This window comes from Cavia porcellus, unplaced genomic scaffold, assembly GCF_034190915.1.
Source record: "Cavia porcellus strain 051 isolate PalLab524CR breed Dunkin Hartley unplaced genomic scaffold, mCavPor4.1 scaffold_2, whole genome shotgun sequence".
Lineage (NCBI taxonomy): Eukaryota > Metazoa > Chordata > Mammalia > Rodentia > Caviidae > Cavia > Cavia porcellus.
In genome coordinates, this window is record NW_026947485.1 from 112130629 (window position 1) to 112202717 (window position 72089).

The 72089-nt window shown below is 34.8% G+C and overlaps 1 protein-coding gene across 2 annotated transcripts; it reads right to left on the minus strand.

Annotated features, from left to right (window-relative positions):
* Positions 1–11635: 11635 nt before the first annotated feature.
* LOC100716044 (cytochrome P450 2C25-like) lies at positions 11636–57359 on the minus strand. Of its 2 annotated transcripts, none has more exons than XM_063233831.1 (9): positions 57227–57359; positions 53708–53870; positions 53397–53546; positions 41042–41202; positions 28602–28778; positions 22987–23128; positions 19923–20110; positions 13748–13889; positions 11636–12164 (listed from the first exon to the last, which is right to left on the minus strand). In XM_063233831.1, the coding sequence occupies exons 1-9, from the start codon at positions 57308–57310 to the stop codon at positions 11983–11985; spliced, it is 1389 nt and encodes a 462-aa protein (XP_063089901.1). In that variant the 5' UTR covers positions 57311–57359; the 3' UTR covers positions 11636–11982. The 2 variants fall into 2 exon arrangements, with proteins under 2 accessions (XP_063089901.1, NP_001265683.1); NM_001278754.1 differs by lacking the exon at positions 57227–57359 and adding an exon at positions 54609–54776 and having other exon boundaries at positions 11983–12164.
* Between the last annotated feature and the right edge of the window lie 14730 nt (positions 57360–72089).

Here is a 72089-nt window from a genome sequence, read left to right on the forward strand (position 1 = left end):
GGAAGCAATCCTTCCTAAGTCATTCCTGGAAGAAAATATTACTCTAGTACCAAAACCTGAGAAAGACCCAACTATAAAAGAGAACTATAGACCGATCTCCCTAATGAACACAGATGCAAAAATCCTCAATAAAATATTGGCAAATAGGATCCAGCAAATCATCAAGAAGACTATACACCATGACCAAGTGGGATTCATCCCAGGAATGCAAGGATGGTTCAACATACGCAAATCAATAAATGTAATCCACCATATCAATAAATCCAAAAATAAGAATCACATGATCATTTCTATAGATGCAGAAAAAGCCTTTGATAAGGTCCAACACTTATTCATGATAAGAACTTTACAGAAAATTGGAATAAATGGTCTTTACCTCAATATAATAAAGGCCATTTATGAAAAACCAACAGCCAGCATCATACTAAATGGCCAAAAATTGAAAGCCTTTACTTTAAAATCGGGCACAAGACAAGGATGTCCTTTATCACCACTCCTATTTAATATAGTACTGGAAGTACTAGCCAGAGCAATTAGGCAAGAAAGAGAAATAAAAGGGGTAAAGATAGGAAAAGAAGAAGTTAAATTATCATTGTTTGCAGATGACATGATACTCTACATAGAAGACCCCCTAAACTCCATTGAAATACTCTTAGATAGAATAAATAAATTCAGATATGTGGCTGGATACAAAATCAATACTCAGAAATCAATAGCATTCCTATACACGAACAACAAAATCACAGAGAGGGAAATAAGAGAAACTGGACTATTCACATTAGCAAGCAAAAAAATGAAATATTTAGGAATTACTCTTACGAAAGAAGTGAAAGACTTATACAGTGAAAATTATAATACACTGAAAAAGGAAATTGAAGATGATCTCAGAAAATGGAAAGACATCCCTTGCTCATGGATAGGAAGAACAAACATTGTGAAAATGGCCATTCTCCCAAAACTGTTATACAGATTCAATGCAATCCCAATAGAAATACCATCAACATACCTTATAGATCTAGAGAAATCACTCCTAAATTTCATCTGGAACCAGAAGAGACCTAGAATCGCAAAGGCAGTTCTAAGCAGCAAAGACAAAGCAGGAGGCATCACAATCCCTGACTTGAAGTTATACTACAAAGCAACAGTAGTAAAATCAACATGGTATTGGAATCAAAACAGAGCCGAAGATCAGTGGAATAGATTAGAAGATACAACCACAACTACAAACACACTCAACCACCTTATCTTTGATAAAGGAGCCAAGCAGGTTCACTGGAAGAACGACAGTCTCTTTAATAAATGGTGCTGGAAAAACTGGCTCTCCATTTGCCGAAAACTAAAGCTAGACCCATGTCTAGCACGATGTACTGAATTAGAATGTAAATGGATCATAGTTTGGAATATTAAAACAGAAACACTAAATCTATTGGAAGACAAATTAGGTAGAAACCTTGGAGACATAGAAGTAGGTAAAGAATTCATGAACAGGACTCAAACCGCACGGGAAATACTTCCCAGAATCAATAACTGGGACCACTTCTTATTAAAAAGTTTCTGCATGTCAAAAGAAATCTCCAGCATAGTGAAAAGAAAACCCACAAACTGGGAAAAGATTTTAGTGAACTCTCTCTCAGACAAGGGCCTCTTGTCTAAAACATATAAAGAATTAAAGAAACTCAGACCTCCAAAATTCAAAGATCCAATCCAAAAATGGGCATCTGAGATGAATACGCAATTCTCAGATGAAGAAATGCAAATGGCAAATAAATACATGAAAAATGCTCATCATCATTGGTCATTAGAGAAATGCAAATTAAAACCACACTGAGATACCATCTCACTCCTGAAAGAATGGCCAGGATCAAGAAAACCAACAACAAATGCTGGAGAGGCTGTGGGGAAAAAGGAACTCTCCTGCACTGCTGGTGGGAGTGTAGACTGGTACAGCCTTTGTGGAGATCTGTCTGGAGATTTCTCAAAAAGTTGAGACTGGAAATCCCATTTATTCCAGCTATTCCACTTCTAGGCATATTCCCAGAAGAACTGAAAGCATCATACCACAGTGATATATGTGCACCTATGTTTATAGCAGCACAATTTGTAATCGCCAGATCTTGGAAACAACCAAAGTGTCCATCAACTGAGGAATGGATAAAAAAGTTGTGGTATTTCTATACAATGGAGTATTATTCAGCTATAAAGAAGGATCACACTGAGATATTTATCAATAAATGGGCACAGCTTGAGACCGTACTCATAAGTGAAATAAATCAATCTCGCATGTGTGAATACCAAATAGTTTCCCTAATGTAAGTAATGATTCAAATATATAAAAATATGTGGTAATCATGATTCCCCATTAGGTGGACTTGAAGCCTTATAAAGTTTTCACTCATTAATTAGAAAGGCTTTATTCTGGGCTTCTTGATATGGAAATATTTGAAGCTAGAGTATATGAAGTTTTATCCAAATATTTCATGGAAAAAGACAGACACTATGGTAACTACTATTAAGTTGGGTTATATGGTGGTGAAGTACTAGGTTGCTGAAACAGTCATGCTTTGACCTCTATTGTTATATTGTTATGTTCTGTTTTATCTCAATCTCCCCCTTGTTCTTTTAAAAAAATTATTTAGTCATTTCTTATGTTTGTCTTAATTAAAGAAAAAATTTAAAAAATTAGGATATATAAATAGTAACTCTTTTTGATTTCCTATTAACTTGTTTTGAAGTCCTGTAATACTCCCACGATCTTGTTTTGACTGATTAGACTCTGTTCCATTCTATATGATAGTATCAAGTTTGAAGACATAGGCAACTACTTTGAAGTCAATAAGATTCACTAAGATACCCATTCTGGTTTGACTATTGTCTTCTTTGGAAGTCCTGTAATGTTTACAATGCCTACGTTTTATTGGTCTTGTTCTCTACTGTTTTGTCCAACTTTATAATATCTAATGAGATAGACAATTCTTTTTAAGGAAACAAGAGACAACGTTGATAACCATTGTTGATAACCTTGTACTCTGTTCTATACCATGTGCTATGTCTATCCTTGGTTTTGACTGACAGCTTTGTTTTGCCATATTTGACTGTATTCTCTCCCCCCCAAAAAAGTAATAAGCACTAAGGAGTAATAAAATCCAAAATGTGTAAATTTTGTTGTAAAAAAGAGAGGGAAAAGAAAAGAAAAAAAAAGAGCTCTAACGGATATAACAGCAAGTGTGTTTAGGGGTGTTAAATAGCTGACTATATCAATGTTTTTGGATCATTGAACACAGCTGTTTGCAGTCTCCCAGTTTGAATGTCCACCTTGTATTCTTTGATACTGTGATTTGAGCAACTATTTTCAAGATGATAATATGTAATCTACTGACAGGTGATTTCTTACTGTTATGTTTTTTTTTTTTTTGTAGTTCTGTATTTCGTGTACCCTTACACCGCTTTGTTTTGTTTTGTGTTTTTCTCTTTTTCCTCTTAAAAAAAAAAGATATACCCTGATTGATGATGGTACCATTCCATAAGCTTGAAGACCTTTGGAATGAAAGGAGAAGGTGAAGGAAGTATTCTTACATTGAAAAAACTTCATTCTGCTTAAGTAGGGGTAACTCTTGCTACTGACATCACTTGTAGATAGCACACCAGCTTCTTCAGTATTTAATAAGGAATCATATCAATGACTCTCCATGGATCTTCCAGTCCTCTGGTCTCAAACTTTTGCACCATCATTGAATGCTCTTTTTCTGTCGCTCTCACCTTCTTGGACAGAGCAACTTCTGGACTATCAGTCCACTGCATATAGCCATTGTAGACTGTCCCACCTCCAATACTATAAGATAATGTGGTAAATCTTCTTGTATATTTTTCTGCTGGTTATATTCTTCTAGAGAACTGTGTCCAATACAATGCCTGAGATCAATTACTCTTTTTTATTTTTTTAAATGATGAACCATTTGTGATTGAGTGAAGTATGATCAATGCATTAGTAATGACTTCATCTTAGAGTCTGTTTTTCCTAAATCCCATTTTTGTGACTGCTATGGTATGGATTTAAAATGTCTCCTAAAACAATTCTGTGTTCAGATGTAGAAGCTGATTGTGTTGTGAGGCCTCTGAATTCATCAGTAAAACAATCCATTGATGAATTCATAATTGACAGCACTTTAGTGTGGCTGTGGAACTTTGGAGAGAGGGTATAGTTGAAGGGGGTCAAGAAGTCATAGTGGGGCATGGCCATGAGGAGTATACATTGGCCCCAGTCTCTCTCCTATGGCTTTTTCAATTCTTCTATGTTTCCTGATTCCATGGTTTGAACAATTTTCTTTGGCCACACCCTCAACCATGACATTACTTCCTCATTACAAGGCTAAAAACAATTAATTCAGCTATTAATGGGCTGACAATTTTTAAGTGCCGAACAAAATGAACTTTTATATCCTTCAAAATGATTTTGTGGGGTATTTTGTGAAAGCAACTGAAAAGTAACACATTCACTCTTTATACTGTATGCTCTGTAGGTTTTGAGTAATGTATAATGACCGTGTACATCATTATAGTACCATACAAAATAATCCCACTCCTCTAAAATTTCTCTGAGTTCTACCAGAGTTTTTCCTTCTTTAATCCCATATCTTTGAAAATATGAACCTTTTTAGTGTAACCATAGTTTTGCCTTTTCAAAACATATGGAGTCATATAGCATGTAGCATTTACAGAATGCTGTCTTTTCCTGAGTAACATGTGTAGGAGTCCTCCATGCTTTTAACCTGACTTGATTCTTCAATTCTTTTTTTTTTTTGAACAGTAACAAAGTTTGGTTGAAAAAGTAAAAGTGAGGAATGAGAGACAAACTATCTCCACATTGTGAAGTTGGGCCGAATAAAGGGGACAAAATAGAATAAGGAAAAGTAAAGAGTGACTAGCTGTGCAGAACAAGCTTGGCCTGTGTGAAAGGAAAAAGCAAGAAAAAAGTACATCCTGAAAGATGCAGAGTAGCCTATCATGACCAAACCAAGAAGGTGATGCCCCGTTTCTTTAAGTCATGAAATAATCCACTGCATGGACGTACCAGTTTGTTCATTTACCTACATAAAATCGCTCAATTCCTTCTGACTTTTGACAAATAAAGCTGCTATAGAAATCCATTTGTAGGATTTTTTGTGGGCATAAGCTTTTAACTTACTTTGATCACTGCCAGGAAGCACAACTTCAGAAATGCACAGTAAGGATACATTAGTTTTATAAGATATCCTACACTATGAAAGTGTCTGTTGTGGCTTAAATCTGGAATTTATCTCCAAAATCTCACATGCTCATGGTGGGACTTTTGGTAGGTCATTGAGCCATGAAGCTAAGTATGCTGCTTGGAAGTAGGTCCTGATTAGTGACAAGTCACTGGCAGCATGACCTGGAATGGCATCTCACCCTCCACACATTTTTCCTTTCCTATCTGGTTCCTGGCTTTTGTTATATAAACAGACAACTAATCAATTCAGTGGATTGAATTAGTGTGGATTTATTTGTAGATCCACAGAGATGCCATAGCATCTCTTTGTTGAGCTAGCTGATCATCAATCAAAAGAAATCTCTCTCCTTTAAGTTGTAGGTGTCAGATATCATGTCTCAGTGATGAAGAAAGCTATTAAAGTACACTTTGCTACTGAGGAGTCAGTCATTGATGTGGACACCAGATCATATGCTTTAGAAGGTGTTGGAAGAGTTTGGAAAGCTTTTGAGATGCTAGCTAAAGGATCTCTAGGATGCTTTTAAACCAAGCTTGATGTGAGATTCTATTCAGAGATTAGAAGAGCAGGATCCTGATAGAAATGCACATAGTAAAGGCCAAGTTTAAGAGGTTTAGTTTGGGAACAAGGACTCAATTGACATTTGGGCTACAGAACATGTGTGTTATTCTCTGGCACAATCTGACAATATTCTTAGACTTTTTAGGAGACTGAGATTAAGAGTCATAAGTGAATTTATCTGGTAAAGAAATGTCAAGGCTACCCAAAGTTCATGTTGTGGCATGAGAAGCTGGCAAATTTCAGTAACAATCAAGTGCAAAAATGTTGTTTAAAATTTTTTCCACTTTTTCCAGGAAGAAAGTTTCTGAAAAATTGAAGCAAAGGATAGCATATATGCTGAAATGAGTATCATCAAAAGCCAAGCATTTTATTTCAGGACAATAGGAAGGATGCAAAGGAATACTATCATTTTTGCAGTGTTATCTTTGCTTCCTTCTCAAAGATCAGTTGACTGAACTAGTGTGTATCTATTGTAGCTGCTTATCTTTCTACATTAATCTATTTGTGTATTCTTTCACCAATATCATGCTTTCTAGATTACTATATTTTATAATAAGTCATGAATTGAGTCAGATAAGTACAGTTTTTCCAAATTTTTTCTTAAGTATTTGATAGTCTGTGATTTGTTTGTTTTTATTTTAGTTTTGCTGCATAAACTTTAACAGATTTTCTTTTTAAAAAATTTAAAAAATATTTTAAGATTTTATTTTAAAGAGAATAAAGCCAAGCAAAAAATAAAAACCAAACAACCCCCCAAACCAGAATAAAGCCAATCAAAATAAACTAGTATAAGTGACACAGGATTTCAAAGGAATACAAAATCAACAAGGGTTACCATAATGCCTCTTATTGTCTTCAGAATACCTGCAGATACCTTCAGATATAGTAAAAATCAAACAAAACAGAAAACAATAGAACCATAAAAAACAAGGAATACCATAAAAGACTTCAAAACTAGACAGTAGTAAATTCAAAATTACTACCATAGTATATCTTGGTGTCTTTGAAATAGTGCCTATGTCATTGCATATAACAGAATGCAACAAAACAAAACAGAATAAAACTCCACCCCCCCAAAACAGTGAAAATGACACAAGACTTCAAAACAAGATAATAGGGAATTACCAATGGCTGCCACCTTCAGGAAAAGATCCCAAATAGATGCCACTCTGTGTCCTCTGAATAGATGACCTCTGAATAGATAATTAGACCACTGGCTCTAGACCCGTGCAATTAGTGAAACACCAAACACTACAAGCATCACATTTCATTTCACCTGAAAAGCTACCATCAGAGCCTGTGTTTTTCATATCAGCTGGCTGCTTACAGAGTGATGGGCTATCTTGTTTCCTAGCTTGTGCACCAGAAAGGGCTCAGGTCTGGCTCTTCTCTGGCAGCAGCAGTCCATGCATTAGTTTGCAGGGAGGGCTTGATTCTTGGTGACTTCTTGTTCTCTCCCCCAAAGTCTATAAATGTTGCTGACTCACGGGAAAACATTTTACTCCTATATTATAACCTCATTTCCCAGAAATTTACTCTCACTGTTTATTAGTTCTAGGAGATTTCCAGAATTTCTCCTTAGACAATTATGTAATCTTTAATCAGCAGTAGTTTTACTTCTTTTTTCACAATCAGTAGACTTTTTTTGTTTTTTATTATTAGTTAATATTTCTATCACATTACTGAATAGAAGTGATGACAATATTGCACTTAATTCTAACCAGAAATTTTAAAGTTTCTCCAAATTAAGTGTGATATTAGCTGTGGGTTTTTTGTAGATGTACTTTATCAAATTAACAAAGTTCTCCAACCATTTGGGGTTGAGAGCTTTTTGAGAGCTTTTTTGTTAATTTTCTTAGTGAATATAAATAACACAAATAGTGGTTTTCTTTTTGTTGTATTGGTATATTTACATATTTATTTTCATAGACTGTATTAAATCTCTTTTGCTTACCCAATTATCTTCTTGATATTTAATAATCTCTTTGTATTTACTTCTCTTTCACGTAAAAGAAAATGTGTAACATTTAACTTTATTTTGCTCAACATGATGCTCTGCAGTTCCTTCCATTTACTTGCAAATGACATGATTACTTTTTCTTTTGTTCCACAAAGGATATGTAACAGCTGTTCTTTATCAACTCATCTCTTTATGGACATCAAAGATGTCTCCAAGTTTGCCTGCTATGAATTGTACCAAAATAAGCATGAGTATAGATACTAAATATAATATGCTGCCTTTAAATCTTTTAGAGTATGCTGAAGAGTGGTATAGCTTTACTTCTGTTTTTAGCTTGTTGAGGAGTCTCCATCTAATTTAAATATTAGCTATGACATTTTACATTCCCACCAATATTATAGAAGTCTTTCTTTTCCTCCACATTCTTGCTGGCATTTATTATGGTTTTTCTTTTGTTTGATGTTTGTTTTGGTGTGTGTGTGTGTTACTAAATGATAAGCATTATGACTAGTGAAGTGAGATGGGATCAAATATATTCATGATTTGCATGTCCTTCATGGTTAAAAATGTTGAACAATTTTTCATATTTATATTGGCCATTTGTGTTTCTTATTTTCAAAATTTTCTATGGAATTTACTTGCCCATTGATTTATTGGGTTATTTTATGTTAATGTTTTTAGTTTTTTCACATATTTTATATACTAATCTTCTATTGAAAGAAAAACTGGGAAAGATTTTATACTATTGTGTAGACTACATCTTCGCTCTGTTAGCTGTTTTTTCCTTTGCTGTGCAGAAACTTTTTAAGTGGTTTTAGGTCCACTTGTTGATTTTTGCTGGTAGTTCTGTGGTGTTTTAGTTCTACTGAGGAATTATTTGCCTATGCCTGTGCTTTCAAGTGTTTTCTCTGTATTTCCACTTAGAAGACTCAAAGTGTTCAGTCACATGGCTTGGTCTTTATTCCATTTTTAATTGACTCTAACATAGAGTGAGACATAATCATCTAGTTGCTGCATGTGGATATACTAGCACCTTTTGTTTAAAAGATTATTTTCTAATGCATATTTTGGCTACTTTGTAAGGAATCAAATGGCTGTGGTTTCATCAGTTTGTGTGCACCTTCAGCATTTCTCTTTGTTTAGGGTTGCTTTGGCTATCTCTGTGCTTCCATATGAATTTTAGGATTGTTTTTCTAGTTCTGTGAAAAATGGTAGGGGAATTTTGATGAGAATTGCATTGAATATTCAGGTTGCTCTTGATAATGTGACATTTAAACAACCTTAATTATGCTGATACAAGAGCATGGAAGTTCTTTCCATTTTGTTTTTAATTTCTGTTTTCAGTGTTCTGTAGAATTCATTGCAAAGGACTTTCACTTCCTCAGGTTCATGCCAAGCTATTGCATACTTTTGAAGTTATGGTGCATACAATTGTTTTCCTGATTTCTTTATCAGCAGCCTCATCATTCTTGTATATTTTGTGTCCTGCCAAATTTCTAATTTTGTTTATCAGATCTAAAGTTTTTTGGGGAGAGTTTTTTAGGATCTTAGGAAAACATTCTCTCATCAGCAAATAAGAATATCTGCTTCCTTTCTTAGTGGTATCACTTTTATCGCTTTCTCTGCCAAAATTTTTGGCTAAAATCTCACATACTATCATAAATACTCTTTTCCCTCATAATTTTAGAGGAAATACTCTCAGTTTTCCCCTATTCACTATCACACTATTAATAGGTTTGTCTACATTTTGCTACCCATATCTAACCCATGTGTATTATTTTGAAGAAAGCTTAATCTATATCTGTTTTTTGGTGTTTTATAAAGAAGAAACATGTTTTCAAGGACTTTTTCTACATCTTGAGATGATAAAGTGATTTTTATTCTTGGTTGTATTTATGTGGTGTGTTATATCTTATTGATTTCTGCTGAACCATTCTTGCTTCTCTGGTATAGTTTATGAGCATTTTATAGTTGTTGAATTATGTTTTCAAAAATCATATTGAAGTGTTCATTGATGGTATTAGTATTTTTACCTTCTTGTTGAGTCCTTATCCAGTTTTGATATCAGATTGACACTAGCTTCATGAAATGAATTTTGAAGCATTTGATCCCTTTCTATACTCATGTAGATATTTGAGGAACATTAGTGTTAGCTGTTCTTTAAAGGCCTGATAAATTTCAACATCAAATATATTCTATTTAGATTTTTCATTTTGGGGAGATTTTATTACTTCTTGAATATCATTGCTTGTAATTGATGTTTCATTTTTATATAACTTATTGGTTCAATTTTGGTAGATCATATTCAAGTGGAAATTTATATCTTCTCAAGCTTCTAAATTATCGGATATAAATTTCAACATAATTTCTAATAATCTCCTGGATTTCAGTGGTATCTTCTGTAGTGTCTTCCATTTCATCTCTAGTTGTATAGATTTAAGTCTTAGATGTCTTTCTTTTTCTTAACTTGGCTAAAAGTTTCTCAATCTTGTTTGTCTTTATAAAGAAAAAACTCATCATCGGTATTTTGTATTGTTATTTTACTATTTCGTTACCTTCAGCTCTGGTCTTTTGACTTCATTCCTTTTAATGGTTAGAGGTTTTACCTTTCATATATTTCTGGGACTTTTGAGATGGCTTATTATATTATTTGAGATCACTCTCTTTTGTAATATAGGTATTATATAATTGCCTTTTAGAACTTCTTTGTGTCACAGATTCTGACATACTGTTTCCATTATTGTTTGATGCTTGCAACTTTATAATTTCTCTAATATTTATAGAATGATTCATTTCTCTTTCAAAATTATCTCATTCAATTTGTCTGTGTGACTTCTATGATTTGTTTTTCTGTTGATTTGTAGTGTACTAATATAGCTTATTTTAAATCAAGAAGGATTAAATGGTACAAATATGCATTAAACTTGCATTTTTTTAGTTTCAAATTGTTTTCTTCAATAACCATTTTTATTTTCTCTTCTAACCTGCTCTTTACAATCACTTCCCATTTTTATAATATATTGAGGGGCTTTTCTGACACATTATTTAGCAGAAAAGCAGTGCATGGTAGAAGTAGCATGTAGCATGAGCTTATTTTTATAAATAACCATATATAACTGTTTACATATATAACTTGTGGTGGTAAAGTACAAACTTGTATATGTAAATATAATAATTGTACAGTCACACACTAATATATTAGATTAAAAATACATGACATAGCAAGTTTCCAGGGGAGATGAACACAGAAAAAATAATGATAGATTTCATTTCTCACTTGTGTAACTCAAAATAGAGAGAAGGGAAAAAGATAAGTAGGACTATTTTGTCTTAGTTGTTTAGTTGTGCATGTCCTGGAAGTGAGAGGAAGCTAATGACTTCAGGGCTATGACATCAAGTCAGCATCACATTTATGTTGGCAGTAAAACAATGTTTAGGCAGTGAGAAAATTACAGAACCTAGTGTAGCTTTCATGATCCATTGTTCTTGTTGGAAAAGAGAATAACATAACAGAAGATTGCAATATGCAAGCATGTATTTATACATGGCTCCAACTTAGACACATAAAGTACTCTTCTAACTATCTATATTATGTTCACAGAAAACACCAAAATGGGACATGGATTCTAACACCAATTATCATGCTTCTCTCTTGATGAGTCTTAAAAATACTACCCTCCAGTTTGGAGCAACTGTTGAACATACTATATTGCAGAACCAAACTTCCCATAATGCCTGGTGATACTCAAGAACTTCTTCAACCTTCCTTTCAAATTCTCTGTCCTTATTATATCATTGTGACAGCATTTGCATTCTATTTTCTTTCTTTTCACATCTGAGTTATGCAATAAAGAACATTATAGACAATAAATCAGCAACTCACAATAATTTTTAATTATAATATACAAAGAAAATGGTACCGAATTATCATTTTGCTGTTATATATTAATAAGACATTAATCATCCTGCATTGGATAAGATTTAGCAGCACGACTGTTAATACAAGTATTACAGACCATAGGAAATAGAAGATATATTTATGATGTAACATGTAGCACTCTCCAAAATGGAGGAAGGGCATTCTGTCCATGTAGAAAGAGTAGGAGATGTAAGAAGAGAAATTGAGGAAAGCATCACTAATGGATGAAGAATATGGATGATGCATGAAAGGAGGAAATTGCAAAGCAATGGCATAAAAGAAGGCAAACAAGGTCTTCTTCAGACAGGAATAAAGCAGAGCTTGTACAATGGTGGTAGAGAAGCAAATCCATTGACAGTTGGGGTGGTATCAATGTACTTCAGGTCAACCACTGATTTCAGGTTAAAGTGTTGTAAAATGGATGTTAGGAATATAAACAACTCCATGCGTGCCAGGCCTTCTCCCAAACAAATCCGTTTTCCTGCAAATGAGAAACACAGGATAGATCCATTCCTTGTTTGAAACTAGGACTATAAGAAGCACAATGTTTGTTACAGGCACAATGAGAATATGAACTATTTGGCAGATAATAGAATGAATGAGCAGGTGGATAGATGAATGGGTGAATGGGTAATGGGTGGACAAGTGTTTTCCATGTTTGACCTTATGCAGGTTTTATTAAAAAGTACTTATTGCATATCAGCTTTAAATGAATAGTTTCAATAACTATTGTTAGATTGTAAGAATTCTTTGGATGATTCAGATTTTCTTGCACATTTTTCTAGAAATACTACTTCCTAAATTTTGTTTTCCAAGTCTGATGCTCCACAATCTTTCTTTCCATCCTGCACATCTTACAGTCCTAGCTCTAGACACAAATAATTTTCATCAATCTCCAATATTTTATGTAAGCTGCTCTCTTTGAAGTTTTCTTATAATACATCCATGATGTAAGTCAAATTTAACTTCCTTTCTATTATCATTGTGACCTTATAAACCCTGAAATCTTGCCTTTTCTGGAATTCCTCCAAATCATATATGCTTTTACTGAAGAATAGATCACTTAGAATCGTAATTTCAGGTTTATTTACCTATTGCATTGATATGTGAATTTTTAAAGAGAAGGTTGTGTACTTTTCATCACAGTGTATGAATTGTCAAATATAAAGCAGGTATGAAAACTTATGGAAATAAGAAAAAAAGTTCAAGGTTTACATCTAAAAGAGATATATGCCAGTGTGGAGAAACAATATTCCAGACATACGAATGTGACTGGAGGGAGAGCAGGGAGCTCAATGATAACTGCATGGTTTCATGTCATGTCCACCATGTTTTTGTGAGCCCATGGGATTTGACAGGTGTTCTGACAACTTGTAATAGAGTAAGTATCCTCTCGTGGTCCATTATCCCCTTAAAATTTTTTGGCTTTTCCACCTCCCACTCTCTCTGTCCCTTTTAAGACATCTCAAGTGTGTTTCCTGCTTTTACCTGATGATTATGCCATTTTACTCAACATAGGGAAGAATGAGGGAGGAAGAAGCCTGTAGTTTCTCACCCCGAACATGGCCCTGAAGCAATAATACTTCCCTCCTTTATATCACATTTCTAATTAATTAACATAAACTGTTTGCTCATCTGCTTCCTTCAGCCAGTGTGAGACTCTGTTGTGTTGTTCTATGGTTGTAGATATTTGCATATGCATAATGAGGCTTTCAGGTGAGCAACACTGCTGAGAAATTAATCACTGTTTGGCATGGTATATCTTTTCATGGTTGGTGAGGAAGTTCTAAATGTGTTTTATCTTCTATCCTGGAATCTTTGACGATATATCCTGAGAAGTAATTTTAGCTTTCTCAATTTGGAAACACATAGTCAATTCCAAAAGTCCCATTAATCAGGTCCAATAATGAGCTTGTACCATTATCAGGAAAAAATATGTGGGTACTCCTAATCATGTATAAACAGGAAATCTACTAGCCTCAGAGTAGGAACTATGTAAATTGCAATGGACCCCCAAAAGCCATTTTATTCCCTGAAGCACACAGAGAACTGAATTCCTATTACCTGTGGAGAAAGGCATGAAGTAATCACTTTTCTTAAACTTGCCACTGTCATCTAGAAAGTGGTTAGGGTCAAATGTCTCTGGGTTGGAAAATTCTTTGTCATCATGCAGCACTGATGTCAGGGATGTCAATATAGTTGTACCCTGTAACCAAGAGGCAGAAATAAATCAAGTTATAAGGAAGTCATGGAGCTAAAAATATTCCTTGGAAATCATTTCATCTATAACTGAGAAAAGCATACGAATCTGTAACAAACAAGGATGAGTTTGAGACCAAAGGTAGTTATCTTGCTAATGATGTACTTTGATCACATTAATTTGTTTGTTTGGTTGTTTTTTTGGTGGTACCTGGATATTGAACTCACAACCTTATGCTTTCCCAGCAGGTGCTTACACAGCTAAGCTGAATCCCTGGCCCATTCAATCACATTTGAAATCATGAGTAATAGGTGTTTGGTCCCAGAAGTTCTGCATTTGTGTCTTTATCCTGGAGGGTATGTGGGTATGTGTCTGTCCCCATCTGTTGATCTATTTCATTGCTGCAGTTTTCACACAATGCATGGATTACATTTAAACCAAAGTCTCTGTCTGCACAGGAAATGTCTGTATTATCTGTTCACAAAGCTTTGTAAATAAATACCTTATCTAGTTAACAACATTCTCTTCTAGAACAATATCTAAAACAAGTATAAAACTATTGAGGATTTATCACTGCTTGCAGTCTGTCTTAATTTATAAACATAGAGAAAATCTTTGTTACAGTTTAAGTCAATCTGAAGGTAAAGCAAATGATAAAATTAGAAATACTATTTTGTAATAATTCTGGACAGGATCATCACTTCAGGTAGTGAACCTTGTTTTAAAGCTAAAACAATGGGTGAATGATTTAGAAAGTCAGAATTTGGTACTATCTTGAAGTGGTATGCCATGTATTTTCATTCATTACATAAAAAGCAGAACCTCTACAGTGCGCAGTACTGGCATATGCCATCTTATTACAGGAGGAACTTAGCAAGCCAGTACTGGCATAGGCAACATTAGAGTTCCTATTTCACTTACATGGCTGAAGGGAACAGACACAGTGTTATGGATTAAGAACTGGTGGTCAACTTAATGCCTGCTGGATTACATCAGCATGGCCCTGAGTGTAGATGCTCCACCTGAGGAAAGTTGCCAGCATAAATAGAGAGGTGGAGAAGGAGAAGGAAGGCATAAATGTGTTGTTGCGTTGAGGCATTGAGGCATTGTGGGTTCTCCTACGAGTTGCTGTTTGAGCCATTGGTTCTGGAGAAGCTTTAGTCCTTGCATTGAGCATTGATTTCTGGCTCCGAAGGGGAAGTTGTGTGTTGCTTGGTCTCCAGGATGAACTCATCACGCTGGCTTCCTGGCATGTACCCGACTGTGCTTGTTGTTGGAGGAGCTTGGGCCTCCGTGTTGCTGAGGATGGCTATGGTGCTTTGCAGGACAGCCCTGGTCTTGCTGTGAGTGTGACTTCGTGGCTTCAGCGTAGAACCCTCCTCCCCACCAGCACAGCTCCTTCACCCCACTGGCATGGACTTCCTGGCTTCCACCACTGACCTTTGGGCCTTTCTGGCATGAGTCCATAAAAGAGACTGGCCTGAGTCCTTCTTGTGGGCTCTGGACCTCCAGTTGGACTTATGGGAGGCATTGTCATGAGCTTTGGGTTTTCATCTGGACTCATATGAGACATTTTGTGGGATTTAGGCCTTGACTAAATATTGTTTTTGGTGTTGTGGATAGATTTCCTGCATTTTCTTGTGTTAACTTCCGGTGACCATTATAAAAATAATGTTATAAACTCCATGTCCTGATTCTAATTGTTCTCCGCACAACCCCTGACTACAACACAGTATATATAAAGGATTCTAGCCAAAATCATAACGGTAATCTGATCTCTAAAAATCATACACAAAAGATCAGGCTGAGGAATATTTTAAATGAATGGAGGCCTGGACTCTTCAATAGGATCAACATACTGAAGAGAATTTAATGAGCCAAAGAAGGGGAATTGCTCCTGGGTGCAACATAGTACAGGAACAAGATTACCACCATTCTGTACTAATAGTTGAGTGAACCTTGAACAAAAGAAAACAGTAGTAAAGTAGATAAATACTAGTAAAATCTAAACATAGGCTCTACATTGAAAATACTATTGGATAAATGATAACTCCTGAATATGAATGCATTTCTAATATTTAGATAAAATTCCTGTTCTAGTATATATATACTGACATGTTGAGGCACAGACAGATGTTAAGTAAACATATATGCACTCTCTTACATAAATAAGTTTATATGATCTCATTTTATTTATATCTTAATTGTTTTAAATACAAAGGAAAAATAAAATTCTATCCCTTCTGTTTACCATTGAAAACTGGCCTATAATTTGTTTTCTAAAACATTATTTCCTTGAGGAGGAGATAAATTTTGTGGAACTGGAAAAACCTTTGGAGATAGTTGAAGTGGGAGAGGAAAGAAAAAGGAAGGAGAACCAAAAAAGATCAAAATATAATGGATATGTATTAGGATATGTCCTTCAATGAATGGATTTATTATGTATTACAACCATATTTTAAGAGAAAGAAAAAAAAAGAAAATGAAATAAAGCAAGTAATATATGAAAAACTCTCATTATCGTATGAAAACATTTATGTTTTCAATAAACGTTATTTAAAGAATTAAAAATTAATGAAAAAATATGAATCCTGAATAATACTTTAAACTATAAATAAAAATAAACTCTAAAATATTTTTTGAACATATTGTACAAGCTGAACAAAAAACATTTCAGAAAAAGATTCGGGTATGTATTTGGCACCTGATGCCGATCAGTGTTCTTCCTCACATCTTCACAGAAAGTTCTGCTGGACAGGAATGTCTTATATCACGCATGAACAAACTTACCATAGGCAAATTTTGCCTGCCACCTTTTGATATAGGTGGTGAAAAAATAAATTAAAAAATCAGAAACTATCTGACAAGAAAATTTACCCAAAATTTAAACTTTAGTCTCCAAAATCATTGATTATGATCATACCCATTGGTCTACCAAATGTCTATGAAACCTTACGTAGCACCATAGCATAGGTCTAAAAGGGCAGCAAAAGTCCATGGCTGGTGAAGTCTGACATATTCACCTGGCATATTTACTTTTATCCATTATATAAAAGTCTTTCAACTCCTATCTAACACCATCATCTCCACTAATGTCAGTGGCTCTGGCTTACAGTAGAAGAAACAATTTATCTGACTTGTAAGGGAAATCACCTGTGCTATGTCACTTATTTATATCCTAGACTATTTTATCCAGAAGAATATGAACTGTTCTTTCCTTAGGACTCAAATTTTGTAGGTTTTGTCATTCAGAGGACACCAGTCACAGCATGAATTGTCAAGAAGAGACATGAGTGGGTATGAAGTAAGCAGATAAAATGCTCTCACAAGCAGGTCTCTAAAAGTGATGCACTGGGTTCAGGCACAGGCAATCCCTATCTGATGTGTCAGATAGGAAATATCCCAACATTCCTTAACATTAGCTTTAGTTGCAAATATTAATAGACAAATGTCTTCTTGTGGTATTGTCCATTCATGAAAAGTAGATAGGGTGATGTCCTAATCCTTATACCAAACCTTCATTGCTGGATCAAGTCCCTTTACTTCTTTTGAAATCATCAATTCAGTCTTGTCCACACAATAAACAACAATTGGAACCTTACCAATTCCATTACCTGTTCCCTTTGAAAACAAAAGTTTTAATTTTATTATTTTAACTATAAAAGTAATTTAATCTTAGCTGCAGGTAATTTGTAATATAGCAACTAAATGCCTCATAAATGTAGGACATATGTGCCACAAAGCATAGCAAAGCTTCTAAGACAAAAACTGGTCTCAGGATTTCAGATGTGGTCTCTGGCCATTAGAAAAATGCAAATTAATGCCAAGATTCCGTTTTATTCCAGAAAGAATGGCAATCATTGATCAACCAAATAGTAACAAATGCTGGTCTGGCTGTGGTAAAAAGGGAGCCCTCCTTCCCAACAGGAATGCAAACTAGTACAGCCATTAAGGAAATTATATGGAGATTTCTCAAACAACTGAAATTAGAAATTCCATATGATCCAGGCCTCCCCCGCTAGGTACCTTCCCCAAAGAGCTAAACCCACCATACTACAGTGATACACGTGCATGCCAATGTTTATAGCAGCAGAATTTAATAGTTAAATCCTGGAAGCAATCTGTATACTTGCCAATGGATGACTGGATAAAGAAATGTGGTATTTGTATATAATACAATACTACTCAGCCACAAAGAATGGCACATGTGAGGCAATTGTTACAAACTGACACATGTTGGAAAATATAATGTTGAGAGAAATAAACCATTAACATAGCTTGAATATGGTATGACAGCTTTCACTTGAGGGGGCATAGTATTGGCAAAAAATGATAAAGAATAAATGGAGCTACAAAGAGATGAATGTCTTGCAATAGAAGTCATCCAAGGGAACAAGTGTGAGAGGTGAGGAAGGGAAGGACGAATAAGAAGAATAAAGATATGCTATGTACATGAATCTAATAACCACACTTACTGTAAACGGTATAGGCCATAAAATGAACTAAGAAAAATAATATCAATAGAAATGGGAAATGTGATAGAGGAAAACAAGGAGGGGAAAGAGATTTTTAAGAAATACAAAGAAACATGCAGTAATATTTACGTGTTACTATTACCCAAGATGTCTGTAAACTATATGAACTGCAAATATGCACAAATCATTTTTTTTTATTTTAAAAAGGTGTCCAGTGTGACAGACAGCAATGGAATTCAGTTTTGAATTAGAATAGGAAATGTCATGTCATCATGCTGCCTAAGAGTGCAAAATGCTCTCATTCTGGAAGAAGATAAACATCATCTGAAATTCTGTATTTTTCATAATAATATCTGGAAAATAATAAAAGCTTAATTAGGAACCTGAAAGATACAACAAAGTGGTCATTAAAATGAAAATATCTACAGAATAGAAAGTTCTTCTCTTATCTTTTCCATTATCTTGATATAAGGTACCAGATCAGATAATTTTGCAGAAGGAAAATGTGGACTAATAGGTTATGAACATAGAGAAGTCATGACTAATATGTTGCACAGAAAACTTAAATATATATATGTACTTGAAAATTGTATATATTTAAATGTAGCCAATAAACTATATGCAATCATACCAACAGTTATAAAAAATAGATCTTATAAATTTATACATGCTTTCATGACAAAAGTTTACATAAAAATAATAGAATATGAAAAATTTTAATAACCTGATACACATCAATCAAACTCTACTTAAGACATCATTCTCAGCAGTGAGACATTGTAGCTCTATTGCTTCCTGCAGGTCAGAGATCGAACAGCTTGTTCAATACCACTAACTCTGTTCAGCACTCTCCTGAAATTCCTAGCCAATATAATAAGAACAAAAAATTAACCACATGAGAACTGAAAAATAAGAAATAAAAAATAACCTCCAAATCAGGAAAGGCTATAATGAAAATTGAAGTGCAACTCCAGATAAATGATAGGTCATTAGTAATAAATTTTGCAGTGTTACTAGATATAAGATCATTGTAATAGTAAAATGAAACATATTTTAATATATCAGCAACAAAGAACAGGCAAAGGCATTTCTAAAATTCACATCAACAAAAGTTTTCATTGTATCAAAAATCTAACAAAACAAGACACTATACTGAAAACAAGGTTGAGCAAATAAAGGAGCCCAAGTAAATATAACTAATTCATAAACTGAAAGTTTCAATGAGTCAAAAAGTCAACTCTTTCGAAATTTACCTACGGATTTACCATTACCCTTGTAATAACAGAATCTTTGCAAAACTATCAGGCTAAGGCTTGAACATTAATTTCTAAGTATAAATACCTCAGAAGAAAAAGTATCACAAAAATAAAGCAAATGTTTACACACAAGACCAGAGATAAGGATGTGTTACAAATCAATATTTTCTAGCCTGGGAACAACATAAAGGTCTCAACTGTCTCTCATGAAATGCTTATACTTGTGTCACCTTGTGTTGGCAGAACTGGTATCATAAATTTGCAAACAGCAAGAACAGTTTGGGTCCAAGTAGATGAAATAAACTCACTTTAGGAATCAGGTAGTTCCTGAACTTAATGTCACGGGTCACTGCATGGGGCAGACTGTTTGGGACGAGGTCAATGTATCTCTGGATCTCATGTATCACAGCATCTGTATATGGCATGCGGCTTCTGTCTTGCATGCAGGGGGTTCGGTTTCTGCCAATCACACGTTCGATCTCTTTCTGGACCTTATCTGGTAAGATACAAACAAAAAGTGATGGGATAGGACAAAAATGGCACAATTTCACAGCAATTCAGGGTTACATGAAACAAGATGAAGGCTTCCAATGGCATTAAAAATATAGATTATATGCCCAAAAGTGCATTTAGATATGGATTCAAGATAATATACACACAAATCTCTCTTCTAAAAACTAGACACTAATGCAACACATTATAAATCAGCATATTAGTAATTTATGTCTTTAAAAATGACAAAATTACTATTCTTACACAATAAACTTGGAATCATAATTAGGTTTATAAATTATCAAAGTTTATTAAAAATTTGATTTAAAAATTTTGATTTCATTTCAAAGAAATTACATCAGATCTCTGTGTGTGTGTACATTTTGTGTGTGTTAGTCCCATCTTATCATATCCAAAATGTGGTCGCTAAACAGTTTACCAGGTTCTACTAAAATTTATATTCATGTTTCTTTCTTTTTTACACTCTGCTCCTTTTTTACCTAATTTATAATGGTTTCCATATCTAATTACCTCCTTGTATGGCAAGATGAGAATTCTTACCTTTATCTTGGTGCGTTATACATAAACAATGTCCGCAAAGAGATACACACATAAACACTAGATAACATACAAAAGTTCAGATCATGTTTCAATTCCAACTATATTATTAGCTATATTTATATTTCTTGTTTAAAACATTGGCTCATAAATGGTAAGGTCACAACAATAATGTTTTGTTGTTGGTAGTTTATTGGGCTTAATCTTGTTTCTATTGCAATTCCTAAAGTACTATTCTCAGATTACAATTATTTCTAAATTCTCAGGAAATCCACACACTGACAAATCAATGCCAAGTCGTTGTAAGACTTCTGTGTCCCTTCATGCCTGGGTCATTGTCTCAGTGTTCCACTGTGAAGCGGGAGTTTTGTAGGCCCGCCTGATTTCCTGGTTTCCCTGACACTCATCTTCCCCCATATTCTCTCGAAACTGCTGGAGCCAGTCAGTGACTTCCTCAAAATTGGCTCCAGGCGTTAGGCAGAGCGCGTCCTCCACTTTTGCTTTGTTTCGTTTGTTGCCTTTTTTTTTTTTTTTTTGGTAAGGGGGGATTGAGAAACAGACAATACAGAATAACATTTCTGGCAAATACACAGGACTTAACGTATCTTTTTATTAAAATGAAGATATTAATTACTCCTGAGAATTATGGTGTTGTTCTGAGTAATAGTCTTTCACATATGATGTGGATATTTCTCTGAAATGTTTTTATTTTTCTCTTTGATCCTGATGATCTGAAATTCCAGGGCCCATTGCTTCAATTGAATGTTTTAATTTCTTTCATTTTTCAGAACTCTTGCAGCAAATTTTCTAAGATAGAAAAATATGAATGTCTACACTACAAGACTTTCACTCTCTAAAGGATATAATTGACGGGCAAGTTTCAGGCAATGAGATGAACAAAAGGGCTGAGCTTTCTAAAGTTTAGTAGACCTTTACCAAATTTCCTTTACAGTTTTTGCCTCACACTTTCTGTCACTGCCCAGACCTCTGAGTATAGGCTTTGTTTCATAGGCTTGGAATCTTGCAAGAACAAACCTCTCTTTTCCTGTGCAGGAAAATCAGTCAGCTGGTGAGTGGAGATGTGCAGACAATTAAAGGAAGGGAAGCCTCATTTTTCAGGTTTATTCTCTGCCTTCCTTGACAGTTATTATTTCTAAACGGCGAGCCTTACAAGGATGGCAGAGACACAGGTCATGTTTCTTCTTTGGGAAATCTCCCTTTCTGACATAATTTAGAGCACAATATCCTCATCCATGTTCAATTAAAAAAAAAAACCTTCAGTCTACTCTCTGTGTTTCAAAGTTTTGGTGCACACTTGTTGACTACTTCCTGGCATCTTCTACTGCTACATATCTTAAAAGAACTAATTATCACTAGAAATTATGTTATTGTTTAAATGAAATTCTGACACTGGGCTGAAAGAAAGGATATTTCTTACCTGGTGCATAACTGAAACTCTTAAAGGTAAATTTATAAAGTAAATTTGTTCTTTATTGTACACTCACTTTTTATTTTGTTAAGCAAAAGTTTTATAGAACAGACCTCTTGAATAATAAATAACATTCCTTGCCAGGCCTGGTGGCACATGCCTGTAATCCCAGTACACTGGAAGCCTAAGGCAGAAGTATCGAAACTTTGAGCCTGCTTACTTTATAATTGAGCAGTTTCCTGTTTCAAAATAAAAATGAAAATAAAAATTTCTGGGCAGATAGCTAAATGTAAGTCTCTGGAGTTAATCACTAGTTCTATAAATAAAAGCAACAACTACAACAATAATTTCACTAGAAAAACATCATCTTGCTAAATGAAAACACCTTTTGGATGTATATAAACTTATAGACTACTTCTTACAGTAGAATTACCTTAGGCTCATATGCTAGGATATCTATTTATGTTTCACCAAGGATTTTATTTTCTCTAGATAATAATTAGAACTAACAGAATGAAGAAATGTGTCTTCAAAAATTTATTTTTGGTATGCTGCACAAAGGGGCCTTTTTGGAATGAAATTCAATACCCAACCCTACTCCAGTTTATGTTGGCTGTGCCAGCTACAAATCAGTTTCTTCAAATTCAGCACTGCCCCAAAGTTTTCTCACTTCTCATGCTCCCACACTATCTTCATTTTTCTTGAGTTATTATTCCTTTATGCTCAAAGGTGCTCCTCTGTAATCCTATCATCAAATGTAGACAGAATGTACCTGAGATCACAGAAGATTAAATAGTAAAGCTTTACTAAGACAAACAAGAACACACTACTGATATCTCCCCAGAATCTCTTCAAATTCACTTGCTAATCATCTCTCATGAAGACTGTCTTACCTGTGACATGTGGGTGCTTCATCAGGAGCAGAAGAGCGTATCTCAGTGTTGTGCTTGTTGTTTCAGTCCCGGCAACAAACAAATTAGTTACAGTGGATACCAAGTTTTCAAAAGTAAATTCCAAGCATTGGTTGTGTTTTTCCTAGGAATATTTTGATTCTATTATCTGACAAGTTATTTGTCAGCATATGTCATTACAGTCATCCCATATCACCCACAATGTTACAAAAGTGATCAATATAAAACCTGGAGAGTGAATATTAGAGTACAGCATGGCAGAGGCTGGCAGGATACCACATGTAATTCTACACCTTATGTCATACCTCCCTAAAATTTCTATCTGTGAGAGCTTTTGGACCTAGTTGAGCAATGGAACATTTTACTTTTCCTAAAAAAAGTTAGACAGAAACTTATTTGCTCCATTTTCTTCTCTTTTTTTTCTTTTTACTCAAAACATAAAGAGGAGGGAGGAGATACAGCAGATCTTACATTGGAACATCAGGCTTTAACATAGAAAAAAAGACCTCTATCCTAAAAATGCTGAAGTAAAATGGAAGGCCCTTGACTCTCTAATGTTCTGTATTACTTCTGACATGGGCCACCACAAGACTCATTTTAGTACTGAAGCCAATATGTTTAAACCACAAGTAACCATATTTTTTCTTATTACATAAATACACTGTTTATTAAGAAATAAAAAAGGGCCAGAGATTTAACTCAGTGGCATAAACGCCTGCCTTGCAAGTGTGCGGTCGTGAGTTTAATCCCCGGTACTAATGAAAAAGAAAAAAGGAAATAAAAAGCAAGTACTATGCCATGATAGATGGTAAAAGCTTGACTCAGGAGTTTGCTATCATGTTTCTCTGCAAAACTTTCTATGGGTTGAGAAATACCTTCAGACCCATTATGAAGATGAAAATATTCAAATACTAAAACCTAGAGAGACTCATAGTGAGTGGAAACAGGTTTGCCTGGATCTGATGAATCTGCATGATTTTAACGCAAACTTGAGACCACTGGATTTTTGGTCTAGGGAAAAAGAGGAGGAATGAAAAGGAATGCATAGGATGAAGAGATACTAAATCAAGAAAACAGAAGGTAAGACATTGTCAAATGGAATGAAGAGAAGAATGCAGGTAATGAGATACCAAGGGTAAAATTTAGGACTGAGAAGATGATGTAAAAACAGAATAGACATCAATACAGCAACTTAAATAGTGAGCAGAATAGATCCTTAATATAAAATGGTACTATTTTTCTGGCTAGTCTTTCACTCAGTATGGTGAATTTACAATCTCAGGTCACCTGCAATAGGTCTAATACCATATAATCAGCATCACTAAAATAAACTCAACTGTCTCAACACTTGTACTTTCTAAACAAAGACAATTCCTCTGTCAGAAATAACAAATTAAATGACTCTGAAGTCTAAAGTCAAGTTGAAATTATATTGAAGCAGCGTACTCATAAATCATTATGATTGCTTCCAGTTTTCAAATAAATTTTAAGAATTAGTTCATTGCCCTATAGATTTAGTGGCCACAGATACATAGCTTATTATAACTAAGCTAGGCTTATAAAAAGTATTAACAGAAGCTGGTTTGATAACGTTTGCTTGTAATTCTAGCACTCATGAAGTTGAAGCCAGAAGATTGCCTTGACTTGGAAGGTAGTCTGCGTTACATAGTGAGATCAAGGCAGGCCTGAACTACACAGCGAGACCCTGTCTCTCTCACACACACACACACACACACACACACACACACACACACACCCAAAGTGCTAAAAGAAATTAAAGGAAAACTATATGAATGAACACACATTCCAACATAGAACAAATATTGACATTGTTATAGTATATTATTGGAGTGATTTCCCAAATGTGATTGATCAAAATATTCATCAATTGGTCCTTCCACCAAAGCCAGTGTTATCATCACAAATCATTTGAAGAAATGGCATTGTGACTATAGGGGCCTGCACTTGTAGCGTCTTACAGAGTACTTGATTAAGAAACTATCATTCTGTTCATAAAATTTGGCTCCTCCTATTTGACTTTCTGTCATCATTCCTCAGTCCTGAAGAAGGCAGATTTGGGGACAGGGCACTGTGCTGATCAATAGGATACTCTCACTTCAGAACTCAGATTTGGACCTTGTGATGGTTAATAGTTAACACAGAGCTTAGTCTTTGTTTCAGTCTTCATGGATTTAAGTAATTCTCCAGTGGTATTAAGTTAGAAGTTTTTAATAAAGAATGACATTGTCTTTTCTATTGAATGCAAGAGCTTAAAGAAATCTCCATAAGTCTCACTGACATGTGACAGATAGAACAGAGATGAAAGTGATCACAGATAACAACAAATGCATGTTTTGTGAAAATCACTTGGAAGTTAGTAAATAAATGGATTACTGTTGCCTTTGTAGAATAACCATGGTAATTACTGAAGACAGAAAAGAACATATTCCATGAACTAATAGACTACAATATATTTAAATCCAGTTCTCATCCATAAATTACACAACATAAAATTAAAAATTAATCAGCTTTAATTTATAATTTAAAATGTAATTGGACACCAGTCACCCATATATGAACTGTTAGATAAATCTTTATGTTAAATGTCTCATACAGCCTCAAAATCTGAAGAAAACAACATATAAAAATGATAAATATAAAAAATGTATTTCTTTCTTATAAGAAATATATCAAATAACAAAGAAAATCAAGACCTAAAGTATGAAAAATGGAGAATATTAATAAAAAATTATAAAAAAGAAGCAAAACTCTTGAGCTCAGAATACAATAGGTCAAAGAAATTAACTTGTTGAACGATTTAGCATCAGAGATGAACAAGCAGAAGAAATGAAGACAAAACATGAAGATAGGACAATAGAAGTTACTCTGTACATTCGATACAGCGGTACATATCTATAATTTCAGTATTGGGAGGCTGATCCTGGCCTTGAACTCACTACGTAGCCCAGAATAGTCTTCAAATTTCAGCAATCTGCCTGCCTCAGCCTCCCAATAGTGACATTATAGATATGTACCGCTGTGCCCTGTTTTTCTCACAAATGCTTTTAAAACACAAAAATAATGCAAAGTGTCTTTTCTGATACCAATGAGATGCACCTAGAAATCAGAAACAAAAGAAATTGGATGTTAAATATTATGTTCTTCACCCACCAATGAGTTAAAGACAAAATCACTTGAAAAAAGAGGGGGATAAAAGATATCATAAAAATCAAAATGCAATATAACAAAATGGTGTCATTAAGCAGATAATATTTTTAGAGGAAAATTTAGAGCTATAAATAGCCATATTCAAAAAGAGAAAGATGCTTAAGGCAGCAATGTGACTTTGTAACCTATAACCTAAGAAAACAAATTCAGACCAGCAGAAAAAAGTAACCGAAAAGAAATGCAAATCAACAGAATAATCACAGAAAACAAATATTAATTATTGAAAACAATTATCAATTAAACTAAGAAAGAGAAGACATCAGTGAATAAATAAACATACAACAGCTGTGACATAATTACTGATTTTGCGGAAGTAAAAAGGAGAATAAGAGAATACTTCAAAGAATAGTACTACAAAAAATAGGATTATCTACATAAATAGGAAACTGCCTACAAATATATAAATTACCAACACAGACTCAAGGTCAAATAGAAAATTTGAACACCTACAAGTCAAGACATTGAATTTATAATCATAAACTTCCATAAAAGGAAGATGTGAGATCAGACAACTCCACTGGTAAATTCAACGAAAAATTATAAATTGTGGTACATGTGCATATAAAATTAAAAATTAATCAGTTACAAAAGCCCCACAAAACCCTGTAACATGGCACAATGCATTTGTACATTCAAACCATTATACTAACAGAAAGAATGCAGAAGCACAGGTCATATATGTTAGATATGATTTATGCACAGTAGTCCATAGAGACAAAAAAGCAGATGGAGGTTACTAAATGATGAGATGTGGAAGAAGGATGTGAAGAAGTATATGATTAATGTAGTATTTGATAGGCTTTCACAGAAGGATGCAAAATTGTTGAAATAAGAGAACCAGTAGTTCTAGAAAACTTTTAATGAATTTCCCTACGGTTTACACATTAATAATGTTAACTGTGAGGAATATGAATATTATCTAAAATTCCTAAATAACAATACTTCTTGAAGTGATCTACAGATTTAATGCAAACCCTGTCAACTCAAACCCCAACCCTAATATAGAAACTCAAGACCCAGAAATCACCAAAACAGTTTGAAAACCAACAACAAAGTCTTATAATCCATTCTCCTTAGAAAGAAAATTTGATACAAACCTGTAGTAAATAAGCCTTATCTTGTATTACTGACACAGTGACAGGACTATAGATTAATGAGGCAGCACTGCAAGTCCACAAAGAAACCTTCACATTTAGAATCAATTTAGTTTTGACAAAGATGGCCAAGGAATGTCAAAGGGAATGAAGTGTCTTTACAATAAATTGTGTGCGGACATCGCAGTTGCTGCTTACCGGTCAGCTGATAGACACCAATTCTAACTCTTTGTCTGTCCAAATTCATTTGAAGTTACTCTCAATTAAAGTTTTGCTAATCTATCTAAGTGCTGTTTCTTATAATGCACCTATGATCACTCATTACCCTATACATAACCCTATAGGAAATTAACTCTCCTGTCTACCACTGTCAAGGTCTAGTTCCACCCGTGGGACATGCAGAAAGTCAAGCTAAGTGTAATCTTTCTTTTCTATTCTCCTGTACACTTTCTGCAAGGATGAAGTCCACTTTCATGTAATGACATGTTGTATATTTTCTAACTTGGCTACAAATTGTGTCAATTTCAGGGATGCTATTGTTTTCATTTCTGAATTTAACTATTAGTGTTTTGTCTTTTTTATTTAATCTATCTAGTTAATTGTCTGTCACTCTGTCTCAGAGAATCAGGTGTATATTTTGTTTTTCCTCAGCTAGATTATTTTTACCCAAACAATGAGGTCAATGTATTCTAAATAACTTAAAAATATTTTTTCAGGAAGAAATCAGAATGCCCTTCCTATGAGCCAGTGGCAGTCATGTGAGTGAGGAAAAGAACCAAGAAGTCAACCCACAATTCCTGTCAGCCAGCCAGCATGTAGACTGGGAGGCAAGAAGAGCCCCTGTGTAGGCAACCAATTGATTCAGAGGAACACAGACAGGGATGATAACAACTGAGTTAAAAAAAAAAAAAACTTAATGCTTATATTGACTGGTTGGCTTTACAGACTTGGGGCTGGTAATCTGAGTATCTGTTTAGAGGATAACAATATGCAATATAGTGAATATAGGGAATTTCCTTTGTTCTTGTTTCTGTAACACAGTATTGTTCTTGCTGTTCTGTTCTATTGTTTTGTTTTATTTCCTTCAAAATTAAAAAAAAATATTGTTTTTCAGGATGTTTAGAGCATTTTTATGCACACAATACATTTCCAAATATCTTACCAAGCAATTGTGCTCTAATCACTTAAACATTCCCAGTTTAAAAAAAAAAGAATTAATCAAGTCAGCACCAAACAGGCAAGAAATCAAAAACTCTACTGATATTTGCCTCTTACCTGGTTCATTTTGATCAGGAAACAATCAATAAAATCCCGAGGATTGCTAATATCCAGTGATTCTTGGTGTTCTTTTACTTTGTCCAAAATATAATTTCTAAGATAAAAAAAATTTTTAGCAAATCTGTTGTGACTTCCTGGAAGATAATCAATGAGTTTGGGAAAATTATTGTAGACCTACAAGAGAAAACACAAACATGTAAAAATTTTAGTGAAAATATATGTTCCATGTAGGAAGCCCCAGGGAGAAATTAAAACCATAAATATAAACTTTAAAACATGTATATAATCAGGAATTATTTCTATTGCAAATATATATTAACTCTCTATAGAGAACATCATGACCCAAATATCCAAAGTGATAACAATTTCTCAAACTCATACATTTTCTGTATTCTATAAAAACATTTTGACCTCATTTCTCTTTTTTCATTGATTCTTCATTATGTTTTCAAAGACAGCATGAATTAATGGCTTAGGTGATGGCAGGAAAACATTGGTCCTGGCCAAAAGACGATGGGATTTGAGCAAATCATGAAGTAGAAAAGAGTTCCCTCACGTTCTAACATTCTGCAACTTCAGGAGCAGAAGCTGCCATGGCCACAAGCTTGAGACCTACCTATGCTTGTCACTTGGAAATAGAGGAAGATTTCATCCTCAACCACAAGTTTGAGAATATAATGACCATTATAAAAATCCCAGTTTCATCATAGCCCATGTGCTCAAATTCTTGGCAGAGCTCTGCAGATCTAGAAATCAGCCAGCAATGGCACTACTGCAACATGTTCTAACAGAGGCCTCCTCCCCACTTCCTTGACTCTGGTTGGCAAAGACAGCTCAAAATTTCCCCATGTCTATTACTTAGAAACTGAAATGCCTTCTGGCCAAAACCCAGTATATGAATGCATCACCTGAGCACAAAAAGTAAACATGTCTTAATCAACCCCAAACCATAGAACTGCGTTTTCTGTAAACAAGTCTCACCACCACCCACCCTACTGCCTGGACTCCTCTTCGTGGCACAGTGAACACCACACCAGATGCACAAGCATCTTGTAAGGACACAAGAAACATAAAAGCAAACAGGATGGTGCCAAAGGATAAAAACCTACAGAAAGAGATGTGAATTTGAAGGGAATTCATTAACTCCTTGACAAAGAATTTTAAATAATGATTCTAAGGAAATTCAATGGGACACAAAAGAATGTAATAAAAAACATAAGGCAATGAGAAAATACAAAATATGTGAATCAAAAATTCACCAATAAGTTATCAACCACAAAAAATTAGAAACTAAAACCTTGAATCAGTAAAGTGAAAAACACAATAGAGACCTTCTGCAACAGACTGGATTGAGCAGTGGAAGCATTTTGGCCCCAGAAGGGCCAAAATTTAACACAGCCAATGTAAAAAAAGAAAATGTATTTATAAGAAGGAAGAAAGCCTATAAGACACGTGGGACAGAGTACAATGATGAGACCAAATAGAGGTATAGCAGAAACTTAAGAAGAAAAGAAAAAGGTTTTAAAAATTGTTTCACAAAATGATGATACCAACTTTCCCAACCTTCAAAGAGATATGGACATCCAGAACCAAGAAACACAAAGCCCCCACTAGAATCAACCAAACCAGGCTAGCACAAAAACATGTAATCAAAATATTAAAGTCACACAACAAAGAGATAATCCTAAAAAATCACAAGAGATATTTGTCAAGTCAAAAGGATGATCATATCATACCCATGCTATCCTTTTTGTAGAAACTTTATGGATCAGAAAACAATAGTAAGATGGAAGATAGATACCAAACACTGAATGAAACAGAAAAAAGGTTTCCCATTCCAGAATACTCAGCAAAATTATCCCTTAAAACTGAAGGAAAAATCTGGTCTTTCCCAAATAAACTCTAAGGAAATTCATCAGTATCAAACCAAACTTAGAGAAAATACTTAAGGAGTCCTGCAACATATAGGAAAGATAGTAATTAGCACCATAAAAGCATAACCATGCAATACTCACTAGACTAATGGATAAACAAAACAGAAGTCCATGAGAATTAGAATTTAGTACATCATAAAACTATCAAGACACAAAATAAAGAGGTGAAAACAAAATATATATGTATATATGCATAAAATCATAAACTACCAAATCACAAAATAAATAACTATATATGTATAGTTAAATAACTATATATATCTACACCAAAATACACAAAAAATAACTGTACAAATATACCACAGACTACCAAGTCATGAAAATAAATAATAAAAGAGGTGAAAAAGAAGTATAAATGTATCATAGTAAAATTAACACAATGACAGAAATAAGTTCATATTTATCAATGATAATCTTGAATGTAAATAAACATAACAAAGAGAAAAAAATGACTGAATTTAAAAAAGACCTCACTACATGCTGCATATAAAAACGTTAAAGATACATATAAACTAAAATGAAAAGCTAAAAAAGACATATCACACATGTGGAAATAAAAATTATTACTAGCTATCTTCATATTAGTTGAAACAGACTTTAAATCAAAAGCTATAAAAGGAAATAAAGAATTTAATTATATATTATTAGGGGGAATATTAAATTAGAATATAAGGCAAACATACACACACATATATACACACAGAACAATCCAAATACATAAGGAAACCATTAGTGCTAAGGGTAGAGATAGATTCTAATACAATGTTTGGAGACTTTAGCACCCCACAAATATAGATAGAACAGTTAGTGCTCCTCTCCTTTCCAGCTGCTGCTGGAACACCCTTCCATTCCCCCGAACTAGGGCAATATCCCAAGGCCTATCCCTCAACTTTTGTCCTAAGGCTTACTACCTACAAGAAGAGATAAGAAAATTAAAGGCCCCTGAGCCTACCCAGGAAAATTCCAAAAATCCCAAACCAGAATTTATGGGTTCCTGCATGATCTACAGTAACCTTTCCTCACCTAGAATTCATTGAAGCTTCATACGTTTTGACCTCATCTCATACATACAGTTATAATGGAATGAATTATGAAAAGGGTATGAGTAATACACACAGAGGACATGACTCAGCACCTTATCCATCATATGACCAATAATGCTCTGGAAGCCCCTAGAGGTATCCTCGCCCAGCACAACATTTTATATTCCAAAACCAATGGTTCTCATCACTATTGCAGTTTTCTTTTCAGTAATACAAGCCCACTCACTGAGTCACATGATTAAACTTTACTATTTTTTTCTTGTTGTCTCATGCAATGTCCATTTCTTTGTTCATCATGCATAATAACCCAGGAAACCATCTGGGAACTCACAGCCAGCATAGCCAGGAGCTCAGGCCCTTTGGTGGCAGATTTTATAGTCTTTGCCTCTCTTTACTACTTTTTGTGTCCTTGGTCACTCAGTGTAACCTTGAAATTCCAGCACAGTATCTGCCATGTGAAAAGAAAACTCCCATGAAAAGATAATGAAGCCATGGAATGGAAAATTTTACCATCCACCAGGAGCAAGAAGAGTTTCATGCATCTCTCAGGTTTCTGTTTATGCACCATCTCTATTGCCATAAACCCCTACAGCTTCTGGTTTGCTTTTCAGTATCTGGAATCTCTCAAGCTTCTAGAAAAAGGCTTCTAAAAGGAATGAAGGTCTAAAGGCATTTGCTCCTTCTAACCATACTGAAAAGAGTAGTCCAAAGGGACTCTCCAGGATGCACAGTGGTCTCACTAGGTGTTTTTTTTAGGCTAGAATCACACCCTGTCCCTGTACTAAATGGGAATCCAAAAATCTTACTTACCGAGGAAGACACAAAAATAAGGATGAAGCTCCTAACCAATGTCTTAGCAAGGTTTCTCATGCAACCAATATGAGAAACCCCATACTGAGACACAGTGGAGAGAACCAATTTCTGGGTTACAGCTAAGAAATCAACCTCTAAATGCATATACATGTGCAAGTTCCAAACACTTTACCCTAAGAGAAGTCTACTAAACTGATCTTTTGATCTTCTTTTCCTTTTTCCCTCACTGTCTCAAAACTGAAGGGCATAAACTCAATCCTTTTGATGTCCCAGATCCCCTTTTAGGGAACATTTCCTTAGCCATTCAGATTTAAGTGGTCATTCAGGTTATAACTGATGTTATCCTCAGGACCTGGTGAACTCTATGGACTCAAACCAAAAAGAACTCACAGATTTACTTTTTCTCTTCCTCTCTCCCCTAAGAATGTCCCAGTCCTTTTCCGTGTCCACAGCTATTTCTTCCTGGGCCTCTTAGGGTTGCTTCTTTACTACTAAGTTTCTTCCTTCCTCCATCATTTTTGGTTCAAGTAGTCATATGATAACCTTAGCTTCAAGTCTATTTTCCTGTCTAAAATGATATGTAAGCTATAGTTGATAAGTGATTTGTCACTGTGATGATTTGATTTGCTAGGAAACTCATATCCTTTCTTTTTTTTTTAAATTTTATTTAAGGAGAAAAGAAAAAAAAGCAGAGAAAGGGTACAAGTTATACAGATTTATAGAAAAACAAAAGAACAGTAGGAAGGAAATCACTAGTTAATGGATTACATATTGTCATCTTAGAAATAATTGTTCAAGTCACAAAATTAAAGCTTGTAAAGTGGACATTCCAACAATGATACTGCAAACAGTCTGTTCAATGATCCAATAAAACTCAGTGATATCATTTTCTATCTTATACACTTAAAAATACATGCAGTTATATAGTTTAGAGCACTTTCTTTTCCTCTCTTTTGTACAATGACTATTACACATTTTGGGTTTCATTGCTCCCACGATTCTTGTTTGCTTTTTTGGAAGAGAGTAAAACCAAATGTGAACAGCTATTTTGGAGAAAATGACATCTTAATAGGTAATACTGATTTAGTATCATCTTGTTTTGAAGTCTCATCTAGCTTTTGTTCTTCTGTCTCCAATGGTCTAAATAGGTTGTATCTTATTGGATTTTATTATGTACGATAGTATAAGCAAAAACCTTTTAAAGACAAGGAGATTATACAGAAAACATTGTTCATTTTCTGTTAGTCGATTCTAAATACTCTGTAATGCTGTCATTCTCTTAAATGGTTTTACACTGTTTTGATATACTTAATGCTACAGTATACGAAGTTGTACTCAAGGATTTCAAGGAAAGAGACAATATGGTAACTACTTTTGGGTCGGGATTATCTGGTGGTGAAACTCATATCCTTTCATCACATGAATCAGCAGGAATGCAGGGAAGTCAGTGCAGAGGAAAAATTTAGGGAGGGGTAAAGGAGACTGCACAAGAAATCAAATTTTTAAAGCTAGGCCCTTCCTGTGATACTGGTAACAGCAGGGTGTCTAGGCTAATAGTGCCTCAGGTGATCTCCCCAGTTTCTGCATCTCTTTTCCTATCTGCAGTTCTCAAGCTACCACTTACCTCTCTAATGGGTTTCTCACCCATTAGACTTTCCTCAGATCTTTGCAAGGGAGCAAGTTTCACCTTTCCTACTTGTAATGATAAGGAAAAACTAATTAAGATCCAGAGGACCCATACCCCTCATAATGGGGCATAACTGAAGACAACTGGTCAAATCCCTCCCATCTGTCAGTCAGTGTTCCCAAGAGGTACCTCTGCAGAAATACTTGTCAGGTTTTTATTGAGGTCTGTCAGGGAGATGTGCTAATTAGCCCTCTTTACACAAGCACACTGTTACACAGGTGGTTTTAGAGTTGGCTAGAGGTATCAACCCACTTTGGAATGCAGTACAAGGACTCCTATTTGGAAGACTGATTGTGATCAAATAGAGGGGTCCAAAGATACAAATGAAGTAACACTCGTGTCCATGCATAGTCAGAGACATCTGGCCTCTGAATCCCAATGCATTTACCATGGACACCCTAGAGCTGACCAAGTCAGAGACTGACCCAGGGGATGCCCAGTAAGGTTCCCAAGATCTCCATGGAATTCAGGTTTACAAGGGGACAATAGGAAGATACATAAGTCATGGACTGACCCAAGGGGGTACACTGTAAGTTTACTACAAGCTAATTTTTATACCTCTTGCCTACAGACCCATGGTATGGTAACTTCATCTATATCACCTGACTCCCCAGTTTGATGCCTTCTTAGACACTGGTGTGAATTTGATCCCTGGAAGAAAAAAAATACTGTGTATTTCTATGTAAAGAGGGATGGCTAATGTACTTTCTTGGTGCTCAAGAAACAAGGCCCCTCAAATGACTGTCTCAAGTATAACAGCATACTTCCAATAAAGCCTTTTTAAGGGGCAGGGGAAATGCTCAGAGGTGTCTTGTGCCCAAGCATCCCTGACCCTCTACTTAGAGTCTGATGTTTGCCATAGAACTAAACTTTTCTTCAGTTTATGCCACTGAAGACTTATTCTTGTCAGCTCCTTTCTTACATAAGCTACCTCCTTACCAAGCTGCATCATCAGTGCCTCCAGGAGGCAAAGGCATCCTCCTGAACTCACCTCATACTATGTATGATTGTCTACCTTAAGGTCCAGGACTAAGAGAACTCAACATCTAAGCCTTCTGGTAATCTATCCCTTTCAGAAGTGTGGGCATAGATAGTAGTATTCAAGTTCATGTCCTTTTCCAGTCATGCATACCCAACAGTGCAAAGAGAAACTGAAAAAATTCTTTGAGAACCATGAGCAGTTTGTTGGTGAGTTCCATAACTTGCCATTTTTTTTAAAATCTGATCTGACAAGATGTCCAGTTCATTCTAGTTCCTTGCTGAATGGCAATAGAAAGAGAATTATAAGGGTTGCAAGATAGGCCAAAGATGATGTCTTTTTGACTGACCCTGATGGTAATTAGCTGATCAATGTGTTATTTGGGACACCAAAAGGGCTCCAGAGGGTTTATAACACTGGGAGTGGGGAAACTAAATGGAGGTTTTGTTCCTCTAGGCCCTATTAGCAGGTATGTGTAAGGGCTTGCCTGAGTTATAAATTATGATAAGCTAAGAATCATCACTTATGGCTCTGATGAAAATCCAACAGCTTTCCAACACTGCCTTGAAGAGACACTCCATATTTAAACTTGGAGTGCGGGAGACAACTCCAGTGATTTCCTTTGAATCCAAAACAATTACTGTGACTTTGATTATTTGCAGACTCATTTCCTTATACTGATATGTAAAAAGCTGGCTAGGGTATTTCCTTCTGTGTTCAACTGGCTCTAAGCACTGCAAATAAGACTAGCTGAAGTGCTAATATGTAATATCTATATCCAACAGGCAGTCTTGTTTCCTAGCAGAGTGTTCTCCACAATACAGAATTGAGCCTGTGAAACATTAGAGCAAATAGCTCCAGGAATGTCAACTGGGTACAGCCTCAAGATAATAGACTATGACTCCCCAGGGCATAAGAGTTTGCATATCAGAAACAGAAGCATAGCCCCCCAAAACAATTCCACTGTTACCTTAGTTGGATTATGTAAATTGATCCTTCTGCATATCTTTATCTCTGCAATTTAAAGAGAAGCCAATCTTGCACCTGGCCAACCAGCTCAAGTTACTCAAATAATTCGTAATTCCCATCATCCTCACTATCACTCATCCTTTAGCTACCCCGCTTCTTCACAAGTTCATAAATTCTGAGAGAGGCTTAGGATCAAGGCCTTTGTTTGCATTTCCTCATGAGGATTGGATTTAGGACTCTTTGGCTGCTCTTGGAATATGTCTTGGTGTCTTTATTCTTGCCATGGGTTGGATTGGTGGTGGAAGATTGGAATTAACTTGCTAGGATTCTAATAACACCTCATTGAGATTACAAATATAACTTTTTGGATTGTGAGGAAAACTAGAAAGAGGATTACAATACTTGTATGACTGAACTCACTATTTGTGTTTACAATATTGGAGTCTAGAAAAGGCCAAATTATTCTGGGTTCATATTTCATTAGCAGTCAGCTCCTCACATTATGAGGAAGCTAAAAGAACTCCAACATGGGGTATATCAAGTCACTGATGTGGTTACACAGTCATTAACTACTGTGGCAAAGAAGAAGAATGGCAGTCGAGTAAGAAGAAACAACAAGCTAAAGTCATGCTGACTCGTAACAGGTAAAGTTCATGATAAAGCCCACAGCATCAAGGAGAACCAAAGTAACTCAAAGTCTCACAAGCACAAACAGCCTCAGTTCATGTTTTTCAAGAATAAATGGATCATCATTCTTCATTTGTAGAAAAATCAATTCACTTTCACTTTATTGAACCCAATAGTTTCACAAATTGCATGGTTGTTGCCCCATTTAAATAAAGCATATCTCAGTTTCAAACAAATGTAAACTATTTGCATTCTAACATACATCACCAGATAGGTCAACCTAACAGATCGTAGGAATAGACATCTTAGATCACCTGCTGTGAGCATACCTCCAAGTACACATAAACCACTAAACCTTGACCATAATGCACCTCACTCATATGTACATTTTAAATTCTGCCAAATGAGCCTCTTTGTGCCTCTTATTGACATGTCTTGAAAATTCTTTTTACAGTGATAGAAGTCAATGAACTCACAATTTGTCCTATGGCTCAAGTTACTCAAACTTCCCCATCTCCTTTTGAAGGACCTGTTCAGGTTTTTGTCAGGTGATAAAACTTCAGAAATAAAAAAAATACTACAAATTGTATTAATTATATCTAGAAATCTGGAAACCTAGACAAAATTGGGTAAATTCCTGAATCTATAAAACCTAAATAAATTTAACACAGATAAAAGGAAATGGAAGAAGTTGTTTAATAACTGCTATTTAAACATCCTCCAGATCTCACTGTTGTAGAGTTAAATTCAACATGTTGAGAAGATTGTATGCCAATCCTTCTGAAACTGTTTGAAAAATTAGAATGCGAAGAATGTTGTTAGACTCTTTATGTGGCTAGATTTACCATGGATCAAAACCACCTAAAGACTAACTATCTGATTAACACAGAGGCAAAAATTTTCAATAAAATAACCAATAAAGAAAATTCAACAGTATATAAAAAAGATCATAGAGCAGGATCAGGTGAGTTTCACCATAAGGACATGAAGGTGGTTCAACATTCTGGAGTCAGTAAACATGACACAGTACTTAAGCAGAATAAAGCACAAACCACATGGCAGTGAGCACACACAATATGATTTAAATCCTTGCATGATGAAAAAACTTCAACAAATTAGATATATAAGATATGTACTTCAAATTAGTAAAAAGTATATGTGAAAAAGTCACAACCAACAAATATCATGCTGAATGAGGAGAAAACCTATTCTTCTCTAAGGTTGAGAATAAGAAAAAGATGTGCATTTTCTCTGCTCGTATTTAATGTAACACTTAACAAGAATTATTAAGCAAGATAGAAAAAGTACAGCACTTTCAAATTGAAAATGTAAATTAATTATACTGAGAGATTACATAATTCTCATTGTCTGACAAATTCTCCTGTCTTCTTTCTCTTTCCCTTTATCCTGCTGACTTTTCTCTTCTTTCTCATTTATTAAAATGCCTATTTCCTTCTCTTTTCTCCCCTCTTTTACATCATTGCTGCCATCCTTTCTTCCTCTATTTTTTATTTTATTATTGCTGTATTTTGTCATTTTTGTTTAATTACTCTTAAACTATTAAGTGCATATTACATTTTCTGTGGCCATTCAGTGTTGTGTCTAGGATGCTTTCATTTATCCAAGGGATTGCCTTGACTGTTTCCTGCTTGTGAGCACTGCAGCAGATCTATCTAAGCACAAGTATGATTGAAAGATACTATGCCACTGAACAACAATTAAAGATACAGACTGTCAAGATGGATTAAAGAAAAATGTTTCTATAGGTTGCCTTCAAGAAATATTCTACCCACAAAGACATATACAAACTGAAAATGAGGGGATGGAAAATAACAATCTCTGAAAACCAGGAAAAAGAAGCTGTAAACTTCAAATCAAAATTAGTTAGAAGACATAAAAAGGATACTACATATTGATAAAGTCAATAATAGACAAAGAAAAATTATTTATATAAAGCATTAGCTACCCAATTTTATTACACAAACAGTACTTTACTTAAAAGACAAAAAGATACCACAACAAAAACAGTGAGCGATTTCAAAATACTACTCAAAAATAGATAAGTCATCCAGACCCCATCCAAAAAATCAAGAAATATTAGAGCTAATCTTTAGTGCAGATTAATGGGGTTTACCAGACATGTCCAGAATTACATCCAATAACAGCAGAAAACACATTGTTTTCAAAAGCTAATGAAGATTTCTGCAATATAGACCATATGGTAGGCCACAAGGCAAATCTTAAAAAACACAAACACTTAAAATAATCACAGACATCTCATCAAATCAAAATTGGAAAAAATTAGAAATCAACAAGAACATAAAATATAAAATCATAGAATAAAACACTCTAATGATCATTGAATCACTGGAAAGTCAGGGGTATTTTAAAAATATTTAGACTCAAGTGATAGGGCAAGGATATATGAGGTGAAAAGTAGACAGTTCTGAGATGCAAGTTTATAACCATAAATGCCTACATGACTAAGTATCACAAGATCTCAGAAAAAAAAAAACCAATGGGAAACCACCAGGTTGAAAAAAATAGATGAAATGAATGAAATGGACACTAAAATGGACGCAAAAGATCAATGAAAAGAATTAGTTCCTTGGAAATAAAATATTGACAAAGCCTTATCCAAACAAATGAAAAAAGTGACAAGAGCTCAGTTAATAAAATTATGTGAAAACAGTGATATTAAAAAAGATATTACTTTTTAGAAATCTACAGAATTGTTAGAAAGTATATAAAATTATAGAAATTTTGAAATTCTATATTTTAATATTATAAAGTTCAGACAAGATGGATACATTTTAAGATATGTATGATCCATCAAAATTGGACTTAAATAATGCATACAAGCCTAAGTGGATTAAAAACTGATGAGGTTGAAGCAGTAATAAAGTCTCCAAAAAAGAAAAGTCCAGGATTAAGCAGACTTAGTATTAAATTTTACCAGATTTTTAAAGAACAACAATGTTCTTTAAACTATCCCATGAAGCAAAAATGAAAAAGTCTTTCTAATTGAACATACAATCAACTCTTATCTTGAAACCAAAAAGGGGAAAACAACTGAGATGCACATCAACTGAGGAATGGATAAAAAAGATGATTTTTTATATAATGGAGTACTATGTAGTCATAAAGAAGGGAAAACTGGAGGCTTTTATTGATAAGTGGATGCATCTTGAGATCCTACATGTAAGTCAAATAAATCAGACTCATATGTGTAAATATGATTTTGTTTCACTAGTGTGAGAAACCAAATGAGTAAAGATTCAAAATATACAATAGATATTTTAATTTGGGGATGAATTGTTCAAAAGAAAACATAGACTATGATGAAGAAAGTAAAAAGGAACAACGCAAAATAAAAGTAGGTGTATGCAAGGTAGTTTTATAGCTAATTTCTCTTAGTTCATAGAAAAGAAAAGTTTGTCCTAATGTTGTTTGGACAAGATATTGTGCCTATATGTTGTACTCTGAATAACTACTATGAAGACAACAATCTGCAATGTATTAGCTATTTTAACAGTCTTCTAATCCTGTTTTGAGGCTCTGTTTCATGATTCTTTTTCTTTTTCTCTTTAAAATAAATAAAATAAACAGAGTAAAGACCTAACACAAAAACAATAGTATACACAAAGACTTCTTGTACATACATGAAAAATCAATAAGAATCTTTCATACAATATTCAAAAACAAAACCCACTGAAAAAACATGTGCACATGAGCAGAAGTGCCTGCTTAAGATCTTGTGGCCTGGAATCCATCCAGTGACAGCCCAGAGAGCCAGACAGTTTGTGACAAGTTCCACCTACCCACCTGGGGGAGGGGAAGAGGGAGAGACAGCGGGTAATCACATGATAAAAAGAGGCAGGGAAAAAGGTCCTGGCAAATATATCTTTCCAGAACTCTCTGCCCCATTCTGTTTTCTGTATTTTCCTCATTACTAATAAAGTGTCTTCCTTTCTTAAACTCTAGCCTAGTAATTCTTTGTTGGTGCTGAGTTTAAAATCCTACTGAGCTGCTGTTCATTACAGTGGTAATTATTTCTGATGTGACAAAATGGTGATGGGAGAACCATACACCTACTCTTCATCTCAATCTGAGTAACATCAGCTCAGAATGAATCAAAGACCTGAAATTTCTCTAAGAAAACATTGATAAAACAGGAAATTGTACACAAAAGCAAAGACCTCCAAAATAAAACCCAGCAACATAGCAAATAATAGCACAAATCAACAAATGTGAATATATTAACTTTAAAATTTTCTGTATAGCAAAGGTAGCAATAAAACAGTGAAGAGATAACCTGCAAAATAGAATGCACCAGAAAAAAGAGGAAAGGTCCTTTTTTCAGAAAAAAAGTATGTTAACCTCACCTGCATCCACTTGGAGCTAAGAATCTTCGTATTTTCGTTTACTGTTTTCATCAATGTAAGAAACTTTTGGTCTTTGTAATCATATCGATTCTGGAAAACAATGGAGCAGATCACATTGCATGGAGCACAGCCCAGGATGAAGGTGGGGTCACAGGGTGATCCTGAAGAATTGGAAAGAGTTTGGAATATGATTAAAACATGCATATAAAATACTGCCTTTATAAACAGGTGAAGTTACTTTAGAAACTTTCATCAGTATCTAACATCAAATTCTTATATGAAGTGTTCACTCAGTGTGGGTAAATGAAGCCCATCACTTTTCACTTAAATCTGACTTGAGCATTACACCTAAGCTGGTGAAGTAATGGATTTTTATGTTCACTTCACATCTCCTGTCTTTATTTGCACCCTTTAAGCCAGTCAGATCCTTTGGAAGGAGAAAGAAGATTTTTAAAAACAGTAATTCAGCTATTCAAAGAAGAATCATATTTGTCCACAAAGCCTGATGTAACATTATACTGACTGAAAGGGAAAGAATGAGAATCTGAAAATTACAAACATAAAGAATAACTGAACTATCCTGAAAATAAGAGATCATAAGCTTAGGAAAGTGATGCATACCATGAATGCTCAGCATAATAGAGAAAAGGAAGTCAAGAGACACATATACAGGAGCTAAAAATTCCATTGAAAGTATACATAACACATCAAACAATGGCAAATATACAATATCAGACCTAGAAGCATGGTCATGATTAGTCATCCCAAAAAGAAAGATCTCTTAAAGATAGCAAGGGACCATGTAAAACAAATTCAACATATGTTAAATTAAGCAAAAGAGAAAAGCATAAGACTTACTGGATTCAGTGAGAAAATTAGAGATAGCACAAAGGCCATAAAAAGTCTTCACTGAAGTACTGTCACAAAACTTTGCACATATGGGTAAAAAATTTGACATACAATAAAGGAAGCATATAGAACTCAAAATAGCCATGGCAAAAATAAATTTACACAAAGGAATATAATAATAAAGATTCCAAAACAACCAGGGAACCACTGTGCACCAAGTTGTGCACCACATTGAAAGAGCTGAAGGCCTATACAGCATATTCCACCTAGCTGTGCAGCTTTGGTATGCCTCTCAGAACCTGGTAGAGACCCAACCAACAACCTCAAGCAGCCAGTGAGCTTCAGTTGGCCACATGCAGGTTTGCTGAAGGTCCTCTTGATGTAATCACCCCAATTGGGAATTTTCTGAGTACTGCTAGGAACCACTCAGCTGGGGAAACTCCCTCAAATTTGAACAGCCATCCTCAAGCCAGGGAACAACTGAAATTTTGCATTAAGCTGCTACAGGAGAATACAGGAAAATGACAAAACAAAAGAGCAAAATGCCATCTCAAACATCCAACTTATCACAAAAAGCCTAGGAGACATGGACATGAAAGAAAGTATAAGTTACACATCTGAAATTTCTGAAATGATAGCAATTGAAATAAAAAAAAAACAGCTCCATGAAGCTGTAAAACAACTCATCCAAAATAATATGTCAGTTTTACCTGAAGAGATGATAAACATAATGAAAAAAATGCTGAACACATCTAAAAAAGACATAGTTAAAAAATAGAGGAGCACTGCAAAACAGTGGAAACTGTAAGTAAACAACATAAGAAAGAATTACAATATGAAGATAGAGTTTCAGACCCTGAAGACAAGATTGAACACGAAAGAAAAGATCTCTTAAAAATAACAAAGAATCAGGAAATAACCATCCAGCAATTGCAAGGTGATGCAAAGAAAAACAATAAGAATGATGGGGAAAACAAAAATAGCAGTAACACAAGTGGTATTAAAAGGCTATTTTCACAAATAATAGCAAAAAATTTCCCAAACAAGGGAAAGGAAACCGGCATGCAGATAAGTGAAGCATATACAACTCTAAATAGCCATAACCAAAATAAAACTATGGCCAGACATATAATAATCAACATCTCAGAAATTCAATATATGAACACAACATTAAAAGCTGTTAGATAAAAGAAACAAATCACCTATCAAGGAAAGCCCATCAGAATCACAGCAGACTTCTCAACACAAGCAATAATTAATAACTGACAATCCAGAAATTTAACGTAAATACAGAATAGTAAAATCTGTCAGAAAAAAGAAACAAACCACCTATAAAGAAAAGTCCATCACAGTCACAGCGTAGAATGAAGTATTTCACATCCTAAAAGAAAATGACTTCCAAATCAGATTGATGTACCCTGAAAAACTATCTTTCAATATTGATGGAGAAATAAATTATCTCAACAATAAAGAATGACCACCAAACAAACTGTAAAGAATAGGGAAAGATGTTCTATATACACATAAAAATGACTATGGTTTCAATAACACCAACAGAATAAAACCACAAAGCAGAGCAAACAATTAAACATAGCGGGAAGTTAAAGAACCAACAGCAGAAAGATAACATGACAAAAATAAACCAATATATATCACTTATAATCATTAATGCAAATGACATCAATTCACCAATTAAAATAAAGACTGGCAGGATGAATCACAAAACAACATCCAACTTTATGCTGTGTGCAAGAAACTCATCTAACCCAAAAGGAAATTCATAGATTGAAAGTCAAAGGATGGAAAACAATACTCTGCAACAGTAACTGAAATAAAAGGAGAAGTAGCTATTCTGCTAACAGACAACGTGAACTTTAAACCAAGAATTATCAAAAGAGATAAAGAAGGTCACTACATACTAGTTAGGGGAAAACTTCAAAAGGAAGAGATAACAATTATAAATATATATGCATAAAATTCTGGAGCACCCAGCCATGCAAAACAAATAACAGGAATGAAAAAGCAAATAAGCAACAAAACAATTATAATGGGAGAACTTAACACCCACTGACACAAAAAGAAAGATCAATTAGTCAGAAAATCAACAAAAAAATAAAAGAACTGAATCAAACTTGTGAACAAATGAACTTAACAGATGTGTATAGAGTGTTCTACCCAACAACAGTATATACATTCTTTTCAGCCTAACATGGGACATTCTCAGCTTCACATGGGACCATATGCTTAACTAAATGCAAAAGAACTGAAATGGTCCTATGCATATTATCTGATCATAGTCCCATGAAACTGGAAATTAATGAGAAAGGAAAGTGCAAAAACTCCATAAACAAATGAAAACTAAACAATATACTCCTGAATAATTGATGAGTCATAGAAAAATTTAAAGAAGAAATTAAACAATATCTACAAGCACACAAAAATTCAAATACAAATACAACTTTTCGGGACCTTTTGGTTGCAATAAAAGCAGTCCTCAGAGGGAAATTAGTTGCACTGAATTTCTGTATCAGAAAATCAGAAGAAACAAAAATAAACAACTTGATACTACACCCTAAACATCTAGAAAAAGAAGAACAAGTCAAGCCCAAAACCAAAAGATGGGAGGAAACTATAAAATCAGAGCAGAAATTAGTGCAATAGAGACTAAGAAAACAATACAAAGAATTAGTAAATAAGAGTTGTTTCTCTGAAATAATAATTAAAATTGATAAGCCCCTAGCAAACTTTATTTTAAAAAGAAAAGCAAAAACTCATATTCATGCAATAAAGAATGAAAAGTATGAAATCACTAGAGACCTTGTGGAAATACAGAAGATCATCAATACATACTTCAAAAACCTTTACTCACATAGGTTCAATAACACAGAAGAAATAGATTCCTTGAAATACATGAATTATCAAAGCTGATGTAAGACAGCTGAATAATCCAACTTCAGTTAATGTTGAAAATGTAATTAGAACATTACCAACAAAGAAAAGCCCAGGTCCTGATGGATTCATAGCTGGATTCTACAAGAAATTCAAGGAAGACTTAATGTCAGTGTTCCTAAAACTCTTCAATGAAATTAAAAGTGAAACAGTTCTGGCTAACACATTCCTGGAGGCAAGTTTTATCCTAATGTCAAAACAAGAGAAAGACTCAACCAAAAAAAGAGAACTATAGGCCAATCTACCTAATGAACATATATCTATATCTGGTAATCTTAATAACTCATTTGAAGATAACTAAGCAAATTAATAACATTTGTTATGTTTCTACCACCTTTTTAAAAAGAAAGATATAGTCTTATTGCTTGGGTTTTCTGTTATTGTTAGTTATTTGTCTCTTTTGTTTCTGTTTTTACATGCATTTTTTTTTTGTTTTGTTTTGTTTTTTTTTCTAGTTCAGCAAGGATATGCATAATTTTATACATGCCTAAAATTTCTCCTAAAGAGTTTACAAAAATTGATTTTATTATGTGTAATGACATGAACAGTTATTTTGAAGAAAACAAAACATGGTAGACATTGCTAATATCCTATCATCTTGTTTTGAAGTCTTATAATAGTTTTATTGTTTGTTTTGATTGGTTCTAGCCTGTTTTATGTTATTTGATTTCAATATATGTGAGGGTATGGACGGCCATTTTGAAGAGAACAAGAGACATTATGGTAGCCATTGTTGATTTCCTATTATCTGGTTTTGAAAGTCCATAATGCGCTCCCAAACTGGGAAACTCGGCTGGTGGCTGGAGTGAGTCCACATGAGCCCCCATAGACTTTGTTAAGATCATTGCTCCCAGAGCTCAAGGACCTGCCCAGAGCCCAGCCACAGTAGACTAGCCTACGGAGCTTTTGTGGCCTGGGTAGATTACACTCAGTGACCTTCTTGAGTTACAGGAGTTGAGAGCAGGTGAAGTTCGAGGGCACTGGTCTTTGCCTGGGAAGAGCTTTAGTCCATCATCCACAGTGGGTAGGTGCCTGCTCAGCTACCTGGAACACTGAAGGTGGCACAGGAGGGCCTGAGGGCCTGAGTGGACCATGCTCAGCAACCTCTATTCAGTCCCAAGAGCTGAGGGCGTAGGAGGTGATTTCCAGCACACCCAGGGGAAGCCTTGGAACAACACTTGAAACACAGAAATATAGGAAAATGACAAAACAAAAGACCAAAATGCAATCTCAATCATCCAGCCCATCCCAAGAAAGTCTAAGAGCCATGTATAAAGAAGAAAATATATGCCATACACCCAAAATATCTGTAATAATAGCAACTGAAATAAAGAAGCAACTCCAGGAATCTTTAAAGGAATTCAAACTAGAAATAATCTACCAGGTAAAAGAAGAAATGATAAAAGTAATGAAAGAGATGCTGAACACATCTAAAGAAGACACAGTTAAAAAAAATTAGAGGAACAAAACAAAAAGATAGAATCCCTGGATGAACAATTTAAGAAAAAAAACAGAATACATGAAGCAGATGCAAAGAGATATACAGGAAATCAAAAATTCCATCAAAAGTTGTCAAAACCAACTCAATGAAAGCAAAGATAGAAATTCAGACACTGAAGACAAGATTGCAGCTAGTGAACAGGAAAGAAAAGATCTTTTAAAAATAAAAAGGAATCAGGAAATAACAGTTCAACAGCTGCAAGATGATGCAAAGAAAAACAATATAAGATTGATAGGGATAAATGAAAATGAAGAGAACAACACAAATAATATCAAGAGGCTGTTGTCATAGTTTCTGTCTGTGTCCCCCAGGCCTCATGAGTTTGCATTGTGTATTGGTGATTGGTTCATTGTCTAGTGTTTTGATTGATGGTGTCAGTGCTCCACCCACAAAGGAATGGATCCAGGATGTAATGTAATGGCAGGAAGGTGTGTCTTGATCCTTGCTGGTTCCTGCTTGCTGTTTGCTGTTGGTGGCCACCATGAATGGAGGCCCAGCCATGCCTGCCTGCCTTGGAGCCAACTGAGTGTGGACTGAAACTTCCAAAAACTGTAAGAAACAAACCTTTCCTTTCCCAACTTAAGCTTCAGGTATTTTGTCTCAGCAACAAGTAAAAAGTTACTAAGACAGCTGTTCACAGAAGTAAAAGCTGAAAATTTTCCCAATGTGAGAATGGAAACTGATATTAGGAGTAGTGAAGCATATAAAACTCCAAATAGCCATAACCAAAATAAAACTGCACCCAGACATAATAATCACCATCCTACAAATCCAACATAAGAATAGAATATTAAAAGCTGTCAGAGAGAAAAGACAGATCATCTATAAAGGAAAGCCTATCAGAATCACAGCAGACTTCTCAATACAAACAATGAAGTCAAGAACAGCATGGAGTGAAGTATTTCAATCCTAAAGGAAAATGATTTTCAACCTAGACTGATGTACCCTGTGAAACTGTCCTTCAAAATGGATGGAGAAATAAGATACTTCTATCACAAAGAACAGCTGAAGAACTTCACAATCATCAAGCCAACCCTGAAAAGAATACTGAAAGACAGTCTAGATACATAGGAAAAAACTACTAAGCAAGGTAGACAACTAAAAAGAATGGAAAGATAAAGATGTAACAGCAGAAAGATAACATGTCAAAAATAAGCCAATATATAACAGTTATAACCATTAATGTAATTAGTCTCAATTCACCAATTAAATGAAATGACTGGCAGAATGGATCAAGAAACAACATCCAATCTTATGCTGTCTGCAAGAAAGCCATCTAACCCAAAAGGAAACTCACAGAATGAAAGTCAAAGGATGGAAAATAATACTTCATGCAACAGGAACCAAAAAAAAAAAAAAAAAAAAAAGGAGGTGGGGGGGTAGCTATTTTGTTTGCAGATAGTGTGAACTTCAAAGCAAGCATGATCCTTAGAGGTAAAGAAGGTCACTACATACTGGTTAGGGGAATACTTAAAGAGGAAGAGATAACAATCTTAAATATATATGCACCAAATTCCAAAGTGAACAGTTATACAAACAAGTATTAATAGAAATGAAAAATCAAATTACCAATAACACAATTATAATAGGAGACCTTAACACACCATTGACACCTAGGGACAGAACAATCAGACAGAAATCAGCAAAGAAATAACTGAACTAAATCACAATTGTGCACAAATGGACTTGGTAGGTATATACAGTGTGTTCCATCCAACAACATCAGAATATACATTCTTCTCAGCAGTACATCGGATATTCTCTAAAATAGACCATATAGTAGCTCACAGAACATATTTAAATAAATGCAAAGACTTGAAATTATCCCATGCATGTTAACGGATCATAATGCCATGAAACTAGAAATTAATGATAAAAGAAACTGCAAAAACCCCACAAACACCTGGAAATTGAATAATACACTTGAGCAATCAGTGAGTCACAGAGGAAATTAAAGAACAAATTAAACAATACCTACAAGCAAACCAAAATAGAACTACAACTTACTGGAATCTGTGGGTGCATTGAAAGCAATCCTTAGAGGAAAATTTATTGCACTGAGTTCCCACATCAGGAAAACCAAACTAATACAAATAAACAACCTAATGCTACATCTCAAACATCTAGAAAAAGAGTAAGTCAAGCCCAAAACCAAAAGAAGGGATGAAATTATAAAAATTAGAGCAGAAATTAATACAATAGAGACTAAGAAAATAATCCAAAGAATCAATGAATCCAAGAGTTGGTTCTTTGAAAGAGTAAATAAAATTGATAAGGCCCTAGCCAACCTTATTTAAAAAAGGAAATAAAAAGCTCAGATTTATGCAATAAGTAATGAAAAAGGCAAAATCACTAAAGACTCTGTGGAAATACAGAAGATCATCAACACCTCTGTCAAAAACCTCTACTCTCATAGGTTTGACAACACAGAAGAAATGGACAGATTCCTAGAAACATATGAAGTACCAAAGCTAGGTCAAGAAGATGTAAAGCTGCTGAATAACCCAATTTCTATTAATGAAATTGAAAATGTAATTATGTCCCTGTCTACAAAGAAGAGCCCAGACTCAGACAGATTTACTGTAGATTTCTACAAGAAGTACAAAGAAGACTTAAAGCTTACACTCCTCAAACTCTTTAATGAAATCGAAAGGGAAGCAATTTTTCCTAAGTAATTCCTGGAAACAAATGTTACTCTAGTACCAAAACCTGAAAAAAATCCAACTAAAATAGAGAACTACAGGCCAATCTCCCTAATGAACACAGAAGCAAAAGTGCTCTATAAAATATTGGCAAACAGGATGCAGAAAATCATAAAGATTATAAGCCACAACCAAGTGGGAGTCATCTCAGGCATGCAGGGATGGTTCAACATATGTAAATTAATAAATGCAATCCACTATATCAATAAAGCCAAAAGTAAGAATCACATGATTATAGATGCAGAAAAAGCTTTTGATAAGCTCCAACACTTATTCATGCTAAGAACCTTACAGAAAATTGGAATAGATGGTCTTTACCTCAATATAATAAAGGCCATCTATGACAAACCAACAGCCAGTATCATATTAAATGGCCAAAAACAGAAGGCCTTTGTCTTAAAATCAGGTATAAGACAAGGATGTCCCTTATCACTATTCCTATTTAACATAGTACTGGAAATACTAGCCAGACCAATAAGACAAGAGAGAGAAATAAAAGTGATAAAGATAGGAAAAGAGGAAGTTAAATTATCATTATTTACAGATGACATGATACTCTACATATAGACCCCCAAAACTCCATTGAAAGACTCCTAGATACAATAACTAAATTGAGCAATGTAGCTGGATAGAAAATCAATACTCAAAAATAAATAGCATTGCTATACACTAACAATAAAATCACTGAGAGAGAAATAAAAAAGCTACACCCTTCACACTAACATTCAAGAAAATGAAATACTTAGGAACTATTCTCATGAAAGAAGTAAAAGATCTACACAGGGCAAATTATAACATACTGAAAAAAGAAACTGAAGTGGATCTCAGAAAATGGAAAGACATCCCTTGCTCATGGATAGAAAGAATAAATATTGTGAAATGGTCATTCTCCCAAAACTGTTATACAGATTCAATGCAATCCCAAATGAAAATACCATCAACATACCTCATAGATCTAGAGAAATCAATCCTAAAATTAATATGGAACCAGAAGAGACCTAGAATAGCAAAAGCAATTCTAACCAGCAAAGGCAAGGCAGGAGGCATCACAATCCCTGACTTGAAGTTATACTACAAAGCAACTGTAATAAAATCAACGTGGTCCTGGAATAAAAACAGAGCCTAAGATCAATGGAATAGACTAGAAGATACAACCACAACTACAAACACACTCAACCACCTTATCTTTGATCAAGGGGCCAAACATGCTCACTGGAAGAACGATAGTCTCTTTAATAAATGGTGCTGGAAAAACTGGCTCTCCACATGTCAAAAACTAAAACTAGATCCATGCCTATCACCATATACTAAATTAAAATCTAAATGGACCAAAGAACCAAATATTAAAACAGAAACACTGAATCTGTTTGAAGACAAATTAGGTAAAAATCTTGAAGACATCGGGGTAGGTAGAGCATTCATTGACAGGAATCAAACCACACAGAAATTCTGTCCAGAATCAATAGCTGGGATCACATTTGATTAAAAAGTTTCTGCGTGTCAAAAGAAATCTCCAGCATAGTGAAAAGAAAACCCACAAACTTGGAAAAACCCTTAGTGAACTGTCCTTCAGAGAAAGGACTTTTGTCTAAACCATATAGAGAATTAAAAAAAATCAGACCCCCAAAATTCAAGGACCCAATCCAAAAATGGGCATCTGAGATGAGTACACACTTCTCAGATGAAGAAATGCAAATGACAAATAAATGCATGAAAAAATGTTCAGCATCACTGGTAAATAGAGAAATGCAAATTAAAACCACATTGAGATTCCATCTCACTCCTGAATGAATGACCGGGATCAAGAAAACTAACAACAACAAATGCTGGAGAGGCTGTGGGGAAAAGGGAACTCTCCTGCACTGTTGGTGGGAGTGTAGACCGGTACAACCATTGTGGAGGTCAGTCTGGAGATTTCTCAAAAAGCTGGGATTGGAAGTCCCATTTGTTCCAGCTATCCCACTTTAGGCATATTCCCAGAAGAACTGAAAACATCATACCACAGTAATATATGTGCATCCATGTTTATAGCAGCACAATTTGTAATAGCCAGATCTTGGAAACAACCTAAGTGTCCATCAACTGAGGAATGGTTTAAAAAGCTGAGGTATTTTTATACAATGGAATACTACTCAGCTATAAAGCATGATCACATTGAGATATTTATAAATAAATGGACACAACTTTAGACCTTACTCATAAGTAAAATAAATCAAACTCATATGTGTAAATACTGTATAGTCTCCCTAGTGTAAGAAATGGTAATAGTACACAAGAGTTTATAGTAATCATGATTCCCCATTACATTGCTCTGAAGCCTTACAATGTCTGCATTCATTAGGTGGAATGATTTTATCCTAGTTTCTTTGATTTTATTATCTGTGATAGTATAAACAGCTAATTTAAAGAAAAGAAGACATTAGAATAGCCAGTGATGATTTAGTATCATCTTACACTGAAGTCCTACTAAGCTTTCGTTTTTCTCTTTTCTTTGGTTCTATCTTGTTATATCTTATTGGATATTATTATGTGTCATAGTATAAACAAATTTTCTATGGGAAGTGAGGTAATATAATAGCCATTGTTCGTTCTTGGCTATTTGGTTCTGCAAGCCCTGTAATGCTTTCACTCTATTGAATGATTTTATACTGTTTTGTTATGTTTGACACTATTGTATATGAAGCTATGCTCAATTATTTCAAAAAAAGAGACATTGTGGTAGTTACTGTTAATTATGAGTTGTCTTGTGGTAAAATGCTGTGTTATTTTCATTATTCTGATCTGATCTGTTTTGTTATGTCCTCTTTTGTCTTAATCTCTTTAAAATAAAGAAAGAAAGGTCATAATGCTTTCATCCTTTTGCTTTGAATGGTTTTATACTATTTTGTTTTGTTCAAATTTATTGTGTGTGAAGGTATGGACAACTATTTAAAAGAAATCAAGAGACATTATATAGCCACTATTGATTTCCTGTTGTCTTGTTTTGAACTCTTGTGCTGTTTATATAGTTCTGTTCTGATCTGATCTGATTTGCTTTGTTCTTTTTGTTATGTTTTATTCTCTTTAAAAAATAATGAAGATTCCAGGAATTCAGCATAAGTAGACATTACTAAAAGTGTTCAGAAAAAAGAAATCAATCACCTGTAAAGAGAAATGCACCAGAATGACAGAAGATTTCTCAACACAAACCAAGTAAAGGCATCCTTGCAGTAAAATATTTCAAGTCTTTAAGGAAAAAAAACTCCAAGCCAGATTGACATACCTTGCTAAAATATCATTCAAAATCATTGGAAAGGGCTGGGAATTTAGCTCAGCAGCATAAGCACCTGCCTTGCAAGCAGGAAGTCGTGCGTTCGGTCCCTGGTACCAATAAAAATGAAAAAGGTAAAAAAAAAATCATTGGAAAAATAAGACGCTTGCATGTGAAAGAATAATTGAAGAAATTCATGACTACCAAACCAGCTGTGCAAAATGCTCTTAAGGGTATATTAGAAAGAGATAAAGCTTGAAAAATTAGGATTGGAGGTATCTTCCCAGAAGAATTAAAAACAACATACCACAGCAGTATATATGCACTCATGTTTATAGTAACACAATTTGTAATAGCTAGATCTTGGAAACAATCCAAATGCCCATCACCTGAGGAATGGATAAAAGAGATGTGATATTTTTATACAAAGAAGTACTACTCAGTTATAAAGAAGGATAAACTTGAGACATTTAGAGGTAAATGTTTCCAACTTGAGAATATACTCAGGGCCAGGGATTTAGTGCAGTAGTACAAGCACCTGCATGTCATGCTCAAGGTCATGAGTGTGATCTCCAGTATGAGAGAGAGAAAGAGAGAGATAGAGACAGAGAGAGTGAGAGAGAGAAAGAGAAAGAGAGAGAATATGTTCATAAATGAATGAGTCAGACTCATGTATAAACAATGTATTGTCATCCTAGTGTAAGAAACTAAAAATAAGAACTATGGTCATATTCTTCATCTGTTGCAGACTTTATGAACAAAAGCAAAATTTTGTCAAAGATTTCTTTTTAGGAACCAAGTTGTTCATAAATAGAAGTTATTGTGCATCAAGGTATTATTGTAGTCATGATTTCTGAGCTGAAAACAAACTAAACAGATTGTGGAGCAAAATAACATTAAAAGATATTACGCATATTCATTAAGGCACAATCAAGCTTGTACACTGGGAAAAGATGACCAAACAAATACTGGCTCTCTGCTTCAAATCATCCCTCCTCAACATAAGGACTGAGGGCCAGGACAAAGAATGGGATCTCTCTTATGACTGTAATTTCCTCCTTAGAGAAAAGTATTTCAAATTCAGTGACAAGAAGAGGCACTCACCATTGGTTTTTCTCAGTTCCTCCACAAGGCAGTGGGCTTCCTCCTGAACACGGTCTTCGATGCTCCTCTTCCCCAACCCAAAATTTCTCAGGGTCATGAGAGAGAAGCGCCGGGTCTCTTTCCATAACTTTCCATTACTAAAAATGATTCCTAAATGATGGGGAGAAGAAAAGGAAAAATATCCCAGGAAAACAGAACTGAGGTGTAGCAGCTACAAAATGGCTAAGCTCTTACCAAGGAGCCCTGCCAGTGTCTGTTTCAGTCTGTCGTGTTCCATGACTACTATGCAATACAAACACATGCACACTTACCAAGAGTTTCTCCCACTTTCTCAAAAATTGGTAAATTACCCCTTCCAGAAAATTCCTCCCCGAGATCAACCAGGGCTTCCTTCACAGCTTCATATCCATGCAGCACCACAGTGGGCTTCCCTCCCAAATACAGGGTGAACACAGGGCCATAGACTTTTGACAACTGGCAAATGGAAATGAAATGCACAGTTAAAAATATCTATCTCTATTTTCTCTATATACAGTGCCTGATTCTGAGTGATATTATTGCCATATTTTATTCAAGTTTCAGAATTTCATATATGAATAAGATGCTGATTATCATAGTTTCAAATTATGTACAATCTGTTACGTGCTATATAATGACCTCTTTAGTTGGTCACATTTAATTCTCACATCAACACTTTCAAGTAGTTTTATTTGACTTGTTTTAAAGGACAAAAAACAGCTTAGAAAATTTCAAATTACTTTCCAGTGTTCCACAGCTAAAATATAGAAGATACAAAATCTACATAAAACTTCAAGTTTTATGGAAATTTTGAATGAAACAGAGCTACTATTGTACATGACTCAAAAAATAAAACCTCTAATCACAAACACATCCCTTTCTGTTAGTGTTAAGCCAAAAAATAATAACAAATATTTATAAACACAAACAAGAAATGAAATACAACTTTTGCCAATGCGTAATTTTGATTCTACCCTATAAGGATATGACTATTTCTCTACATAATCTATCACTTCATGTTATTTCATCTGACAATGACAAATTGAAGAAGGTAACAAACACATGAAAGTTTACAAGGAGTGTTTTTTTTAACTGTCATTTATTATAATATTGTGCCTTTAGAAATATTTTCCTTTAAAATCATATCCATTTACTTTCTCTGTAAGCAGCTGGAAGAAAATAAAGCATACTTACATTGGTTAAAGATTTGCTGATGTTCTTAAAATCTACCTGCAAGACATTTCCAATAATTGGAAGAGGAGTGGGGCCAGGAGGAAGCTTCTTTCTCCCAGAACTCTGTCTCCAGAGTGAAATGAAAAACAGGTAGGAGAGACAGAGAACCAGGATCACAACTGCATCCATTGTGCCTCCTCTTCTTACTGAGACAGCAGTGAGCTTGCAATGCAATGTTTTTGTAATGTTCACACTTCATTTGTTATGTATTCTTTTGACACATAAGTCACAAAACAGCCCGGGTTTAATTTAAACAGCTGTTTAAATTTTTTTCAAACCAGGAATTGAACTTAGGACATTGCACTTTCCTAGAAAGCTCTGTGTCACTGTGCTGTACCCCCAGCCCTAGATGTACTTTAATCTCTTCTCTAAATAGAGTTTGTCTCAATGATAGACATTCAATAAAAACATTCTTTACCCTTTTTATGTTTTCTGTTTCCCTTCCAGGAGATTGCTTACATGTTGATGACAATAATTTGATGATATGAAAACATTCAGATGTTTCCAATGTGCTGATATGGTTTGGTCATGTTTTGATGATGCAAGAAAATCATTCAAAAATTCTGTATTCTTAGAATAATGACCAATTGGTATTCAAGAATGCAAATTGAAACAACATTGAGATATCTCACTCCAGATAGAATGGCTATCATCAAGAAATCAATCAATAACAAATGTTGGCTGGGCTGTGGGGAAAAAGTAACCCTTCTCCATTGTTGGTGAGAGTGTACACTACTGCAACCACTGTGGAAATCAGTGTAGAGATTTCTCAGAAAACTAGGATTAGAGGTTCCATTTGACCCAGCTATTCTCCTTCTGTGTATTTCCCAGAAGAACTGAGAACATCATAGCAGAGTGATGTGTGTGCACCCATGTTTGTAGCTGCAAAATTTGTAATAGCCAGATTTGGAGAAAGACCCAAATGCCCATCAACTGAGGAATGGATAAAAACATGTGGTATTTTTATGTAGTGGGATATTAGCCATAAGGAATGATAAATATGATACTTTTATAGGTAAACAGATGCAACTAGGAACCATACTCATAAGTGAAATAAATCAAACTTGTATGTGTAAACACTGTATTATCTCCCGGAGTAAGAAACTGAAAGAATAAATAAGATCGAAAAGTTACAACAGATTTAGTAAAAGAGAAAGAAACTGCTCAATGGGAAATTATATCATTTGTTCAATTTTGCATGCCTGTATTTAGTAACCTGAACAACTATTTTGAAGATAAGAATATGCAGTATACTATCATTGTTAAATTCCTAATGTCTTGGTTTGAAATCCTGTATCAATGTTGTATTCTGTTGATGTTGTCATTTTGCTTCTGCTGTTTTGTTGCTGTTGTTTTATTTGTTTACTTCTTAGTTTTTGTTTTTTCCTTTTTAAAAAATAATAATAATAAAAAAAGAACAACGACCAATTGAGATTTTATTTGAGGAATAAGTGTTTGGGACACTCTATCATCTGCATTTTGAAAACCTTATATTGATGTATCAGACACTAGGACACTTCAATGTTGGCAATGGATACCTTTCAACTGTGCAATATCCTCCATTAACACTATCTGTCCTGAAACACAAAATATTCAACATGTCTCATACATCTTCAATGAAAAAAATCTATATTGTTTTTAGTTAAATAAAGTTGCATGTACTTTAAATTAAATACTAAACAGTAGAACTAAGAAATTTATTTTCTAAAATTTTGTATACAGTACAGGAGACTGGGAACATAGGAGACCTGTCAGCATCATACAACTCATACATGAAAGAACTTGTATTTGAGTGACATCTTCAGATGCTCAGTGTGACTCTCCACACCTTCCTGAGCAATTCTGGCACATCAAAAAAAAAAAAAACCTTCAAATATTAGATACTCTGAATGGACAAGACACTATTTTTCTTGCAAGGCAACAGTTTGTCCATTAAATACAAACTCCTAACTTGATTCCAAAGAAAACACAACAATAAATATTCAAGAGAGGAACTCAGATAGGGTTCCATTTTCTCTGTCACTGCCGAGTTGAAACTTGATCAGCAGAAATGTAAGACCAAGTTTCAGAGAAGTAACCGTAGAGGACTCAATCAATTATATTTTCCCCTGTGTTTCAGTCACCTCTAGAAAAACTGATTATGTTGAATTTTATCTGTCAGGGGCATAAAAAATGAAATGATGAATAGGATATAAGAAAAAGTGCAAATACAACTAGAGCTATGAATGCAGTAAAGGATGGGAACAAGGAGAATAATTATGCCTAAGCACAAGACAAACAGTATGTTCCACGAATGAGAGCAGATATTCATGAGGATTTAATTACCAATAGAATGATATATGTTACTATATCACCAATGCTTAACAAAAGTATATTAAGATAACCCCAATTTTCTTCTAACTTAACTAGCAAAAAGTTATTTCCAATATATTTTTGTAGGAAAAGTTGTCTCATGAAGACAATGTTACATAAATTTTACTAGCCATGTTTATAGGGAAACAAAATATGGAAAATTCACGCTAATAATATCATTTTGACTAAAACAAAATTATTTCTATAATAAAGCAAGGAAACTGTACCTGTAGATTCACTCTCCTGACCAAGGATACACAGTATTTGAGAAAACTGGTATTGATACCCACATACTCTGTGTCTTGCACCATTCCCTCCAAGCACAATGTCCACACCTTCTACACTGCTGACAAGAATGTAAATTAGTATAGCCATTATAGATAACAGTATAAAAATTCCTCATAAAGCAAAAAATATATTTATATAACTAAATGGTTCACTAATCTTACTTCTAAGTCTATATAAAACTATGAAATCAACATGCCATGATGATGTGCTTATTGTATGAGAACATTTGTTGTGGCACTGTACCCATTGCTAAGATATGGAATTTTCCTAAAAACCTGTCATCAGGTGAGTGGACAAAGAAAATGTGAGATATATAAAAAGTGGAATACTATTCCAGTCTAGTGCAGAATTAAATACTATCATTCTTAACAAAACAGATGAAACCAGAGGACAGAAGTTTAAGTGAAATAAATCAGACACAGAAAATAAACACTTTGTGATCCTTCATAAGTGAAACAGCAACTCAACCTGAATGTGAAGTAGTAATTAATATAAGTTGGGAAAAGTGGTTTAGGCTAGCCAACAAGAGGTGATTTTATTCAATGCATGTATGGAAATACCACACAGAGGCCAATTAATATATTATACCAAAAATAAAAAAGAGAAGATTAAAAAGCAATTATTTCTGGGATCACCAAGAGTTCCTTATTATGTACTATGCTTTCATATTTTGAGATTCAATCTAATCAATGACTTTTAAAATATATATTTATTTTGTTAATAATTATAGAACCAATTGATTAAAATAAAGGTCAGTAAAGTTTGGTTTTGTAACCATTAGACTCTGAGTGACGCAAGTACTTTATCCAGTGAAAAATGAGCAAGGACAAAGTCATTGACTCAGAGGACTTGCAACACTAAAAGAATCATAACAATTTATTTGGATGAAATAAGTTGAGGTGCTATCTCAAGAGCACCCTCTTTATCCCATAAAAGATGTTTATTCTTGTCCCATTTTACCAAGCTGAGGCTTTGACCTAGATCCGTCCTTTAATGGAATGAAAGAATCATGCACGAAGATAGAAGGTATCGCCAAGATCAACCCATCTAAACTTTGTTTTGCTTTTAAAGGTTGAGAAATTGTTGACTTGGTAAAATAAAGTGCCACTGATGCACAGTACAAGGTCCTGTTCCATATACTAGTTTCCTAATTTGCCTTTTAGTGATTTCTCATTTCCTATTGCACAGAATGTTCACCTAGTTTAAGTATTCTATGTTAAACCTTAGAGTCAGAGAATAATGCAAATCTCAGCTTGGCTGGAGTTATGGATTAAAGTTTCTTAATCTTAATCTGTATATATTTTCACAACAAAACTAAATGAAAGCTATGCAATTTCAATGTGTACTCTGTTGATATCCACATTTGACTTCTCCCATATTTCACAGCCCTCACATTTGTCAACCCTTAGACTCAGTCGAAACAATGTTGCCATATCACTATTTAAAGTTCATAGATTATATAGTGTTCATTCTTTGTGCTGTACAATCAATGGATTCTGCCTATGCATAAGGATATTTATGCAGTATTGCAATATCAAACAAGACACTTTCACTGCCCTAAAAAACTTTTTGCTCTGTTTATTCATCCCTGTCTTCTCTCGAAGCTCACGGAAGTAAATGATGATTTTGTTGACACCACAGTGGTAGATACACTGTAGTTGGAATTATGCAGCACATAGCCTTTTCCAATTGGATTCTTTTACTTAGTAGTATGAAAAGATTCCTCCATATTTTTACCTGCTTTACCATCTCATTTAAATTTACCAAAAAATAACATTGCATTGTAAAGATGTATCTCAGATTCTGCGTACAGTATCCTATTAAAGGGTTTACTGTCTGCTTCTAAATTCAAAAAAGATAAACAAAGCTTCTATGAATATCCATGTGTAGGTTTTTGTATGGACATAGTGTTCAGTTCATTCAGACAAATCCCAAGGAGAACAATTCCTGAATAACATAGTAAAAGTATTATGATATTGTAAGAAACTTAAAAATTTATTTCAACATGTTGTCATTCAGCATTTCCAACAGCAATAACTAATAATCCCTTTGAAATATGTCTTTTCCAATATTTTGATGCCAGCTATTGTACAGGTACACAATGGAATCCTTTTATCATTGTAGGTGGCAAGTCCCCAGTGAGGTGTGATGTTGAACACTTTCTTTGTATTGATATAGACTGCAATACATAGTAACTACAATTATTTTTGGGAATTAGTACTTATAGATATCACATACTAATCATGATTTCCTCTCCTTCCCCTCTTTCTCCTTAAATATTCCCTCATTCCATATCCTCTTCCTGCCTACATAAAGTTGAATCCTTGTTTCTTTTCATCTCTTATTTTCTCTGTAAATTATTTATATTTTGGGTTTCTTATGAGAAAAACCACATGACATTTAATCTTTTTGGTTATTTCACTTAACAGTATGGTCTCAAGATGTGTCCATTTTTCTACAACTGGCTCAAGTTTATTTTTATTGATAGTTTCAGAGTACATCACTCTATGTATACACCACACTTTCTTTGTATTTCATCTGTGAAGGGGCATATAAGCTGATACCCAACTTTAGATATTGAAGTTGTTCTACTATAAACATGAGCATGAATGTGTCACTATCCTGTAATGTCTTTGACTATTTTGTATGGTTATTTTAGTCCCAAATTCATTAATTTCTGGTCTGAACTCTGTAATTTCTTCCTTCTCACAGTTCCTTCTCACATGATTTGGATATTCATGTTTTGTAGGGCCTTCAGATGCAGAATTTAATTATTTATTTGGAATGTCTCTATTATTTTAATAAGAGTTCGCTGCTCTAAAGTTCCCTCTTAGAATTGCTTTCATTGTGTCCCATGTGCTTTGGTATGTTGTGCTTCTGTTATCATTTGATTTTAGAAACTCTGTTTTCTGTATTGATTTCTTCTCTGATTACTTATTGTTGCTGTGTTTTTGAGTTTCATTTCATTTGCTATTGATTTCTAATTTCATCATGTTGTGACCTGATAGCATGTAGGGGATTATTTCAATATTATTGTATTCATTTAACATGTTTTACTACCTAAGATATTATCTATTTTGGAAAAAGTTTCATGTGATACTGAGAAAAGTTTTTATTCTGTTGGTGTGGAATGAGACACTTTACAGATATCTGTTAAGTCCTTTTGTTCAGTGTTGTGGTTATCTGATATTTCTCTGTTGATTTTCAGTATGCTTGGTCTGTCTACTTGTGAGAGTGGGAAATGGACATACTTCAGTATGATGGCACTGATATTTAACTGTCATCTTATGTCTAGTAGATTTTCTTCACTTCATCTTAATCAAAGGCTGAGAAGTTTCTTCATTTGTTTGTTTTTGTTTTTAATGAAATGTGGTGCACTGTAACTTGTTCAAATGTATTTTCAACTGTTAGCTCTTTCTGTAGAATCTTTTCTATTATGCGATGACCTTCTTTTTCTCTTCTGTTAAGTTTGATTTGAAATTGGCTTTGTCTGAAAATAGGATAGCTATTCCTATTGTTTTTGGGCTCCAGTTGCAATGAGAATTGTTTTCAATTTTTTTTTTTCAGTTTTCAACTTCTCTGGGTATGAGGTGTAACTCTTCTGGCAAAATGTGATTGATTTTTGTTTTTTGATCCAATCTGCCAGTCTATCTTTTGACTAGGAGTTAAGAAAACTAACACTGGGAGTTAGTATTGCTATATATTAACTTGGTCCTGTCATATCAAGAGTTTTCCAGCACTGATATTTCTTCTTCATTCTCCTCCTTCTCCTTTTCCTTCACCCTCTCCTCCTTCTCCTCCTCCTCCTCCTTATCCTCTTCTTCCTTTTCCTTCTTTGTCATTTAACTATCTCCCAATTAGATATGTAGTTTTCTTTGGGCTCTTTGGTGTTGCTCTTCTCCATGTCTCTCTATAGGATGCCCTTAAGTATCTTAGCTGTGTTGGCTTAGAAGTCATGAATAGTTTTTTAAGGATTTGTCATGCAAAGTGTTTCTCTATCAAATTTTAAACATTTTAAAGTTCTCCAGGATATAGAAGTCTGAGTGGACAATTGTTTTCTGTGAGATCCTGTAAAAGCTTTAAATCCCAATACAAGTAAGAATATGACTACACTAACCTATACAGGACCAATGACACCCCACCACAGCCTCATGGGGCCTCTCCCACAAAATAGGCAAGAAGGACCATGCAGAATCCTCCCCGCCCACACAAGGGTGACATCATTCAGCAACCCTAAGCCATTTTTGCATTTTGCTTCCCCTTGGAATAGGGTAGCAGAAGTGAGGACTATTCAAGCGACATGATCCTGGATGAGGACAATGCCTGGAGAGAAGAGGAAGCAATCAGACCATGACTGTCAACACTAAGTCCAGTAGTTCACCTGAACCCATGGCCCCTGGCCTACATCCAGCAGAGGACAAAAGACCAAGTGCAATTCCCATCTACCAATAGTGCAAAGACAAACCTTAGCTTGGACAGTAATCACAACCTCAGATAAAAAACAGGGAGACCTCTGATCCACCTCAAAAGCCAACAGGCCCTGAAGCTAGGTAGAGATAATTGTGACTGGTTAGAGGCCAAAAACGCAGATCTTAGAAAGGAATTCTCTGTTCAAAAATGTGCCTCATTGACCTTTCCACATCTGGGCTGACATTAACAGGGGCACAAGAAACTACTCTGGCCACCACTACTATACACCATGGGGTCTTCAATTCCATTTGCCCTCATTTAGTTTTCCCAATAGTTGTTTCATTGCCTAGTAAGGAAATAATATCTTTTCAATGTTTATGACTCTTAGTGACTGAGAATAAGTTAATTTTATAAGTATTTTTAAATGTCACAAGCATGATTCAGAATATACATTCTTCTCTGTTGAATTTTCTGTAGAGTACAGGAGTATAATATATATTTTCAAACATGTTACGTATGGTACTCAGTTCCTCTATTATCTCTAAGCAGCTTCTGTGCTGTTCAAATTTACCATTGCAGTTATGAGTTTTTATCAATTTTGTCTTACATTTATGACTTTTTAGTTGTTTTTCAGATTTTAACAATTTCTTTATGTTGTTTAACATGGACCGTAGTTTATATATTTTCTCATATCAATGTTTTGCAGCATATTCTACTTTCTATATAAACTGTTTTTGGCCTGATGGATCTTTTTCTATTTTTACTTGAATAAAAAACACTGTAGACTATGTGTATGCATCAGTGTCTCTTGAAGTAGCAATAAACTAATATGCAGGTTGATAATTTGTATACCAACTTGTTTCATTAGGGATTTCGTATAGCTGCTTCTCTCTCCTTCTCAAATTTTTACTGGACTGGCAAATCATAAGTTAGACAGCTATCCTCTTGTTTTCTTCCCCTGTTCATATTCAACCCAGCAATTCATCTTCTACCTTGCTGTGCCTTTTTTACATAACTTCTGTGAAATATGTTAAGACACACTTTTAAAAAATATTCTTAAACTGAACACAAACTCTTTTAGCATATATTCTTTCTAGTGGTTCTCTAGCCCCCAAATGTTTTAAAATGGGAAATACAGGGTTCCGGGAGAACATGGCGGACAAATAACAGCTACTACGGAGGCTCTCTGAAAGGCTCAGCTCAGAAGTCAGGAAGGGTGCGGAGTAAGGAGACAAAAGCTGGTGGAGATATGCTCTGCTGACTCAGGAATGAACTGGACTGAAAGAAACCAACTTGGAATGCAGTCCTGGTGCTAGAACAGGAACAGAAAAGCCTCAGTGTGGAGGCTGGAGCACGCGCCATTGGAAGCCGCGATTTGGGTTTCCCGCTGTGTGGCGGCTGCCTCTACACCGGCTCGGCAAGGAGAGAGACGCCCGGAAGCTCTGAGAACTGGAATCTGCGAACAGAGTTGAAAACAGGACGGGCAGGGAGGCGTGCACTGACTTGTGGTGAGGTGAGTGAGAGAAACTGACACTCTACCACAGTTTGACTCCAATGGAGGACTTTCTGGGCCCGGGCAGTCCTGTGGGAGCAGGGCGCGGTGGCGACTTCAGCCACACATCCCCCTCTCAGGCAGGATTGGTGAGAAGTGCCTAGCCTACGTGACACTGCTGGCAGACCCAGTAGGCTAGCCCAACCCAGATCCCAGAGCCTGATGGTGGCCGGGAGGGGCAGGCCCCGCATAGGCTGCCTGGGCTGGAACTTCCTCGTGTGCTGTGGTGGGCGGGAACACCTAACCGGCGCAATTCGATCAGGCTGTGGCTGACAGGGAGAGAAGCTGGGCCTCCTATATAAGCTTGCATATATAAGGAATAGAGAATATGGGAAGAGGCAGCAACAAGAAAGGCTCCTCGGCCCCCAGTTCTGAGAAACAGGTAATAGCGGACACTGCACCAATAGACATAAAGCACCATATAGTGAGCCTCATAGATCAGTTCAGGAATGAAGTTATCAATGACCTGAAGCTAGAAGTATGCAGAATAGTTAGAGAAATGCTAAACACCACCCAAGAAAAAACAGATGGTGGAATGGAAGAACAGAAAAAGAGGGGAGAATTGTTTGATGGAGAAAACAGAAAAAGCATAGAATACGTGAAGCAGGTTCAAAGGGACTACCAAGAAACTAAGAAGTCTATCGAAAACTGGCATAACAGCTTGAAAGAAACTAAGGACAGACTATCTGAACTGGAGGGCAGACTTGTAATATGAGAGCATGAAATGAAAAACTTCTTTAAAATAACAAAAAAACCCATCAACAATACAAAGACAAGAAGATGATAAGAGGATTCATAACTTAAGAATTAAGAACATAAAAGAAGAAGTAGGGACACAAACAAATGAACTACAAAAGCTACTCACAGATATAATCCAGGAGAATTTTCCTAATTTAGCAAGTGGTAAAGATACTCAGATGTATGAGGCATACAGGACCCCAGCCACCTATAAACACAGCTACACTCAGGCATATAATAATCAAAATTCCAGAAATCCAATATAAGAACAGAATATTAAAAGCCATCAGAGACAAGAAACAGATCATTTACAAGGGAACACCCATCAGAATTACAGCAGATTTCTCGGCACAAACCATCAAATCACGAAGAGCGTGGGGGGAAATAATTCAAACTTTGAAAGATAATAACCTCCAGCCAAGATTGATATATCCTGCACAACTGTCCCTAGAAATTGATGGAAAAACAAGGTGCTTCCACGATAAAGAGGAACTAGGGGAATTTGCAACCACCAACTCAACTCTACAGAGAATACTGCAGGTATTCTAAAAAAGGAAAATACCAAGATTCCAGAAATAGTGGCAGAGAGGCCACAATGAATGGAGCAGAAAGTGAAATGAAGAAGATAAACTGACAACAAATGACAGAAAAAGAACTCAACAGAAATGAGGTAGAGAAGATCAGATGGTAGGAACAGCTATTTTGGAGAAAACAATACATCATAATAGCTAGTGCTGATTTAGTATCATCTTGTTTTGAAGTCCAATCAAACCTGTATGCTTCTGTCTCCATCAGTCTTAAAAGGTTGTATCTTATTGGATTTTATTTTATATGATAATATAAGTAAAAACTTTTATAGACAAGGAGATTATACAGAAACCATTGTTCATTTTCTGTTAGTCGATTCTAAATACCCTGTAATGCTGTCATTCTCTTAAATGGTTTTACATTGTTTTGATATATTTAATGCTACAGTATACGAAGTTGTACTCAAGGATTTCAAGGAAAGAGACAATATGGTAACTACTTTTATGTCAGGATTATCTGGTGGTGAAACACTATTCTGTTTAAATGGTTATGTTTTGATCTGCGCTGTTTTGCGTTATGCGCTCTTTTATCTCAATTGCCACTCCATTATTTACTTTTTTATTTTTATCCTTTTATTTAAGGGAAAAATAAATAAAAATAGCAGGATATATTATAGTAACCCACTTTGACTTTCCATTATCTCGATTTAAAGCCCTGTATTACTCTCACCATCTTGTTTTTGACTGATGTTCCTCTATTCTGTTTTGCTGATAGTATCAGGTTCGAAAGTTTAGGCAACAGCTGTGAAGATAAGATTCACTATGACGCCCATTCTCGTTGACTTTTATCTACTTTTGAAGACCTACAATGTCTCCAATGTTTTGGTTTTCTCAGTTTTGTTCTTTACTGTTTTGTTCAATTTTATTATAACTAATGATATAGGCAATTCTATTAGAGATAGCAGGAGGCATTATGGTAACCATTGTTGATCACCTTGTATTATGTTTTTACATTATCTATTATGTCCACCCTTTTGATTTGACCGACTCTGTTCTTCTCACATTTGGTTTTACTCTCTTCCAAAAAAAGTAATAAGAACCGTGGGAGCAATGAAACTCAAAATGTGTAATAGTCATTGTACAAAAGAGAGGAAAAGAAAGTGCTCTAAACTATACAACTGTATGTATATTTAAGTGTATGAGATAGAAAATGATATCACTGAATTTTATTGGATCATTGAACAGAACTGTTTGCAGTATCATTGTTGGAATGTCCACTTTACAAGCTTTAATTTTGTGACTTGAACAATTATTTCTAAGATGACAATATGTAATCCATTAACTAGTGATTTCCTACTGTTTATTTTTTTTTCTGTAAATCTGTGTAACTTGTACCCTTTCTCTACTTTTTTTTTCTCCTTAAATAAAATTTAAAAAAAATAAAATGGGAAATACCTATATGATCCAAGGGTTCATAATTGGGAAAACAGGGACTTTTGTACCACAAGGCCAGACACAGTTCTTTCTAAGTAAAATTGGGTTGGTTCATTCCAGGTCGATGTGGGTGTAAACACACAGACTACATCCATAGCAATCATTTCTCTCATTTTTAACAACTGTAAGCTATTTTTGAAATTTATTTCTTTTCCATGTTGTTATTTTCTTAAATAGAAGGAGGTTTGTGATTCCCAGAATATTTTACTGTGTCTTTAAAATAGCAGATTCCAAACACAGAAATGAGCTGGGCATGGTGGAGTAGGGGTGGTGGATCATACCTCTAATCCCAGCACTAAGGAGAAAGAGACAGGAGGATTGCCATTATTTTGAGCTCAACCTGGGTTATACAGTGAATTTGAGCCCAATCTGGGATTCATATTGTGTTCAAAGCCAGGGTCACTATAGAGTGACCTCAAAACCTCAAAGCACAGAAATAGATTTTTAAAGGGCATACATAAATGGCTATCATTTAAGATCATAATGCATTATCCTTGAGATGATTTTGTTGAGGGAAAACTGCAACTTTAATTAGAAGATGATATTTTCTTGTTGCTATCTGATTTCAAATTAAACAATTAGTTGGGATATAAGAATTATATGTTAGAAAACTAAAAGTAGATGAGTTTAAGAAGACTACTCAGTACTCAGATTTACAATTTGTTTAGTTTTGGGGCAATTTTAATTCCTTTTTAAAGTACTACATAAAACCAAAGTGTACCATATATATTTATTAAGTTTGGTGCTGTTTTGATGCATATATATATACTATATAATGTTTAGATACAGGTAAATATATCTATCTCCTGAAACATTTATCATTTCTTTATGTTAAAAATATTCAAAATCTTGTTCTACTTTTTGAAAAACACAGTGTATAAATTTACAACTTACACTTCTTTCAAATTCCCATTTATTTTTCTTGTATTACAAAAATAAGTGAAGAAAATTCTTTTTCTTCCAATAATGTATAAGGGTTATCCAAAGAAACAGAACAAATAGAATGCCTAGGTTTGTGTATATATGCTGTTTTTCTATGAGAGTGAGAGAGGTTATAAGGAACAGGCTCTCATTTGACTCAGGTTGCTGACAAATCATTTGTAGAGCAAATCAACACAATGAAAATTCAGTTACAGATTGATAATTCCGTTTTGAGTCTGAATATCACAGCCAAGTCAGGTGAGGGACAATCTCAGTGATAATTTATATGTACATTTTTGAAGCCAAATTTCTTTCTGCTTTGCAGAATCTATTTTTGTTCTGCAGACTTTCAATTCCTTAGTTTGGACCCACCTATGGAAGCTAATCTGCTCCAATCAAAGTATACTAACTTAAACATTACAGAAATTGAAAGAACAGTGTAAAGATCTCAGCAAAAAGCAGCTTCCCTGGAAACTGAAATCAAAACACCAAGAAAACAACAAATTGGTGAGGTTTAAAATGAAATATTCATCTATGAATTAAAATAGAGTCAACAGGAAAACTAGAAACAATAGTGAAATAAAAGAAACTGAACACAATGCAAATAAAACAGTGAACCATTCTGGAAAACTAATCGCAGTTCTCAGGGAAGAACTGTCTCCAATAACACAAGGCAAGCCCAGAAAGGATCAGTATACAGGGACAGCGAATCAAGCCAGCAGTGCTAGATCTGTGAAAAGTCCATAGTTGCTATAAATTGAGAAAACAGTACATGGTCTTATTCTCCTACATGGAAGGTCAGAGGGTGAGAGAAGAAACCCAGTGTAGTATTTGAGACTGTTTCATCAAGAACCATTTTGGGAACTAGCTAACCATTTAAAATTGATCTATAGGACAACTATATCTCAGGGTATCTGGTATCAACCTGTGACAATGACTGGTTGGAAGACCACCACAGTCATGAAAAGATCATGGGCTAGGGATGGAGCATGTAGACTCTCTGAGAAGTTCAAGCTATGGTCGACAAGAACATAATAGTCATGTCTGCCATGGTAAAACCAGGCTGGTCTCATGTGCTTTCTGCAGAGGACTAGGTCTGAAGTGCTGGTATTAACTCCAACACCTTGCTTTACCTTCCTCCTCACCCCACTGCATATACTCAACACAGAAATCAGTGGTATGTTTGGTTTCTCTATCTGGTAACATACCCAGTATCTTAGCTGCTTTTCTCATTGCCAAAGACAAAATACATGACACTCAAAGTTAATGGAGGAAAGATATATTTAGCTCACAGTTTGTAGATGTTTTTGTTTATAATTTTCTGGTTCCAGAAAATGTGGCATGGCAGACAGAGGAAGGTTGTAAGATGATAACAAAGCAACAAGGGATGATCATAGCTCTTTCTATCCCTTATATCTTATCCAGGCTACTTAGGGAGGGTAACACTTATATCCTTAATCCTAGTTCCCCTGAGTCTAGCACTGCAACATGAATCAATTCCAGTGTCACACACACTGTTTCTCTCTGGAGCTACTGATCTTCTCTGGGCTTACCTTGTGTTATTGGAGACAGTTCTTCCCTGAGAAGCATTGATCTAGCCCTCTCTTGAGAAAGCCCCACCTATGATCACATGAGACTTTCAAGGGACATCAAAACAGAAACCATGACAACCAGTAATACACCTAGGACTGCATGGTTGCTGTAACTTGGGATCTATGGATTAAATGGCCTCTAGCAAGGGGGCCCTACACAAACTCAGAGACCACAAATCTAGTTGGAGAAAGCAATAACTTTGGGTACATGACAGACAAAGAATCTGGGAGTGGCTGGAGTGAATTCAGCACTAGGATAGATACTCCTGACTGACCACAAACAGGAGAAAAGCCATGCAAGGTTCTTCATTCATAGACAAAAACCTGAAAACAAATTAAGACTTGCTACTGACTTGTAATCTTTCCTCCATACTATAGACCTTAGAAAGAAATCATTTATTCAAAAACTCAGAATTGTTTAATCTTTATTTTCCTTGGTATATTGCTCTTTATTTTTGCTTTAATTTAATTTTCTCTTTCCTTATTTTTGTTTGTGACAGGACCTCACTATGTAGCATATGTTGGCCTCAAAATGAAACAATCCTGCTTCAGTCTCCTCACTGCTGGGACTATAGGCATGTGCCACCACATCTGGCTTTCTTTTGTTTCTTTTAATTCCTCTTCTTTCCCTTGATTTTATTTTTATGTTACTATCATCTAATTTTGTTAGTATTCTTTTAATACTTAATAGAATCCTTTTATGCAACTTTTCTGTTTACCTTCTCACTTTCCTTTTCTTCATTTTTCAAAGTTGACTTTTTACATTTCCCCTTCCTCAGGCACTCTATTTTATTAGTATTTTTGCTATAAATCTTAATTAGTGTCTATATCTGGAGGTTACTCTATTTCATCATTGTTGAATTCTTTTTTTAACAGTGGCATAGTTGTTGCCTTTAGTAAAATTTATATTCTGCAATGTAAATATTTGGTATGTTTATCTCTGTATTACTCTTTCTGATTCTTTTTCTGTTAAGAGTGGTACAGTTGTGGCTTTTATTATTTTGCATGGTACATCAATTTCAAATATGTCTGTGAATCTATTATTGATTATATCACTATTTTCAGGATAAAATAGTTGCTGCTGTTCAAGGGGTTTTATTGTATGCCAATATCTGTTCAGTCATTGTGTCATCAACAATGCTGTGGTATACTTCTAGAAACTTTTTGTGAGGGCAATTATACTGTACTCTCCCCTCCCCAAAATAATGGAGATAGTATGATCTTTGGACAGAGAAAAAGACATGTAATTAGCTATGCACAGGTACATCACCGTAAAGAAATGTTAACTAAAAAATTCTCTATTCTAGCAAAAAACATTTCCAATGAAATCATCCCTTAAGTCTCAATTCAAAACATAGAAACATGGGAAAACAAAGCAACAAAAAGCAGCTTGAGACTCCCAATTCCCAAAAAGCTGATCCTTAGGGCACCAATGAGAATTAAATCAAAAGTTAAACAGCAGAATTATATGAAGTGATAAAAGAGAAGACAAAGAAAAACATCAAAATATTCTTAGTGAGTTCAATAATGATATAACTAAGACATAATACACTTAAAATAAAATGATCAGCAAGCAAACCAATAAAAAACTAGCTGAGATAAACAAAATGTTACAAAATATAAACAACTTAGCACAAAGTTAGACCTTCTGAAAAAGTAACAAAAAATCTAGAAGATGGGAATTCTGTAGAAAGGATGTTAATCAGAAGTAACCAATGTGAAGAGAGAGCATAAGAATTAAAAGATAGGGCCAATCCAGGTAACAATATATTTGATATATCTTACAAACAATAGAGATCATGGAAAATGGATCAAACACAAGATAACCAGCAACCTAACAGCCCCAGGGTGAGCACACATGCATAGGGTCAATATTGTAGAAAAATGCAAAGGAACACTGAGAATGCAAGCCAGCAGTTTGTAAGTTATGTGAACCAGAATTGTGTGGCACACAGACACAGGGAATAAGAACAGGCAAGAGAGATTGCCTTTTTATAGCAACAGTCTCCAGGAGAATTCCAGCAACAGAAGACCATCCCCCACATCCAGAGGCCAAGATCAGCCAATACACAGCACAAATCCTACGGCAAATTTGGCTGGGATACACAATACATTCCTGGGTCCAGTTTGGACCTACCTCAGAACTACAGGAATTTTACTACTTTTATTTTTCTCTCTTCATTTGACTGGTTTTCCTTTTTCAGTTAGGTTGGGATTTTAATTTTGTTTTGTCTTGTTTTATTCTTGGTGGGCATTTTTGGAAGGATCTCTGTTTTTCCTTTCTCTTTCATGATTTTTCTTTTTTTTCCCTACTTATTCTTTTTTCTCTCTTTCCTAAACTATTTTGCTGGATTTTATGATACTTTCTTGTGAATAAACATTGTTTCTCCTCTTTCTGGTTCACTTCAATATTCTTTTGCTTTCTCTTCCATTCTTTCCCTCCTGTGTCTCTCAATTTCCCAAAACTTGGGAGATCATTAATTGTCCTCCAGTCTTGTTCCTACTGTATTGGTCCTTATCCATGTTGTTTGCTATTCCTCTAAATGCCTCCCAGCTGCAACAGGATAAATTTTTCCTCCTTTTCCCTTCTGTTTTCCTTCCATTTTTCCTCCTTTCCTCCTTTCTGAAAAATGGAAAACCATTGCATGCAAGTTTCTGCTATATGTTGAATTATGTGTGTTATATACCTGTGGAACTTGCTACTAAGGTGGAAGGTATCAGATTAATAGTTATCACAGTTTGTCAGGAGCCAGGCTGTACTTGACTATCTTGTTATTGCTAACTGTACTACTTTAGCCAGGATTCCATAAATGGTACAATAGGTTGTTTTCCTTATATGACAACACTGTGATTATACAGTCATAACTATATCCATAGTCCAGTACCAAAGGACACAAAGAACAAGAATCACCTATATCTAGAAGACATCCCTGAGGAATGAACATTTACTAGAAAAACCTAATAAATGTTATCTACCATAATAAACCTAACAGCATCAACACAGAAAACCATATAAGTAAAAAGTTGAAAATAATGATATACAGAAGCAAAATACAAAATAATAAGACAGAAGCAAAATGCTACCTTACACACCAAGCCCACCCAGAACAAGTCTAGAGCACAATGACATAGAGAAACTCAAAAGCTAATTGCTGGTACTTTCTGAAATGATAGCAACAGCTGTAAATAAACAAATGGAAGAGACTACCTAAAAATAATCTCTAAGATGCAAAAAGAAATAGCAATCAAACTAAAAGACATTGAAGCAGAAACATATTTTTATTTTTTTATTTAAGATTAAAAAGACACAGAAAAGAAAAACAAAAAGCAATACAGACAGACAAACAACAAGAAACTAACACAAATACCATAACAGTATAGGTATATAAAACAAGATGATAGGAATTTAACAATTGTTGTAACATTGCATGTTGCTAACTTTAACAGGGTTGCTTAGATTAACAGATATAAACATATAAGATAGTTCTAAACATATAAGTATTAACTATTTTTTCCAATAGCTAATACAATTAGCAGTATAGTCACTTTAGCTATCATATATACACAA

Excerpts from the sequence above, each read along its gene's own strand:
- LOC100716044 (NM_001278754.1), bottom strand. The coding sequence starts at position 54,776 with ATGGATGCAGTTGTGATCCTGGTTCTCTGTCTCTCCTACCTGTTTTTC. Across the intron at positions 53,871-54,608 it reads TCAGCAAATCTTTAACCAAT|TTGTCAAAAGTCTATGGCCC; the intron begins GTAAGTATGCTT and ends TCCATTTGCCAG. Across the intron at positions 23,129-28,601 it reads TCCTGATCAAAATGAACCAG|GAAAAACACAACCAATGCTT; the intron begins GTAAGAGGCAAA and ends AAATATTCCTAG.